Below are 72089 nucleotides of genomic sequence, written 5' to 3' on the forward strand. Positions count from 1 at the left end.
TTTGAACTAAAGCAATGAAACTTTTTCGCTGTGTTCAGAATAGTTTTTAGTTTTGGAAAAAAGCAATATTTTTTTTTTTTGATCGTTTCATCATTTTTGAGGTACTGTAACCCCATTAATGGAACTGAAATTACTGTTTTCTTTGTTTGAAATTATTCCACGTTAAAAATACGTAGAATCGTATTCAAGCGGGATAAAAAGCAATAACTATGAGAGGGATCAGGACCCTCTGGACCCTTGTGTGCGCCACTGGTGACAACGGTCAGGAAGAAGGTAAGAAGTGTGACATCATGCATTTTTTATGAGGGTATTTTAATAAAAAATAGCTTGACACGTGGCAGGAGGGTTAGAGGAGGGGGTTAGGTGAAGTGCAACACTTTGCAATAAGGAGAGGATGGGGTTAAATATGTAAAGGGTGTCCCAAAATTAATGCAAGATTTGAATTTGCCGCCATTTTTGCAATAAATGGTTGGCAACCCTGAAAAAAGAACAATTTGACAGCTGAGAGTTTAGGGTAATCAAAAATGGAGCGTTATACGATACAATAACGCGCTTTCATTATTGAACAATTGTTTCAAAAATAATGAAAGTTGAGGCTGGTCAAGCAGTTACTGTTATTGGGGCTCGGTATCGCAACACGGTAATGCACGGGCTTGTTGACATAGACCTTTGAATTCAAATAACCCCATAAGAAGAAATTTAAAAATGTTAAATCACACGATCTAGGGTGCCAATTCTGATGACCGGAATGAGAGAGTACGCGACTAGGAAATGCCTTATGCAGTAATTGAAATGTTTCACTCTCTCTAGCTGTATGGTACAATAACACCCCATTTTTACTAACCCTAAACTCTCAACTGTCAAATTGTTCTTTTTTCATGGCTGCCAACAATTTATGAAAAAAATGGTGGCAAATTCAAATCTTGCGTTAATTTTGGGACACCCTTTAGAAGGAAGTGCGACTTCATTTATGGACAGCTTATTGAAAGACATAGTATAGGTAGGGGCGTGCACGGGGGGGGGGGGGAATGTGTTGGCCCGAGCTGAGCCTGAAGGGGGCCCAATATTTTTAAAATGAGCGCTGAAATACAGGGGTAAACAATATGGAGAGGGGCCCGTAAAAGTCATTTGTGACGAGCCCCAAAATTTATGTGCACGCCTCTGAGTACAGGAGTACAAGAATGTCATATATTAAACATCAGATTTGATTATTTTTTAAATAGGGAGATAAATATTCCTCTTAAAAGGAATAGTAAAATAAGTTATTTTATAAACTTAAAAATAATTTAAGTTATTGTTAACAGTTAAAGTAGTAAGATAGCGTGAAATAAATGATTGAAAGTTAATTAATACACTTACTTGTTATAGCCCATACTTTTACGCTACTCAAACCAGAAATATAGCTCACTAAGGACCTCGTGCACTGACTAGAAATTTGAACTTCACTATTAAAGTTCATTAAATTAGGTAACATGTTCTTCACTACACCCTTGATGATATTTTTCAAGCCCTTTTCAAAGCTCTTCGTCTGGTTATCAAGTCTCGCTCTGTAAGTTTCTAAATCGATAGCATCTTTCTCCGTCACTGGTGCAATCGTAGAAACCACGTCATTTATACTTTCTGTAAATTTAGAGTTCCTTTGACTTTTTGGCTCAACTGATCGCGTTCCAGTAGTTTCTGATGGAGATGCAACAATCCGATCGTCTGCTGTTGAGAACGAAGTGGAAGTTTCAGTAAATGAGTCATTGAACTTCGCTGTTGAGTCTAAAATATCGTCTGCAGATATTGAACTGCAGCATAAAATTAGCGAGAAAATAACAACAACACCGTTCCCCATGTTTTCTGCTCAACTTAAAACTTTCTATAAACTTCTCTAAGCTGCGTAATAGAGAACTAGGTTGTAATAAAATGAAACATTGGGAGATTCTAAGACCAAAATACTTTTTGGTACATTATAGCCTTGGTTTATATATAGTACGAAATCAGCAGCTTACATCAACTGGTTGTACGTTTCGAATCAGCGTTGATGTTATCTTGCTTCAGTCGTTAACATGTTCGAAGAGTCTGCCAAGGAGTCATTGATACAAGAAATGCTTGGAATTGGAAAGTCGAAACAGACGAATAAGATTCACAAGAATGGAATAACTCAATTGTCTTTGACTTTTGATTCTTCTTTTTTAAATCAGATTTCGAAACATTTTATTGCAAAATGTTATCACAAAAATATAGCCTCATTAGCGAGAGATAATCACTTCATAAACGTTTGCTACTAAATGAGACTTAAATTGCCATAAACGTTCTTGTACGCCGGACGAATCTTCTAAATTTCGGAACGAAGGAAAACGAAACAGGTAAGAATTCGAATGAGGCCTCTATGACAATTAGCGAATTTCGCTCTACCTCGAGACAATCCTTTCTTATGTGGCGAAGAAAAAAAAGTCTCGTGTCTGGTAGTCGTTTGCCTTGAAAGATGGACGCAGCAGAAGAACAGTATCAAGGTTGGTTTCAATTTCGAATGTCCATAGCATTCTAATACCAGGCTATTATGACCTAGGGGGATGACGAACATTAAAAAGCATTTAGAAGCATTTCCTCAGTATTTTTCTGCTCAGTGAAAAAAAGGAACAAATGTAAAGAAATATTGCTGAAACATTTCTGCTTTTATCGATGCTGGAATACTTGTGAATAAAACCTAACAATTTTCAATTTTGATCGAACATGATCTAATATGTAGCATGATCAGCGTGCGATAAATATTCACACAAGCATGTATTTGAAAACTTAAGCAAGCAATTATAACCTTCAAGTGAATACATTTAAAAACCTGTTAAACAAAATTTACTGGAAAATAATGCCGCATTTTCTCATACCATTCCTTTCAAAATCATTAACTCTGGCCGCCCGCCTTGTCTAGTGGTCAGATGAGTCATCCTAAAAGACGAGGTGGTCCCGGGTTCGATTCCCGGCTCGGGCATGGATATACTTTTTCTCTTGTCCTTCCTTTGCGATAACGTGTCGTAGTGCTGTGAATGGTTGCCTACCTTATAAACGGGTCGTATATGAGCTACCTTTATTCCTGTACGGACCAAAGGACATTTCTAGCCCTCTGATTGGCTCTTTGGAATGTCCATCGTTGTGAGTGTGATATTGTTTGATGTGTTTCGCAGCGTAATTAGCCTTCTGCTTGACACAAATTTTAGCTTTCTCAATTAAGGTCTTTCATTGAATGTAGCTGACGAAAACAGTTTTTTGTTTCCTATCAATTTCCTCTTTTGCAAAAGAAATGAATGCTGCCTTTGGAAAATTATCTAAATAAAAATTTCTGGCGCATCTTTGAGCAAAAAAAAAAAAAAAAAAATGCATATTTTACTACACCATTGTTATCTTCTTTATCTTTATTATTATACTAATAATAAAGTTGAAAGTCTCTGTCCGGAAGATGTCTGTAGCATGTCTATGACGCGCATAGCGCCTAGACCGTTCGGCCGATTTTCATGAAATTTCGCACAAAGTTAGTGTGTAGCATGGGGGTGTGCACCTCGAAGCGATTTTTCGAAAATTCGATGTGGTTCTTTTTTTATTCCTGTTTTAAGAAAAAAACTATCATAAATTACGAAATTATCATAACGTGGAACCGTAACATGGGCACAAGCCAATTGGCGAGATACGAAATTATCATAACGTGGAACTGTAACGTCGGTACAAGCCAATTGGCGAGAAAATTCACCATACAGTATTTGTAAATATACAGGCGAACCAAAAGACCTTTAATTTTTCTATTACGGGCGAAGCCGTGCGGGTGCCACTAGTTACTAATAATAAAGCTGAAAGTCTGTCCGGAGGATGTCTGTGACGCGCATAGCGCCTAGACCGTTCGGCCGATTTTCATGAAATTTGGCACAAAGTTAGTTTGTAGCATGGGGGTGTGCACCTCGAAGCGATTTTTCGAAAATTCGATGTGGTTCTTTTTCTATTCCAATTTTAAGAACAAAAATATCATAAGATGGACGAGTAAATTACGAAATTATCATAACGTGGAACCGTAACATGGGTACAAGCCAATTGGCGAGAAAATTCATCATACATTATTTGTAAATATACAGGCGGACCAAAAGACCTTTTAATTTTTCTATTACGGGCAAAGCCGTGCGGGTACCACTAGTTTAAATTAAAATCACTTTTCAAATAATATAATTCTTAAGATAAATTATTTTGTAAAATAAAAAGCGAACTCTACAATTTTTTCATATTCGTAATAATATTTAACACAACTTAAACATCTCTTTGTAATGAAATGATTACTGTTTAAGTTAATAACTAGTCTTTCTCATGTGTGAATAATTTATTGATTCTGGTATTGATATTGTTCACGCTTTTAGTAAATTAGTTCTTGAAATTATAAAGTTATTCAGAGTTGGTAATTTTGGAATTATTTTCGGGAGGGGGGGGGGCACGTCCCACCCCTTAAATACGCCCTTGACCCATCCGAACTCTTAAAGTGCCCCACCCTTTAACTACGCCCTCCCTCCACCCCCAAACTTTCAAAGTATTTTACAGCAAAAGAAGACAGAAAAAAAAAATTCCTTCATTAGTGGTGTACCTAGCATGGGCAACACACGGGGGCGGTAATTTGTGATGTCACCCCCCCCCCTTAAACGCAAAAAAAGGAAGAGTGTATATTCCGTGTAAACTTGAAATTCATACAATTTTCAGAAGCAACTAGTACTTTTGTGAAAGAACTAAGTTTTAAGTGGGATAATGTATAAAAGATAAATAAAATTATGAACGCTTTTTACATAATTCGCCCTAGACGCATTTGTGCAAGCCGCCAAAAAAAATAAGGGGGAGTAGGAAATTCATAGCCCCTTAATTTTTTCAAATGCATTATTTCTTGAAAATGGAAGCCCCCCCCCCCAACTTATTTCCTAAGTGATGGATTTGGTTAAAAGAAAATGAAATAGTAAACCTTAGCCGAAAATGCATTTTTATTCATAAACTCAGAGGCGTAGGAACTTAGTGGAAATAGGGGGAGCTGAGACACATTATGCCATAAGCAGAAAATAATTTGGGGGGGGGGGCGACTTAATTTTTTTGACCATAAGAAATTAGTTTCTCTCTCCATCTCTCTCTCTCTCTCTTTCCCAGCAAAGTTTTCAATCATATTTAATAAATACATTGTATATGGAGATAATGAGGTGATAAAACTCCGGTTTTGAAAGGGGGGTTGGTGAGTACTCGAAGATGAGCACGTATAAATAGAGGAGTTCCGGGGACCTTCCCCGGGGAAAATTTCAAAATTCTTGTTCTAAAAACGACTTTTTAAGCGATTTTTGAAATATTAAGGGGAGAAATGGTACGAATAAACTTCCCGGAAAATGTTTCGAAATTAATGTCTTAACTAGTATGTTGTGGCCCTCACGAAACTTTCTTCTATATTTTTCCTTTTTCTGATCCCTCCCCATGCTTGACGAGGAAGCAATATTCCTAACAAAAACAAAATGGCACATGCAAAAACTTGACGACCATCCCAATGTCTGAATTATTGCAAAAGCAAAGCAAAGAGCGAAAATTGAAAGTTACTTTAAAAGCCTTGCTTGAATTAATTACAAATATTTTATTTGTTAACAAACATAAGATGGCAACAGTTAAAAATTTTAAATCATTGAGATAATATTTCCGATCATTTCCATACAATTAAAATCACGAGAAATACGCAGACGACAATCTATTACGATTTATCTTTCTTATTGTTGCATTAATAAAGCTATTTTTATTCAAAAAAAAAAAAAAAATCAACACCTCTTGGAGCGATTGGCGTCAAAATTGAACCAAAGCCTGTTTACATATGGATTCACATATATTCCAAATTTCAACCAGAACGTAGCATTACTTCTTGAGATAGGGCACTCAAAATGGAAAAAAAGAACGGGTGATTGCGCTACCCCCTTTTTAGCTGTTGACACAAAAATAAAATCAGTTCTTATACCCACTAAGGGCTACTTGCCGATAAATTTTTCTTTCATTCCGTTCATTATTTCTTGAGATACAGCAGTCACAATTGACGACAAAAAACGTTCTATAGCTCAATCCCCGTTTGAGTTATTGACACCAAAATTGAATCAGCGCCTGTTCCTGTTAATACCAACATATGGACCAAATTTTGTTTAATTCTGCCAGTTACTTCCTGAGGAATAGCAAGCACGCGTAACTCGAAAAACGTCCCATTGCTCCACCCCCCTTGGAGGAATTCGCGCTAAAAACTAATGGGCACAAGTTCACATAGGGGCACATATGTGTGCTAAATTTCGTTCGATTTCATGCGGTAGTTTTTGTTGTAGAGCGGCCACAAAAAACTGGTCACACACAGACGTGACACACATACATACACACACACACACATACACACACACACAGACAGACAGACATTTTCCAAAAATGGTCGAAATGGACTCAGCACACCTCAAAACGTTCGAATCCGTCAAAATTCGAAATTCGAAAATTTGCACGAATCCAATACTTTCTTCTATATATTAGATATAGAAGAAAGTAAAAACGGATTATATACTATATTTGTTAACGCTAGTGAAACTAATATGACTCGAAGGATTGTCCTCGATCGAATTTCAAATCGATTTACATCTCCCTCCCAATATTTCGAATTTGAAGATCCAAAATCAAAATTGTAGACAATCTTCAATGATGTCAGGGGAAAAGGCTGTTCTAGGGCTCTACTCTGGTAATCTTTCAAAGTTGTCCTAGAAAGCGTTCTTCAATGGTGTTATCAGAAATGGTTCAGAGGTTCCTTCTCTTTATTTTTTTCGAAATTATAATATCTAAAAAACGCGAATGCGGATGATATTTGTCAGCGTTAGGGGCAGGTCCCGAATAACAAAATGTGAGGCCCTAGGCCTGCAATAATTTCAGGGCTCCCTGAAGACTCTATTAGCCCTGTCGGAATTCATTTTCGTGGGCCAAAGAACTATGTAAATTATTCATCATATGCATTCACGAATCCCCTTCGTGTCACTCGAAATTGTGGCATGGTAAATTCGCTACTGGTAGCATTAATAAAAATTCTAATTTAAGGAAGTTCTTTTCTAAATAATAAGTCATTATTTTTTTATTATTACTTTTAAAAATACATGGAATTTTTTTCGTATAGTTGTAATGCTATGCATAATTTTTTCTGTAATTTGGAGCCCCTTAGGCCAGGTCAATTAGGCCCAGGTCTAATTGGCCGGTGAGGTAATCAAGCCCTGGTTAGGGGCCGAGTAATTTTTTGAAATTGAATTTCCAAAAACGGAATATTATTTAATTTCCCATGTTATTGGAGAACAAGGTATTCAGGGACTCTCTTTCGGAAATTTTCAGGGAACTGAGTCCTGAAAACAAAATTTGAGGCGCTCTGTAATGAGTTTGAATGAAAAGGAGGACTTCGGCAGAGTAGCATTTAGAAGACTCTTATTTTTTGAGAACTAGAAAAAGGGAGAAGGATGAAACATTATGGTGGAGAAACAGAACGTTAGAAATGTGTTAAAATGACGTGTTCGTTATATATTTTATTGTTCAGATAAATTTTAGTAAAAGTCTTTGAGGGAAACTAAAATATTGTAGGAGATTTTTTAATAAATGAAAAATAATAAATGAAAAGTTACAATTTTGACATGAAAATATATCTGTAAGTGACAAAAAAATCGTAAACTAGGAGAGCAAAAAATATGAAAAATTCTAACTTCGTGAAGTATTAGGTTCAAAATTTTTTATTTCAATAAACTCGCACCTTTCAAAACAGATTTTTACACAGTAACTGTTTTTATAACCATTGAAAGATTTTAAGAATATTATAATTATGAAAATTTCACCGATTTTGATTTATGTGAATTTTTGTTCCTTTAGTATTGTTTGAATGATATTTATCTTCGCAGTTTTATAACTTCATGAAAAAATCTATCCCTGACGGTTTAAAATGAAATAAAGTAACTAACACCTTTTTTTTTTAAATTTTTTACCGTGGGAGAGTTCTAAAAATTGCGTTTTTTATCACAGCAATAATTTGCGCCCCCAAAATAAATTTCTGAGTACGTCGCTGATTTATGTTGTTTCTTTTAATAATATTTCCCATTAAAAATAAATAAAAAATTCGTTGAATAATATCTATTTCGGACCTCTACGGGTTCTCTATCTGGCAACACATTACTTTCGGTTTCGATAGATCATAGAACAATGACATTTTTACGATCTGATGGTACCTTTTGATCGAAACATAGAATTTAAACCCGAAATATATGTACGTTCATGATCCCTTGAGAATTAGTTTAGGACTGTTCATTGTTTTGTAACTACATAATTAGACTTTTGAGAAATCTTTAAAGAATTTTCTTTGCTCGGGACTTAACTTTTTATGAAGGAGTGAAAATGATCAAACAGAGAAATAAACGACGGAGTAAAAAATAAATAAATAAATTTGTTTGTAAATGGGGATCCCCCCTCCCCGAGTTCTTTTTATTTATTTATTTATTTATTTTGAATGTAGGTAATTGCAATGAATAAAGAACAATACCACTTGATCTTTTAGTTTAACTTTCACGTAAAATTTTGCTAGTTTATTTTAATCAACCAGTTTCAAAGGACTCCGCTGGAAATTCTTTACATTGTGCCTAAGAAGTCAGATATTTTAAAACGAGATAAGTTTCTGGAAAGTTGAAATCATTTGATTTGAACAAGTTGCTTACCTTAGTAACCTTTTTTTATAGTTATGTCTGTATCACCTTCCATATTATTCACATTTAAATGCAAAACTGACTCACTATTCTTTTTGTGATCACGCGACAAAAAAAACGGTATGCGAGGCAAAACTAATAAGAATGTGAACTAAACTGCGATGCCGCTCTCGAAACACGGGCTCAAGGTGGGGAGCAAACCCCTATCGATACTGGTACTGATTTTTGCAGGCCGCGGGGCAAAGCCTACTTTTCCGCAGCCGCTAGGATAGCTTGTCTTAAAATTCTGTTAATCTTCTTCCGGGAATCAAGAGGTGGGTAAACAGTGAGAAAAAGGGTGAAGATGGACTCAAGTGCACTGACCACTCCGTCTGTCCCTTGTTTTTGTTGCTTATTGGGTGGAAATTCTTAGAAAAGGCAGATCACAATTTTGAAATCAGGTTTGAGGTAAACAATGTATGACAGAAAGCTGCTGTGCGAGAATTTTTCCTGGGGAGCTGAGCCGGTCTGAAATATTCCAGGGGGAGCTCAAGCTCCCCCAGCTCCCCCGGCTCCGACGCCTATGCATAAACTCACATCTTTTACATTGAAAAAGGAGCTCTTAATGTCTCCGAAACACGTGTCTGCAATTTAATTCGGATATTTGTGCATTATAATGTTGTGAAAGTGGGTTTAAGCCTTTTAAGCATTGAAAACTTGTTGTAAAGCGAGAAATGTTGCATATATACCTATTTTATGTTTGCAGTTATAACTCCTCCCCCCCCCCCTCTCTGCACCATTTCTCGGGTTGGCAACATCTTAATTCGTTTTCTTCGTACCAATACCTTTCAAAAAAAAAAAAAAAAAACTCCCGTAGTTTTATCACGAAAATTCCACCGAAAACCACTTGCCCCCCCCCCCCCCCCTTTCCCTGCAAAATGTTCGGGGTTCATTACATTTTAATTTGTCCGCTTGCCAACACCTTTCAGAAAAACTAACTCCCGTTTTAGTGTCACAAAAATTGAACGGAAAACCACTTGCCCCTCATTGCAGTTATACCCCCCCCCCCCTTTCCCCTGCACCATTTTCAGGTTTGGCAATATCCTATTTCGCTTTCCTCGTGTCAATACCTTTGAGAAAAACCAACTCCCGTAATATTATCACAAAAATTCCGCTAAAAACCGCTTGCCCCCCCCCCCTCTGCACCATGTTTGATGTTTGCAACATTCAAATTAGTTTTTCTGAAATGTATTGGCAAGCGGAAAACAAACTCCCGTTTTTGCGTCACGAAAATGGAAAGGAAAACCACTCCCCCCCCCCCCCCCGTACAGTTATGACCCCCTTACCCCTGCACCATTTTCGACGTTGGCAAAATCCTAATTCCTGATTTGTTGTCCTCCTGCCAATAAATACCTGTCGGAAAACTTCCGCAATTGTATCACAAATTGAATAGAAAACCACTTGCTCCCTGAACCATTTCCGGGATTGGCATCATCCAAATTCGTTTTCCTCGAACCAATACCTTTCAGAAAAACAAACTCCCATAATTGTATCACAAAAATCGCATAAATCTCACGTGCTTCGGGGCAGTCGAGATTTCGCTCGCAAGTAAAGGCGCGAAAAGTCACTTTCCCCCCTTCTTTTGGTGATTGGAATACGAACTTGCGAGATAGCGGTTTTCCCTATTGCGCCATCTAGTGCGACGATCAGAACTAATCTCGCAAGGTGAATTTCGAGCTTGGAATAAGCACACAGAATTGGCACTACAGCATAGAAAAAAAAAATCCAATGAAACAAATATTTTTTTAAAAATCAGGACAAGATGCTAAAAATCAGAATCAGGCAAAATGTTTCTCATCAGGAGAATAAGGGAAAATGAGGGCAACTACGAACTCCGTAAATTTGAGACCAGTTTTCAAAAAAAGAAAAAAGTTTCCCAAGACAATCATTTTTTTTTCTGAAAAGAAATTGGATTTTCAAAGCATACAAATAAAATTGAAGAAATGTTGCATAAAACAGAGGCATTTTTTTATTTTATGTTTAATATATCTGTACCTTAGGGGAAAAAAAAAAAACGCAAAATTCAAGGACTAAAGATACATTTGAACAATATTCAAGCATTGGAAAATGAATCTTCCTTTTCAAGCAGTTTTCAAGGTTTTTTAACACCGTATGAACCATGACATAATAGAAGTTGGAAGATTTAAGTATAATAAATCTAGCTCCACTAAATCACTCAAATACTTATTTATATAATGGTTTTTTTCCAGTGGGGGCTGGGTTCTAATGCTAGCCTTTAGCAGACATAGTGTGATCCCGAGATACGGCATCCAGTCTTTCATATGTGCCGCCATTAAGGCGCAGGATGTCAATGGCACAAATAATTTGGGCACCCAGTTTCCACCAGATGCAGGCACTTGGGTTCCCTTTTCATGTAAAATTGCACTAGAAATTATATTTAGCCGAGGGAATTCTAAGCCAAACAAATACCCAAGCATAGGCGGATTTAGATCGAAAGTTTTGGGGGTGCAACAATAACGGGGATCTGGAGAGGGATGGGTATTCCCGGAATAACAAGGCAGTGGCGAAATCAGAAAGTAATTTTAGGGCGGGGTGCAATTTTAAGTCTAAAAACGCGATGTAAATCATATTTAGTAATATTAGGGGATTGACAATTCTTGACATTTCAAACTGCAGAAAGTCTTCAACGAAAGTCGATGTTAGAAGCAATGGGTGAATCCAGCTTCTGGTTTGGAAGGGCATTCACATCCCACAAAAAAATTGCAATAGTAGTAATAAATTGTTTGAGAAATTTCTTTATTTGCATGAAATTATTTATTAGGTTGCTTTTCTTTTTTGTTTCAAATGGATAAAATTACTTTAATTCTTAATATGAAAGCACAGTTATGTTTTTCTTGCACTAGCGAAGTGTGATGATACACTGGATTCAAGTAAATTTACTAGTATAGCAGATATTAAATTTTTTCCTTAACTGTGTTTCTAGATGAAATATACTAAATTTTTTTTTTAAAACCCAACCAAAAATTTTTGGGGGGGCGGTGCACCCCCTGGCACCCCTGTAAATCCGCCTATGTAAGGGATCTTTTACATGCCGCATAATCATACGATATGGGCCCTGATGATTTTCTGCATCTCAAAAATCCACCAACTGGCCACCCGAGGTCAGAACCTAGGTCCACAGGCGTAGAAGCCCCAGCGTCTAACCACCAGCCGGGCTAGATAATCATGTACATGAATGGAAACAAATTATGGACAAAAAGCGAAACAAAATTAACATTAAAAAACATTTATTCTCGTGTTCAAAGCTTACAATTACTACAAAGATAAACGAAATTTTAAGAAATTTAAATTCTAATATTCATACAACAAATTTCATTCTTTTATCTATTCAGGACAGTAAAAACATTCTTCAAACACAAGCCAGTCACCCGATATAATGAGGAATACATGCAGCAGTCTAGAGAAACGAAAAATAGCCCATCTTGCACTTGAAAAAATACTAAATAGCTATCTAAATGTTATATTTTTCTATGAAATGCTTTAAAAAAGTGTTATGATTTCAAAAGCCTTTGCTATATGTACAGCATTTAAAAAATTAATGTTTAATTTAACCATTAAAAGATAAAACACATGCTGTTTTATATGAAACAGTTTTGTACTGTCACAATTTAAAATATATTTCAGAAACAACATTTGTAATATCTCATGAATTTTATAATAAAATCAAAAATTGGTGCAATTGCAAATAATAAACTCAACAATATGAAAATTGGCATCAAAACGTAGATTCCAAAAGGCATGCATTAAGTCCTCAAGTGAAGTTAACTTAAAAATACATAGCTTCATATCTTATATTCACATATAAAAACTTTGAACCACGCTCCACATTCTGCAAAAAAAAAAAAAACCTTTAAATATCTGTCAAAGCTTTGTTAATACATTTAAAATAAAAAATAAGTATCAGTATTTAAATCATGTTCAAGTTTTGAGGACTTGGACTTCATGAATTTCATCCATACATTTTAATGTTAGTAATTTGTACATATTTAAATGTTTATATTCAATTCAAACCTGTAAAACAAGATAAGGTGTTTTCCAATATTCGATAAATTAACTATCAGTAGGGGAAAATAACCTTTTCCAACAGTATTTTCGACACTAAAAATCTAATGGTACAACACAAACCTAAAGATATACACAGAATCTAATTCATACACCAATCCGCTGAGTAAAAAATAAATATGAAACATTCATAAAAACAATGAAATGAACATAAAATAATTGCATCCAGTTTGCAGTTGGATAAAAAATGGCTTTCTTGTAAAGTGGCATGCAAAGAAAATTTCAGTTGTCTTGGTTTTTGCAGGAAAGCACTTAATGGCATACTGCATACTCATTTTGCACGCTGACAATTTATATTCAGTGGATTTTTCAAGAACAGACAAGTTATAAGAAATATTAACGCAAGTAAAATACCTCATATTACAAATTTTATGGATTGAAGGATGTTTTGATGCATTAGAACAAATGTAACAAATGTTGAGTTGACATGAAGTTCATTTCAAATTTTAACAACAATAATTCATTTCTTTTTCTTTTGAAAAGATTTTTCTGATTGAATATATAAAATAAAAAATGACTGTTAAGCATCTACTTTCTACGGGGGATGGATTTTTTACCCAATTGAACATCATTCAGCCTCTGTTATAATTAATTTGAATTAACAAGGCTCAATAGTAAAAACTGGGAGTTTTTTTTAATTTAAAATTTAACATAAAATATAAACAAATCAGTGACACTACTTTTTTAACATTTGTAATGATGCAATGAAGTTATAAAACCCTGCAAAAAAAGTTTATAGGTCCAGTTCATTATGATTTAAGAAACATGAGCTTTAATTACTCATATGTTCAGACTTATGCTAAGTGTAAAACATGTTGATAAAACATGGGGCAAGATTTTATTAACATAATAGAATAACTTCTCAGGACAGAATGCAAAATCAAATGAACAGAACAAACAGATAAAAGAATTCTTAGCACGAGGGAGTGTTAGAATGTCATTGGTGTCTCAACAGACGGGGAGCCGACCTTAATTTATTTTCGTCAGTAGGTCCTCAGTTGTATCGAAAACAATTGACTTTGCCGAAGTCTAATGATATATGGCATTGGTGGCCACCTAGGGGGGAGGGGGTCATGGTGCAGACTGCACCATTGAAACTTTTAGGGGGGGCTTGTTTTTAGGGGTATTTTTTACTTTTTAGGGGGGATCTTCGCAATATTTAGGGGGCTGCACTCTTGCCCTTAGGGGGGGTAGGCACCCCTGTATATGGACTAGTTTTAAAAGCATTTGTCATGTTGAAGTTCTAAAAAGGAAGTAACACTTTTGTAATATGTGTGTGATTGCAAATATTTACTGCAAAAAAGTAACAAGAACGAAGAAATGAGGTTTCCTATAATTACTTCCTCCTGTCCCAAAGAAAAGAAAAAAAATTAGCATATTTCTATCATAACGTCTATGACTACAGGGTTCGTACTCAATTTCAGAAATAAAATGAAGGAGTTTTGGAGGAGTTTTGAAGGAGTAAAATGAGATTTTGAAGGAGTACTAATGGGCTGTCATTTAAAGATGTTGCACTTTTCTTCAACATATTTTACTCCCTTCCCCCCTTGTCACAAACTGTCACACTTCACATAACTCCTCCTCTTGTCACATGTCATATTTTTAAAAAATATTGTTACAATAACTGTGTGATGTCACCCTCTCTCTTCCCCTTATCACAATTTCATCAACTTGTCTCCCCCTCAAGGCACGACATCCCTTGTGGATGACCCATTTTATAATATCATATCTGTGATTTACAAAACAGTTGTTTTTTTAACACATTCACTTAATATAGTACATCAAAGTATGTATTTATAAATATTTAAATAATTAGACAATCTGACTTCTGCTGCTGAGAGCGAGGTGGAGGGAAAAACAATAATCATAAAACTTGAAAAAATAGCCAAGCACCATTTAAGCATGTTTTACTTCACTTGGGAAACTTATTAGTTATCTAATAATATTTTCACCTTCAGGTTTTATGACTTCTATGATCAATTTACAAATCACATGTTTATGAAACAAATAAATATACCAAATCACATTGAAATTGCCCTTATACAATCGCCCTTGTGATGAAGTTAAGTTGTCAATTGAAATATTTTAAGTTATTGTCGTAGAAGATTATGCAGTCTTGAACTAAAAAAGAAGGAGTTTTGAAGGAGTTAAAACAAAAATGAAGGAATTTGAAGGGCCCTTCAAAAAAATTTCCTATTGGAGGAGTTTTGAAGGAGCGTACGAACCCTGGACTAGCAAGTTGCCAATGAGTTAAACTAAAAAATTTAAACCAAACTCATCAAATTATTTGATTACCGTCCATAAATGCAATTTTGTTAAACATAATTTCTACCACAATACTCCAAGCAGGGTGATGATGATACTTACAATAAAGTAGATTTCCAAGAATATGATTTAGTTTCACCTGACATTTTTTAAGGAAGTAGTAGTCACAGTAGTCTGTACTTACGAATGCCACCCGTTATTGTTTATTATTTTCAGTTTACTTGTTCTGCATTGATAATGCATTCCGTTAGAGAAGGGGTTATGAAGTTAAAAATTTGTAAGGAATTTCTTCGCAGTAAAATTAGTTCTAAGTAAAAGTACTGGACTTGAAATGATAAAATTAAAAAAACAAAAATGATTTTGTTAAAAAATAATAATAAAATAGCACAAATGTTTTGCACCAACTTCACCAAAAAGTATGTTTTAAAAGATTATTGCAATGCTTTGTCCAAAATGTTAAACAATAAAATAATATCAGATGTGTTTTTGTGCTTCAGAAACCTTTTCCCTAAGAAAACTGGTCTTAAGAGAAAAGAACTATAAAAATTTTCAATTTTGCATGCATACAAGCATAAACAAGCAATCAAGTCTGGGATTTGCTTTTGCCATGCTTGTGCTTTTTGCTCTCCTTTCCTTCTTTCTTCTTCTTTTTTTCTTCTTTCTTTTCTGAACTCTTTACTTCAGAATCTGTGTTCTTTTCTTCATCCTCCTCATCTTTGTCTAACTCGTCATCAGCATCGTATTTCTTCTTCTTGTGAGAGCGCTTGTGACTTTTATCTCCATCTGGTTTTTCTTTCTTTGCTTTTTCATGCTTCTAAAAATTGAGGAATATTAATTTGAGCACATTAGGGTTTGAAACAAAAATTAGAAAACACACTTCTTCAAATATCTTAATAATACTAGCGGGAAACGCTACATTTATAAAGCAACATTCAACATAAATAGGAATAAACGTTAAATAAATTCTTCACAATATAGAGAAAAATTACAGAAGGTAGAAAAGTACACAGATTGACTTTATAAGATATCAAATGGTCAGCAATTTTTTATTTATTTATTTATTTATTTATTTTTTGGTTAGAACCAAGTATTAAAAAAGTTAGTTTATTATTTCAAGATTTGTGATGATTATATTGTTTTCAAAATAATTATTTTATAACCATATTTGCAAAAAATAATGAATTTTGAACTCAGGTTTCATTTTTGCAAAGCAAACACTTTCTAAATCTAATTAACAGCAGATCATTTATGGCAATTAGCATTCAATTGCAAAAACCACTGCATATTTGGCAGAAAAGATCTACGGAATTTGCAAGTTTTCCCCCTGTGTTTGATATGAATCAGATTCTTAACATCTATAGCACTAAAAGAATAATTTGTGTCCAAAAAAAAAAAAAAAAAGCATTAAGCTACAGCATTAATCTCCAAGAGTCTTCTGTAAAATTAATTTTTCTGCCTGTAAAATTCACCCGTGTCTGTTTGAATACTATCTCATGGTGTTTGACTTAAATTTGATTGACTGCATAATGTTTCTTACCACATGGACCCTTTATGCTGACTACTTTTCTTAAAGTCCAAACATATTTTCCGAAAAAATATCAACAGCTTAAAGAACAGTTGTCTTACTCACATTCAACTGCAAATTTATTTCATGTTCATAAGAAATAAATAAATAAATAAAGTATAGCCTCCTTTTCTGTATCTTTAGCAGCAATAAGTGAAGAGTTTCACCCTTAATAATACTTACACAACAAAAACCAATACACAACTAGCAGCAGACATTTATTTTACCTGCAGAATATGGTCCAATGCAATAATAAAATGAGGAGAGATGATAAATCTAACAAATCGATTAAATGAATTCCAAAAACTACACCATAATCCTAGGTTTTTGAAAATGCTTAAATATATAAAAGATTTTTGCAATGAAATAACACTTTTTGGAGCAGTGTAAAATAGTAAATGCTTCCCTCCTCCCCCTTCAGGTTTGACTTCTCCGTTATTGAAGGAATTGTGTTGGGCTAAAGTTACTCTTGTAAGTATTTTGACCATAGTCAAATTTTGCTTGTTGCGTTATTGTTCATCCAAGAAAAATGCTTAAGTTCAGGAGAACGTACAAATTGTACTTTTGTATACAGAGTTATGGTGCAAAAAATTGGTTTGTGATCTTCACAATAAAGTAGCATCAGGCACCCAGAGAATAAAAGCATGGCACAGTCAATTTCTGATTATTGGCAGGACTCTGAAGGGGCATGGAAAGACTTGTGCAGAAATAAGTGGTCAGTAGTTATTATTTCACTTAGACATCTGGATTTCCAAATCCAGGCTTCAGATTCAACTCCTAAAAAATTTGGATTACAACAAAACTTCTCATAATACAGTCGACGCTCGATATAACGACCAACTCTGTGCCAGAGAAAAAGGCCGTTATAATGAGTGATCATTATAAGATAGAATTTTTTTAAAATATACACATGCATCATGCATGTTCCGTTGTTCCAATACAATTGGCATTTTTTAAAAGATTCCATTAAAATGCCCAAATTATTTTTTATCATGGGATTTTGTATTTTTAATTATGAGTGCAAAATATGACAAAAGATTTCTAAGTAGAAAATCTAGGAAAAATTGTATTACAGTAATTACAAATCATTTATTTTCTGAAGATAAAATCAGAAAGAGTTGCTTTCCTTTTTAGCACATATGATTTTTCAGGGATGAGAGTGGTCAGAGAGCAAAAAGGAGGAAATCCAAAAAAATTTCGTAAAAGGGATGATATCCAAAACCGCATCAAAATAGAACATAGAAGCCATGATATTCAAAAATTCAATAAAAAAAGGCTAATTTACCAGTTTTAAAGGTAATAGGTATTTAAGTATAAGTAAATTTTAAAATTAGGTCTGTTTGTAAAGTAAAAATTTACAACATAGAAAAATCTAAAATTTCTTTATATGGTAGAACAAACTTTTCACAGTAAGAATTGAAAATAAATAAATATATATGTATATAAACGATTGGTTATCTTTTTCCTTGCATTGGAACCCAAAATTTGTCTTTAAAAACTTCCTAATACGATTTCGGAATCAAAAGAACAACTTGCAGCCGCCTCATTTAATTATTAAATCTCGAAACTTTTAACAGGCTGTAAAGTCTAAACGGTTTGAGATTCACCATAAATATTTTTTACTTTCTTAAATACACAAAAAAAGCAACCATGCCAAGTTTCAATAAAATTCGAGACTGTGGGTGCTATGCCACATTTTTTGATCGGCTTTTGCATTTTTTCCAAAATAAATTAAAGAAATAAAAATATTATTGAAATAATGAATAAAATAAGCAGATATAAGGTATCATATAGTGAAAAACCACCCACCATTAAAAATAATTGAAATACTTGCAGGATGCAAAAAGATTGAAGTCTCAAACGAAGCATGCATATTTCGGCGCAGTATGTGTTTGACATCGTTGGCATGATTCCAAAACATACGTTTTTGGCAGCTGTCTAGGAGGAGGAAGAATCGAGGGAGGAAAATAGAAAAAATAAGAAATTGGAAACCGAAAATTTGAAAAAATCGGATTTTTTTCCGATTTTTGAGAAAAATAAGGCTGAGAGACAAAAAAAAAGGAGGAAAAGGAGGAAAGGTTCTAAAAGTCAACAGAAAAAGCCGGAATTCCGGCAAAAGCCGGAAAAATCTCATCCCTGATTTTTGCAAAACATAATTTTCCATTCAAAGAAACACTAAAAAGTCTCTTGAGCATTTGAAACATTTCTCATACTGGGAACTTTGGTCTCAATTTCTTCTTCTTCATCTGATCATGATACATTAATTTGTTTTTGTGCACAATATCGAGAGGTACTTCATTTTCTGACAGACACGTGTTTGACACATTCTAAATCATAATTGATTTTAGCATAACAGTCAAAGATTAACACTTTTACTAATTTCATTTCTTTTTAGAAATTTTTTAAAGCATTTCATTTTCTTCATGGAAATTTTCATCTTGGATTGCCTGACAAATCATTTAAGCATTTTTCCTTTGCTTTTTAAAATAAACATGGTGGAGGCAATTCTTGATGGTCTTTTCGGAATTCCATGCTGATTTAGAAAGATGCAAAGCTGTAAGGATACCCACTTTGTAATCTTCACCTTCTTCCAGTCCGTAAACGGTAATGAAGCTCATTTCAAGTTACATATTAGTAGCATTGGGAAAAATACCAGGAATAGTGTTCGCTGAATTCGGTCGTTGTATTGGATTAAATGATGCAGAACGGTCGTTATAGCGGAAGCAAATTAACATAGAGTTCATTGGAACAAAGTTGGGACCATTACCACTGGTCGTTATAATGGATTGGTCTTTATAATGAGCGTCGACTGTAGTATCTCATCATTGTAACTATCATAATTGTGTCAGACAGATGCTAAAGACTTGATGAGTCAGATGTAGCATGCGAGATCACGTTTATTGTAGAATAAAAACCATTATGAAAGGATGGTCAATTTTATCTTTATCAAAAAAAAATTTCTTCTTTATAAACAACAGAATTTAAGTACATATTATTGCTGGCATATTTTAGCTTCGGGGCTAAAAATGTTTAAAATCTTCAAGAGGAAGAACATTATTGTATGCAAATTAGTTTCCTCATATAAAAAGAGGCATTTTTGCTTTAAGGTTTGATTGAGATGCTGAATTCCCAGTACATTGTCTTATGTGTAAGATGTGTACTTGTTTTTATTTAGATATTTAATAAATATGTTACTGTTGATTAACTGTTTGGTTTTTGATGTCGAAGCTGCAACTCTGCTATGTTGGAAAATTTCCAACAATTATCTTGCAGTATTCAGCTTGTAAACTATTTCCAATTGGTAGATTTATAATAACCTAACATTTATTTGGATTAATAAACATTGCATATAGATTTTTCATTTTTAACTGCTTGAAAATTTAACTCAAATGTCAATAAGACTTCGAGATTTGAATTCTAACACTGTGCTCAGATGGAGGTATTATTATGTATCAGGTGGGGGTTCGGATTTTTTTGTATTATTCAAACATTTGCCTCTGTAAAATTCTAAAATTATTGACATAATTTTGTAAACTTTTCGGTAATTAACAGTACCCTTTATAGATTACTTGCATACCTCCAAACCGTAAGAGTACCAACAGTTGAGAACACACAGAGTTATAGCAGAGTAAAACACTCTTGAAAAAATGCAATAAAATCCCAACATTTGGAAGTTTAGAAAGAATGGACCTATCTTATTATTTTGCATATTACTATATGAAAATAAAACACCTTGTATTAATGCATCAATTCCAGAATTATTTTCAGGATTTATTAACTAAAATAGATTCACAACTGGATTATGCTTGCTTTTAAAATATATATAAAGTTATGAACCAGAAATCCTTTCCCCAAAAAGATGTATATCTGAATGTCATCCAAATGTAAAACTTTCTGCAAGAATTTGAAAACATGAAACTAAGATACTGTTTAAGCAATTAGTGAAGAGCTTACACTTCTACTTATGGAAAAATATGTACAAAAGTTTGAGGTTGTATGTACAAAAGTTTGAAACTGCCAACTGAGGTAACTTTGGCCTTTGAAGGAAACATTAGTCTAACAAAAGAAGAGATTGTCTGCTACTGTATTAGGCATAGGAGAAAGATTATCAATTATTTGTTTCAGGGACCTAAAAGATAGCAGCACTGGCTTGACTAAAGGGAGGAACCAGTTTAGACGGGTCAAAAAATAAAGCTGGAATAGTTATTCACCAACCATTAAGAAAGTTTGTGTGAATTCTTTATTCAATTATACTCTACAGGGTGTATTAGTGCAGCGTTTACAGACTTTCAGGGCAGATAGAGTACACCTAGATGATGGGAAACCACATAGCAATGCATGGTCGGAAACGCTTTCCTGGTGGGGTAGTGACGACCCAAATGACCAAAAAGACAAGATGCGAGTAAAAAGAAGAAAATGTGTATTATCCTTAATACAGCAAAATACTAAGAAAAAAAGATTATGAAGAAGCTAACAATTGTGTGTCATCAAAGTAGGTGTTCGAATTTACGATCCCGGTCCTAACATCTCCGGTGCATTGAAGGTCAAACGTCAAAGCGAGCGAGGCAACAAAAACCGCGTGTGCGCATGCACCGTCATCTGTTGCTTCGGTTTATGTAACGACATCTATTGTGTACACCTGACAAAAACTTACCAGCTTTTTTGCAGCATTAAAAATAATAAACATGTTTTCTGCTATTATTCGTGTCCAGTCTTTTTTGTGCTTAGTGCGGTCACTATGGAGTCAGGAAAGCGTTTCGACCATGCATTGCTATGTGATTTCCCATCGTCTAGGTGTACACTTTCTGCCCTGAAAGTCTGTAAACCCTGTACTGATACATTCTGCATATGAACCAAACTCTGCGATGATATTATTATAAAAAAAAATTTAAAAAAAACATAACAAGAAATGTGAAAAAAAAAAGGTAGAAAACATGACTTATAATCAAACACCTCAAAAACATGCAATTTTCAACTTTTTTAATCACAATTAGGTTAATATTCTTAGGACATATGTTGTTAAAGAAAAAGAAAAAATGCTATGATTTCAGATAAAAATTGTGGTTTCATTAATGCTCACCAGATGGCGACCACCCATGGATAGTAGCTTCTAACTACACTATTTCTGGTAGAAATGACTTCAAAAAATTACAAAGTGTCCCTTCGTTGTAAGGTTGTTATCAAAAGGAAGATAATTTTTGCGTTTGCTGCCTAATAATTTTCATATTGCTCATTATTTCATTTTATTTTCTTTTTTTTTCCCCTTATAATAATGTCTCCTTCTGTAAAATATTGTTATCAGTTAGAAACAGGACTTCAGCTGTCCCGTATGGAAGTTTCCCGGGATTCGGGACAATTTTTCAAAATACGGGACTGTCCCTTGAAAACCGGGAAGTCTGGCAACCCGGCTACTGGTAGTACTTATCAACTTTTTGTTTCTTGGGTCAATGTTACCCCCAAAGGCCAAAGGTACCTCAGTTGATGAAATTAATATTTTTAAAAGATAATTTTGACTTATTTTTTTTTTTTTTTTTTAATTTCTAATGGCAGATTATCAATAGTTACAGCAAAAAACAAGCATAAAGATCAAAGAACACAGAATCCAAAAAAAAGAAAAGCTGAAACAGAGTCCATTAATCTAACATATCTCTTGCTCCCAGTAACATTTGACAAGAAAAGTCTTACACCGAGAAGGACAGTTGAGACGTGCAGAGTTCATTACCTTTCGAGAGTAGCATATCGGAGAAAGAACAACGCAATTTCGGAAAGTATGCTTTGCACAATAATGTATAAAGCATACTTACATGGAAATGAAATCGTTTTTAACTATGTGACTAAAGTCATTATCAACCATAACAAAAAAATAAATAGATAACAAAATGAATAAAATAATTGATATTTAACAAAAAACTAGAAACATATTGTATTTTACTATAACAACAAGTACCTAAATTAAGCACCAAATGTTGAAACAAAATATTAAAAAAACATTAAAAATATTTACATTTGACATTATGAAATACTTGAAGAATATGATGTGTATGTTCCCGAAACACGCCCACAGTTTACATCGGATCTCAACCAAATTTGACGAGGAGGTACTTGGGCACCTTAGAAGGAATGTTGAGAGGGTTTCAAACACCAAAAAAGAACTGAACCGTTCAAATTCTAATTTTAGGACCCGAAAATGGCATTAAATGGCTCTTTCTACCCGAAATAAATATCTGATTTTCTTGACTTAGGTACCATTTGAAATCTTGGGGAAAATACCCCTGAAATTGATTTACTTCCTTTGAATTTCCAAAAAAAAACCATGGGTTGTAAAATCATCGGGACAAAAGTTAAAAGCATTTTTAAGACTAATGGAACTCCGATATCAAATCGGAAATTTATCGTTTGCTAACAAGCTCAATTTAAATTAGCGTGAATAAAATCATTTTTAATATGTTGCCATTTTTTCTCCCGACTGTGAACAAATAAAATTTTTGCTTCTTGCTTTGAAATAAAACTTTCCTTTTTGATTATGTTTTGGCCATTTACTTTTTTTTTTTTTGGACTACCAGCAGATGATAATCAAAGATTTTAGATGCGTTAATGGAATAACGAAAGTTAAAAATCGTTATTTTGATGGGAGATTTACAGTATTTTTGCTTTCCTTCTCTAGTTGAAGTCTAATTGTTGAACTCATGTCACTTGACATAACTTTAATTTTCTAGGTAGACCCTCCAAATTCGGGTGACGCAGATAGTAATTAATGTTTTAAAGCCGCACAAAATATCTCAAAGCACAGATCAATGCAGAGAGAGACCGATATTACACATTTTACATTCATACACAGTGTCATGTCTTTTTTTGTGCTATGAGCAAACTACACATTTCCTCCAAATTTTTTCGCCATCTTTTTCAGTATACTATTTTGGAAAGTAACTATTATACAAAAGACTCTGCTTCGAAGGAACATTCACAGGAACATTCTTAGCTAATTCACTGTAATACTTAAAAATATCCGCAGTTGGATCCCCATTCATAACTTTAGATATTTCCTCCTCAGAAAGATATTGCAGTCATGTAATCCCATTGTATAGTCATGGTTACACATACTCAAATGAACAAAAAGTAAAACCCATGCTAGAATATCTCCTATATACTATCATCTTAAAATAAAATCTCTACATAGTATAAAATGAAGTCTCCATAAAGCGTCTGTGTGTTTGAACTCGCAAAACTCGAGAACTACCCGGCCGATTTTGTTGAAATTTTCAATTTGTTCCTTTAAGCTCTGAGAAGGTTTGCAGGCCAGTTTGAAAAGAATTCGATGAATAGTTCTTTTTGTATTCCAATTTAGGCCCAATTTTCTCATAAATTCCCGATGATGGGTGTGAAAAATTACTTGAATATATTAATATTATATATCGTTGGAAAGTAGAACTTTCCGCGTTCTACGCAATTTGTTTCAATGATCTAACTTAATTATGACGGGAGCTATTTGCATTTTTAGCTCGAATTTGTTTAGGTTTAGCTGAAATTTAGGCGCACTACTTTCTTCATTAAATCTATCAATAAAAAGTGAAGTTTTCAGTTTTCTTTTTCACAAAACTGAAAAGAGCAGCTTTTTTTACTCCAGATCTAACTTGACCTATGGTCGAAAAAGTTTAACTCTCTATCTCCATTCTAAAAAAAACTACAAAAAAAAAAAAAAAAAAAAAAAAAAAAAAATACAAGCAAATTAAATGAAGTTCAAAAATCTGTTCTCTATACACTCTCTATGTTTTTAACATTTTATTTTGCGTTTTCACGGTAACGCTTTTTGAATCTATTGTTTATATCCATCTTTCTCATTTTCAATTCTTAAACTTATTTTACTTTGTGTTTCTATGGTTACGCTTTTAAATCCATCTTTTTTAAGCACTTTTCAAGTACTTTTCAAAGCAAAAAAAATGTTTTCAAGGCAATATCATAAATTTGTACTAAAATATTGTATGAAGATTTCATTCAATGCAAACATATAAATAATAGGTAATAATATAAAAAAAGTAAAGAAAAACAAAATTGCCTTTTCTACAACAACAGACTCTGATAAAAAAAAAAAAAAAGATCCACTGTGTTGAAAGTTTTTCCGCAAATGTCTGAAAAACTTCGTCATAAAGAGGAGCAGGTCCTACGAGGTTTAATTTTGAAATCTTCACATTCAAAGAAGTATATTTTATAGAATATGCAAGTTAATATTTATATATAAAAAAAAAAGAGAGAACCTTTCCTGGGTGGTTTTAATTTTTATCAGAAGAAACCACGATGCCTAAATTTAATGGAATTGCTAGAGGAGGTTTTGATTGATAGTGGTTCGTACACATATAAGGGCGGTTAGGATCAAAGACACAACCCAGAAGGTAATTTCCGGTTGCACTAAGTTTAATAGTATTAGACTTTTGATAATTATTTATGGGTATCAATGTATAAATCAATCAATTGATTTCATACAAAATCACCTGTTAATTTCACCGAGCTAATCGGGGGGGGGGGGGGGATAACTTTTAAAACTAAGACCCCTATTACGTAAATATACATGTGTACAGCAACTACTTTTGATACATATAAAATTCATTCCTTATGTTAAAATAATTTATGAAGTTAAAATATTGCACAGATAAGTGCCTGTTGATAACCAGCAACAAGCAAAGGGCCTAACTAGGTTGGTCCTAGTCAATTTATTTGACCCCAATGAATATCAATAACCTTCCTTAAGCTATCTACCCCTTTGCTGATTACAGCCTCTTCTGGTAAGCTGTTCCAAATGCCCCACAGCCCAACAAAAGTAGTAATTTTGAATATTTGAGATAAAGGGGGAAAATTGGAAGTAGGGAGGTGAAAGCATAACAAACTCTACTGGATTTCCAGTGAATAACCAAAACACAATCACCCGTGTTATATACCTTAATTATTTTAGCAGACATAAAAAAATGATGTACTTATAAATTCTACTTTACAAAATTGTATAACTCAACTTTATCATTAAAATACAAACTTTAAGTCAAAATGTTAAGTGCTCAATCGCTTAAATTAAAAATTTTTTCTAAAAATCTGTAATAACCAAGAATTAGCTAATGATAAAATTAAAATCAAAATTGCAAAATTAAGCAAGTATATATGTAATTAAACAAAACAAAAATAATTAACATTTTAGTTATTAAAAATAATATAAACAAGCTAACCTTATGTAGCATGTGTCAAAATAATTTCTAATTGCCAGAAAATATAAAAATATTTACAAGATGCAAAAGGGTTCAAACCTCAAACAAGAAAAGCAAATTGTCACGTATTAAGTTCAATGCTGGCCTGTTTCCCATAAAATAAATCCATTAATTTTTTACTAAAATTAAACATAAAATACATCATAAAATTAAACATAATCTAAGGTAGCATGCATGAAAATAACATTTGATTAGTCAAAATATTTAAATATTTGGAAGATGCAAAAAAAATTCAAATTTCAAACACGAGAAGCAATTTCCCGCGAAGTCTGAGTAAGTTCAACGTTGGCATGTTTTCCATAAAATAAATTTATTAATATTTTACTAAAATTAAACATAAAATATGCTAATCTGAGGTAGTATATGCGAAAATAACAATCGATTAGCCAAAATATTTAAATATTTGCAGGGTGTAAAAAGATTGAAATTTCAAAAAACAGAGAAATTTTTCGCGAAATTCGGGAAAGTTCAATGTTGTTATGGTTTACAAAATAATTCCTTTTTTAGACATGGAAATTAAACAAAAAATAAACTAATCTGAGGTCCTATACGTCAAAATAGCTTCCGATTGTAAAAAAACTTCAAAATATTTACAAGATGGAAAAGGATTGAAATCCCAAACAGGGAAGCGATTTTTCGCGATGCTGCAAATCGAACGCATGTTCAGAAAATAGCATTAGTAAAATACTTTATTAAAAGTTTTAAGCACAATCCGATGATTTTTGAAAGAATTTAAGCACCAAGAAACTTTTTCAAGGTTTTCAAGCACTTGAAAATGAACTTTTTTTTTCAAGCACTTTTCAAGGTTTTTCAAGGGCGTACGAACCCTGTTGGAGGGGAAGTTCTGCATGATGGTTTTTTTTTCTCTTTTATTTAAGCCTGATTGTTGAATATACGTCACTTGACACAATTTTTATTTTCAAAGTAGACCGGGCAATGCAGCTAGTTGAAACTATACACAACCCCTCCAACATGAGTACGTTTCCCTTTTCAAGACTAGTTTGGTTGTTTGCTGACTAGTACATTGATTTCTGGTTGCAGAGCTTAGTTCGGTTGAGCCTCCCCTTTTCTCACTCCATTACTTTTAGCTACTTTTTGAACCAGGCCAAGATGAATTCCGAAAAAAATTCTAATTTTTTGGTATTTTTAAGTTATTAAAATGATAAAAGGGTGTAACCGAACCTCAATACTGATTTTTTTTCTTCCTTACATATCATAAAATAAACTTACCAAATTGTCATCACTGGATTGCTCATTTTCATCTTCGTCAGCAGAGGCATCTGCCTTTTCAACTTTAGCTTTCTTACTTTTCTAGGGAGAAAAGAAAATATATCAATGAGACAATCTCCATATATCGAACTTCCACACATCAAAATTTTCCATACATCGAAATCCCAGCAAATTTTTTTGTTCATTGTATAGAAAAATTGTTTCTATATATAGAAAAAATCTCTATATATCGAAATTTTTTTCGAGACATGCGTAGATTTTTCTTCCACTTTAGACTGTCTCATGAAAAATGAAGGTTAGAGGAGAAAATTACATTCACTAAAGATTACTAGGGAAATCATAAGGAATCTGGGGTTGAAGGGTGTGTAGCTAAGTCGTTGTTCCGTTCTGAAGTTCTTAAATTCTCTCAAGTTTATTTTAAATCTATGTTGTAACCAGTAGCACTGTAAAATCATTTTAAAGTTATCCCTTTTGTCAGTTGATTATCATTCATAGTCTTCTTAGTTTCAGTAAAAGTCATTCAAGTAGATTGATTTTTTACTTTTCTCTCGATCACATTGTTAAAACGAAAATCCTCTAATGTTGCGATCAAGTTAAATTGCCAAAGAATATGAAGATGTATGTTGGCGTAAAAATGTAATTTCTGTTAATTTTTTAATCATTAACTTTTATTTAATCCAATGCTCGTATAAATTATTATCTTTTATTTTAATGTTTTAGGATACTTTTATAAAATAAGATTGTTTCCATATATCAAAATTTCTATATAACGAATTTTTTTCTGGAAATTTGCTACTTCGATATATGGAGGTCCGACTATATATAATTAATGTAACCAATTCGTACTTAGTATTTAATAACATTTGTTGGGGTGGGCCCAGTTATTCTAAATTATGAAAGAGTAAAAACTAAGGGTTTCAGTTGAAAACTTAATAATGAGGAAAATTTTATTATGCTTCGATTAGAACAAAAATACTTTCAATTGGTGTGAGAACTAAGAGAATTTTTTCGAAAATAGCAAAATTCAAAAAGAAAAAATACATAGTTTTTAATTTACAGTGACTTGTCCCTTCACTATGTGAAGAACACTACTAACCTTATCAAGCTCCTGGCTTTCATGTTTATTAAAAATTCATTATAAATATTCTGACAATTCCAATATACCTTTTTGCTTGTTGGAAAAATATCCAACGTTTGAAAGACATGCCCAAATAACAGGCTAGTTGAAAATATATTTTAATCTTTATAAAGGAAATTAAATGAAAAAAAAAAAAGAAGAATATACTGAAATTTATTACAGTAAAGGGAATTAATTAATGGGCACATCACTTTCCAATGTAATAATTGCTTCAATATATAGTTATCTTAGTAACAGATGTGACAACTTTCTTATAGTGATTAAAAATGTATAAGTGTATATTTTTAAGCACTTTTATTATATGGTATATTCAGTAAATTACACCCATTAGCCAGGGCTAAAGCAGAAATACATGAAATACACCGCCAGCTCAGTCATTTCCAGCCGAGGACTGCAGTTTCGTGCTTTTTAGCACTCATCAGCCCGGCATAGGAAAGTGACTGAGCTGGAGATGGAAAACCTCTTAAGGAAGCCAAGAGTGCCAAACAACTGGTAGCTAATATAGAATTAGCACAGATCAGACGAGTGACTGAAGCAATAGTTCGGTTCAACTCGAGGATTGAAGGCAGGGCATGGTACGGTATATTCAGTTAATTACCGCCCATCAGCCAGGGCTAAAGCAGAAATACATGAAATACACCACCAGCTCAGTCATTTCCAACTGAGAAATGCAGTTTTGTGCTTATTAGCACTCATCACCCCGGAAGAGGAAAGTGATTGAGCTGGAGATAGAAAACCTAAGGAAGCCAAGAGTGCCAAACAAACAGGTAGCTAATATAGAATTAGCACAGACCAGACGAGTGACCGAAGCAATGGTTCGGTTCAACTCGAAGATTGAAGGCAGGGCATGGTATTGGTGTGGTATATTCAGTAAATTACACCCATTAGCCAGGGCTAAAGCAGAAATGCATGAAATACACCGCCAGCTCAGTCATTTCCGGACTGAAAAATGGCTGAGGTCTGGAAATGGCATACTAATTAGTGAAAATGTATAAGTTTAATATATGGCCATTCAATGTGTCTGTATGTCAGCACATGCATAAATGCAAACAACTTTTTTTTTTCAAAGCAACTTTCTGTTCACATTTTTTACAATACATACATGTGTAAAAAAAGGAAAGACTAAATTCTTGTCAAAAACAACTGATTTAATAATTTACAAAATTCACGTCCTGACTAAAATTAATAACTGAAAGATGATTCAATCAATTGGATAATTTTTGTTGTTTTGAACAAGGAACCCTGTATAGTTTGTTTCATAACTGCTGCTACTGGTAGTTATGAAACAATTTTATTTTATAGTAAATGTTTCGTATACATCTCATGCAAAAAGAAAGTAAATATGGATTTTGAATGTTTAACAATTGGTTTTCAAAGAAAATATAACTTAAAAAACTATTTTCATTAGCAAAAAATAGATCTTTCCATATTTTTTAGAAAAAAAAAACGGTTTGTTTTCACCGCTTCCGAAATGTCTGGAAATATTACTTCTCTACTCCTGTTTGGAAAGGTTTTGTTTTTGCAATCTCGATTAATTTACAGCAGGGATTATTTGAAAAATTCTAAAAATAAAAAAATTATTTTTTTGGGGGGAATCAGTGTTTTAATGAAGAGGGCTATTTTCTTCAGGGGTTTGTATTAAGGCATTGAAATTCGGGAGCCTCTCGAACAAATCGAGAGAATAGGCAGCTATGGATAAACTTTTCATTTATTGAAACTAATACTTTTAAATACATTAATTAATCGTAATACATAAATGATAATATAATTATAATACATTAGTTCATAAAAGCTGTCCCTTGATTTTGGCAGAAAAGATTTCACCAATCCCTTTATGTCTTCTGTAGACTTTAAGGCAGTAATAGGCAACCTAAAATAACTGCTGATCTACCTTCCAAGTTTGACGAACATTAAGATAGACTTGGAAGGGAGGGGGGGGGGGGGGCTCTCCTCTCTCTATGTCACAGGTAAAATATTGTTCAAAACAATTTTTTCCTACTTTATAAAATGCAAATTATTTTTATAGCTGTCTAAGGAGAGATGATGGATGAACTGGAACCAAAAACAGACTTCATTTTGTAGTATTTAAGGTCAGAGAGACCGCTCCACTAATAACAACTTGACTGCTTTCATGTTCTCCATTGAACCCAATGGCGCTCATATAGGGGGCAAAGAAGGGCTCGAGCCCCCCCCCCTCCTCCAGAAACTAGAACTTCTTTGTTTTTAGTATTTTTTTCTTTGCAAAAATGTATAAAATATCTCCTCTCCAGCCATTAATGAATAAGTGATTAAAAATGTCCAATTTTAATGACTCTAAGATCTGTTCTGAAATTGGTTTTTATGAGGAAAATATCATGCTAAATCATGGTTAAAAATATCTGAGCCCCCCTCCCCCTTACAATTTTGCCAATGGGCGCCCATGGTTGAACCTACCAACTACAAAATGAAGTGTTCTGCTTCCGCTTCCAGTTTTCCCGGCATCTCTCTGCGCCACAGCTACACCAAGCTTAATTTGTAATCCAAAGCAACTTTCACGGACATTTTTCGAGATCAAAAAGGGAAAAGAATTTTTTTTTCTCAAAAATTGAAATGGTGGTACTTATAGCAATTATAAAAAGTTTTAAAAAAATATTAAAATAACTTTTGATTAAAAAGTTAAGACCCCCCCCCCCCCCCCAGAAACTAATATTTTTCTAAGACAAAAAGAATGTTGTTGCAACCCACTGAAAACAGGTTCAAGATCGACGGGCTTCCTACCACTGCTTTTAGGTCACTCATTTATTTTTTAGGTGGCAATTGACATGATTCTTTAATCGCTTTTTTTTTCTTCAACTTAGTCACCCTGTGGCTGGTAGTGACATCAAATTTTGTCCTTTATCTCAGAAAGCAATAATGTTACAAAATATGCCTCATACTTAAACAATCACCTTACAGAAAAAAACCTGTATGAAAGCAAATTTTAATGCTCTTTTTTTAGTTATGTAACAACTAATTTCTATTTAAACTCACTTTAGATTCCTTGTGATCTCCCTTTCTCTTATGTGATCCTCCTTCTTCCTTCTGAAATGAAAAGAACTTTGATAAACTGACATTAAAGAACTTGAAAATTTATGCATTTTTGCATGATACAGCAGAAAAATCAAAAATCCAAATGTACATTTTAAAGCTCTTTCATGATGAAAATCAGTGATTTTTTAAAATTAGTTTAAGTTTTTTCCTAACAAAAATAACTTTCTTTGTTTGAAGTCGTTGTCTATTTCGGAAGTTCATTCTATTTCCTTTGTTTAATTACTGTATTCCACACAGTACGTATGATACAGTACTGTAAATATTTTTCCTTAGTGTTCAGTTAACAATGAGCTTATTATTTTAAAAAAATGTAAGCACATCTTTTAGCGTTATGTACTGTATTGTATATTATGTTCATGCATATTACATATGTTACCCATTGTCCCCAACGGCATTTTCTTGGTTATTTTCCAAAATCCTCACTACTTATGGTCTTAATAAGTTCAGATTTTTACTACTCTACTCTAATTAGATAAAGATAATGTTATACTTACACTTCAATCTCTATTTAGATTCTCGCATGATATCGGTTAGTTAAACCATTAGAGCAACAGATGCGAATTCATTCATACTTGCGAACTTTTAGAAGTAGGCATCAGTAAATCTTTTATGAGAAAACCACTACCACATGAAAGAGCTTAACACTCATACTTTTTAAATATCAATAGACACTACAATCACTATATTGTTTTTATAATCTTTCGGACGTTACCTGGGGTGTTCTCATAGGGTATACTCCATATATGCCGTATACTTTCAAACAGTTTTTAGACATATAGGGTATACCCTCAAGCTTCAAAAATTTCCATATTACGACATATTATGTGTATGATCGCATACACATATTTATTGTGCGTAATGGATTTCTGAGAGTATACCCTCAGAAAAATTGAAGGGAACATCACTGGATATTACAAAAATAAAAAATAATAATGAATGTGAAATACTAATGCTTTTCTGTCCTATCAATATTTAATAAAATATTTAATAAATAATGACGGCCCAAGAGTTTGAATGAGTCAATAGTAGTTTCCCCATAATTTATTTTCAAAGATGCAGGCTACAGCTATGTAACAAGCAGATTAACTGACATGATCATCAAAATTTTAAAAAAGGCTAGTGAAAAAAGGGGGGGGGGGATCCAAAATTTGAGTAACTTAAAACACTTATTAGCTTTTGAAAAAAAGAGACCTTAAAAACTCATTGATTACTATAGTCTATCTCTACCCTAAAAGTCCAAGATCAATTTTTAGAACATTTTTTCAAAATGTTCATAAACTTACAATAAGCTCAGTAAAAATTGATAAACATTTTTGTGAGTAGTTATTGGCTTGAACTGGACTAAAATTTCGGAAATTCCTAAACCCTTAAGTACTATTTCGTATTCCCATGAGTATTAAGTAAGATTATATATTTTGAAAACTGAAAATTGTATCTTTTATTTAAAATAAAAACAATAAAAGAAAAATAACTTAGAAGCTTGAGCATTTCAAATGCTTACTTTTGAAGTTCTTTTCATTTATTTTTAACATGATTTTTTTTTTTTTTTGTTAAGATGTTTATTAAAAGCTTTAAATGAATGAAGGGTATTTACCATTTAAAGATTACAGATTTTCAGCATAGGTACTATAAAATGCAAGACAAAAATGGCAAAAAAGTGTTTTTGAAATTTTTTTTTTAAATATTTTTACAACTGAATAATCAATAACCACTTTTCATTGCACTTGCAAGCTGCACATTGGGCCGCAGTGCACCCAGCCAATAGCATCAATTTCACTCAACGTAACATAATATAGCAAATAATCTTACGCTTGGCTTTTCATCTATTACCAATTGCTTTTCATCTTCGTCACTCACATCTTCATCCTTGGAGTTGTCTTTGTCATGTGATTTTGAACTCTAGGTTAAAAAGAAACATATTGGTTCAGGAGCAAATCATTTTAAGCTAATTGAATTTTCCCAATACAAAGAGCTTCTATTAAAAAATAATTTGTTTCAAATCATGCTTGATGGGTAACGACCCCAGTAATTGGCAGTTTAAGAGTTTGTCCTTAAACTAACCTCTGTTTTCGTTAGTTAGAAAAAAAATATTTCCTTTTAAATATTGAAGTATTGAAAAATGCACGTCTGAGCATCTATTAAATTTCAGGGTTCGTACTCAATTTCGGAAATAAAATGAAGTAGTTTCAAAGGAAGAAAATGAGATTTTGAAGGAATACTTTTGGGCTATCCTTAAAAGTGTCCCACACTTCGTTTTCGACAGATTTGACCCATTTCCCCCTACGTCACACTTTACCTTACTCCTTTCCTTGTCACATGTCATATTTTTCATAAACATTTTGTTAAAATAACTGTGTGATGTCACTTTTTGTCACCCTCTCTCTCTTCCCCTTGCCACAATTTCATGAGCCCGTCTCCTCCTTAAGGCATGACATCACTTGTGGATGACTCTTTTTACAATGTCAAAACTGCAATTTACTAAACAATTGCTTGTTTAATACAATCACTTAATATAGCACATATGTATGTTTTAAAAATTAATTAGACAAAACTTTTGCTGCTGAGAGTATGGTGGAGGAAAAAGCAATAATCATAAAACTTGGAAAAAATAGCCAAGCACCATTTAAGCATGATTTACTACACTTATGAAATGTCTTTGTCATCTAATAATATTTTCAAGTTTAACTTTTATGACTTCTGTAACCAATTTGTAAATCATATCCTTATGGAGAAATATATATCAGGGTTGCCACTCAATTTTGGAAAAAAAATTCCCTGTGTTTTCCCTGTATGAAAATAAAACATTACAAACGAGCGAGCATGATTATTTGGAAAAGAACATTAATATCTTGATAATTTCAATACAGGGTAAAAAAACGAAATACAAATTTCTAAATAAATAAGGGAAAATAAATAAAAATTCATAATAACTGAAATAATAGCATGGTGGTTGAATATATACACCTTTTTATTCAAAAAAAATAACTTCTCTTAGCCATGGACCTAAAAGTGTATAAGTGACTCAGAACAATGATTATTGACGACTAATTTCATACACTCTAAACTATCATGAAATTCAAGATTCTATTTTTATGATAAATATTTTAATATTTACTTTAAAAAAAAAAACTTTCAAGCAAAATTACCATTTTTTATTTTACTTTATTTCTGAACTTTATTAATATTCTCATTATAATTATTACTATTTATTTAATTTTTGGTAGTTTATATATTTGAGAATTGATTTTTGTAACTTTAATTTAAGAAGGAAAAAAAAATTCCCTGTATTTTCCAGGTTTTTGAGGAAATTTTCGAAATTCCCTGGATTTTCCCTGTTTTTTTGTTGATTTTTGAACTCCCTGTCTCTTTAGGTTTCCCTGTGGCGTGGCAACCCTGTATATCCAATTATTACATTAAAATCACTCTTATATACCTTCACCCTTGTGAGAAAGTCAAGTTGTTGATTGAAGTATTTTATATTACTGTCAAAGAAGATGATTATGGAGTCTAGATCTAAAAATGGAGTTTTGAAAGAGTTTGAAGGGCCCTTCAAAAAAATTTCTTAAATGAAGGAGTATAGGAGGTGTTTAGAAGGAGCGTACGAACCCTGAAATTCAAAAATATTTAAATTGATATTTTTATAAATATATATATATATATATATAAAGTTACCAAAATCACCAGCAATTGGCACCCGATACCCCAGTGTATGACACCTTGTGATCCAGTAATTGGCACATATTAATAGAACTGGAAAACCACTTTATTTTTCACTTTTAGATTACATAATTTAAATCGATCATATTTTATCATCATAAGAAACATAATTAATGTGAACTTAAAGTAGGTAATTTTACATAAATTAATGTTAAATCTCACATCCTGACGTTGAAAAAGTATTTTAGAGAAATAAAAATAAATTTGAAATGTTGAAGGAGAAAAATATCGACATATTGCTGTTTCACTAGTCGGTATGCAGTTTGGTTTTTAGGAATTATAGCTGTGTGCACATAAAAAAGAACATTTACCCAATGATTCTAAGGGACCATAAAAAACGACCGATTCTCTACACTCGCAACATCCAACTGATGGCCAAACATATTTATTTTTTATTGTTTCTTTAAAAAATTTAACAGTATATTTTGTAGGATTCAAATCAATAGTAGAACCCATATAATATAGTTGCTGCAAAAGTATTAGAAACCAAACTAGTGACATATTGCACAACACATTAGTGTTTATAGGCACATGTGCCAATTTCCGGAGACTAGCAAAACTGAAGCACCACTAAACAGCATCAATCATTATTTCAAAAATCCAAAACGGAACAAAAATATATTTCTACCCACTCAAAGTAACACCTTTAACTAAACATAACTTTTGACAATGAAAGTTTAAAATATATTTTAAGTCAGATTTCAATGGGTTGATGCGTAAGCTTCCCTTAAGCCAGAGAAGAAGCTTTTGCAACAAAAATGGCTGATTTGACACAAGCCACAATTGTTTCTCTTTCCTATGCTCTGTTACCATTTAGTAACATGAATTGAAGTTATAATCTTTAAAGTAAATGTACATTCAGTTGGTATATAGCCTTCTACTTTTAAAAAAATTGGATACGAGTCTTTTTTAGGACATTTTTGTTGGAAGTGCCAATCACTGGTGACCTGCCAATTACCGGGGATGGAAAAATGATCATTTCATATCAGAGGGGGACGAGGCGTCAATTTTTTTTATTCAACGGACTTCCATTAAATTTGTAGCACGGGCATAGCTGCGCAGGTACTGCTAGTACAGTAACCTCCCGAGTATCTGCGAGGGGATTATCCACGAGTCAGTGAATAATCAGGAACATGTATTTACATTGTTTGGAACAACGCAACAAAAAAAATAGCAATGACTGTGTTTTTTTTTTTTTTTTGTTTTTTTTCCGAAAAACTGCAAATTTAAACTCGGTTGTTTTGTTTTACTTATTAAATTTTTTATCCAACATATACTTGTTCCATATTGATGTTAAGTTGTATTGTGCAAAAATACAAAACATTTTTACTATACTGTACAGATTTTCCCTGCTTGAAGAAAGTACTATGCATCTAAGTTTTTGAGGAAGGACAATTTTTACCTTATTTGTCCCTCACTTTAGTCTTTTTGAGGTTTATCTGCAGCACTCGGCGGGTGCCCCAATTCAGTGGATAATCAGGAGTTTACTGTGTGTGTCAATTAGTTCTTTCTCATCTAGAATTTTTTCTGTTATTCTGAACTATATTTTCATATGATGAGCTATCTCTATCTGGGTATTGGTCATCGAGTCCCAACAAGTTTTCAAAAATGGCCCATTTGCTAATAGGTTTGGCAACCCCTGTTCTAACTAAAGACTACTAAGTCAAAAATAATACACATTTCAAAATGAATGATCATTTTTTAGGCAGTGTGAACAAAAATACTTGTTAAACTAATGTACAAAAATAAAATCAAATTTAAATCAAAAATTGAAATTCATTTCCTATTTTGAGAATTTCAATCAGTAGTATAACATAAAATCAAAACTAAAATTATAATTTAAAAAAAAAACCCATCAAGGTGCACATAAATGATTGATATTTTTTAATGATGACTTACTATATGACCAGCTCCAGGCTTTACACTAGGGTTATTTTCAATTTCCCACAGCCCTTCGTTGAAATATTTCCTTTTCTGCTGCTTTCCAAACTTTTCTTTGTAGTGATCATAAGGAAAGAGATCTTTTGCTGCCAATACAGCTCTGAAATGAAGAGGCATGTTTTAAACATGAGCAATTTTTCCTTAAAATTTCTATAGATCATGTTTATGAAAAAAAAAAAAACAAGATCCCAATACAGTAAGTAGAATACCTTTATAATGCCGACCTATGTAACGCAATTCTCTATAAACCGCAACCCTTTCCAAAAGTAAATGTTAGGTTTCAAAGTTTAAAAAATTTCTCTGCTTTGCTTTGAAAAAAAACATACAAATTGTTAGGCAAATTCAATTTTGAAACAGTTTTCCATCTTAATTCAAAGTTTTTTAATGAAAATTAGTACTCACAGCACACAGAAAATACCAGATGGCTCTTGAAAATGCAGCTGTTATGCAAACCATGAAACTACCAGAAGTGCAGTCACTTTCTTTTGATTGTGAAACATATTTGTTTGTGAATGACAAATTGTAATATTAGTGCTTTAAAATTCATTGTAGATAAAACTCATTCTATATGCTAATATATATATATATATATATATTCTGAATATTAGTTTCAAAATTTGTGAAATAATCTATGTAATGCAAAAATCTGTATAATGCAAAAGCTCTGGTCCCAAGGTGTGTGTTATAACGGTCTTTTACTGTAGAACATTTGGTCAACAGCAATATACTTGAATTGCAAGGTTAGGTGTAAGATAGAATGAGACCGGTTTTTGTAATTGCTGTTCGCCGTTTAAAACTCTAAAATTTTCTAAGAAAAACAGGTTCCTTGTAACCTTGAAACATAAGTATGTAATATTCATTTTATCAACGTTATGCTCCAATATTTATTTACTGAGAAAAAAAATTTTGAAAATATGTTAAGAACATACAAAAGCTAAAACAGAATCTTTATTTTCTATAAATGTCCAACTTTTAGCATGCTTTTTAGAACTTAAAAAGTTGAGAGGCGTTTTCCTGCAAGTAACTATTAAGCTAAATTGAAAAAAAAAAAAAAATCAAAAAAAGCTCAACAACCGACTTTTTATAGCTGCTGTTTAACATTATTTTAAGTAAAATGGCAATAAGTAAGTTGTTTTAAACAAACTACTGCCATGAGCAGTGGTGTATGCAAAAGGAGGGTTAAGGGTTTACCCTCCCTAGAATTTTAAATTTCCAAAATAAAAAAAAATATCCCATTGCAAAAATATCTACTTCCAGTTTTTCTTTGGGAGAGAGGTAGAGGGGGGGGGGATCCGAAATTGAACAGCAACTGGTTACAGTAGGCGCCGCTTAATGTGATCAGTTTGGGACGGTTGCAGTTTGATAACAATAACCGATTGATAACAGTAACCGAAAAGAATCCAGGAGTCACAAAATGATTATTTCTTCAATTACTTCAAGCATTTATTTTTCCAACTACAAATTAAAATTACAATGTTTCAACTAAACGCAGTTTTAAATTATAAATCAGCAGAATAAAATGACTCTTTTTTCCATTGATCAACCGTTAAACCATCCGTTCGATTCGACGAAATCTTTTTGCCCACTCTAAAGTGTTCGTAAACCACAGTTTCTACTTCACCATCTTGTCCAGCATGGTTTCGCTTGATGTTCAACCAGTTTTCATTTAGTTTCACTTTGTATTTAACACAAAGTTTTAGGAACTTACAAAGTAATGGCTGAGAAATGTTTATTTGTTCTGTAGCATTTCTTTGACTCATCACAGTTAAATTGTCAAAGTGTTTAAAAATGTCAATTTTTTTCCTGGACAGTGAAATTATTGCGCTTTTTCTCCATAGCTAAAATGTTGGAATGTTTAGAGTGAATTTTTTTGTGTAACTGAGCAGGGAGAAAAATTCTTCCGTTTTAAATTCTTAAGAAGGGAACTTGTTTTCCCGGAAGCTACTTGTCAGGTTTTGCCTTTTTATTTCTTTTGATTGAGGAACAAAAAAGAGAAAAAAAAAATTGAAACTTTATGAAAAAGTGATAACAATAAACAAAGACGCCGATTACAATATCCAACTTTTTTAGCACATGTTAATACACAAAAGTGTTTTGGGACTTCGTGATTATGATAGCATTAAGCAAATGATAATATTAACTGTGATCACATTAAATGGCGCCTACTGTACTTAATAACAAAATAGAAAGGAATGATTTCGATTATCAAGTAAGGCAGAGGTTGCCATTTTGAAGAAGTGGTACTAAATGCTCCAACAAAATGTTTTAACATAAGTTTGTGAAAAATTTAACTCCCCTCAAGTGCAGATACAGGTTAGTGATTGGAGTACCCTCAACCAGAAAGGTGAATTTTCAAAAAAAAAAATCTGATACAGTGGCCGCCGCTTACATGAATCACGTTTGTAATAAACAATTTTGATTCCACAAAGCGACTGATTCAATAAAGCGGCATATTCAGTAAAGCTGGATTTTGTTCAGTTTTTGTAGTTTTGATTCATTAAAGCAGTTGATTCAATTAACCGGCATCCACTGTAGAAAGTGACAAAAATTCTCCTCAATCTAAAATAACCAAAAATCATCTTTACCAAGGTTTTTTGAACTTTAATACGCGACAATTTTTAGGGGAGAGCCTTCAACCCCGCAGATAATTAGATTATTGAAAAAGTTTTGCGTCTTCAAAACTTCAATTTCAAAAAATTGCTGGGGAATATATGGAAAAAGAAGGAAGAGGGGACTGAAAATATAGGAATTGTAAGAAAAATAGGGGTATTTTTCAGATTTATTGGAAATTATCAGAGCAAGGCTTGCTAGGTTAAAAATATTCTTCTTCAAAAATGTTTTGAATTGATATCATTAAAATTTTGCTTTTCAATTCTTGTTGCGTTGCTATATGCTTTTTTTTTCTAACAATTCATAAATTTCATAAGCCCAGATTTCTGCCCTTCACCAGCACATTTTATTAATGTTTTTCTTCTAAAAACCTTTGACAACTCTAAAACTCTTGTTGTGAAAAAACAAATAATCAATAGTTCCTAAAAATTAAACAAGGTATTTGATGCTTTATTTGTTTAATAATGCACAGACATAAAAGTTTTCTCTTTTATACAGATCATTCTCTATTTAACGACTTCAAAGGACCACGAAAATCATCCCTTAAGTAGAACGCACCCTTAAGCGGAATTTTTATGGAGGATTTGGAATCAAGAAAAATTATCTTTAAATAGAGAAAGTCATTAAACAAAGAACAAACTGTAGTGCAATAAGAATAATAGTGATCAAGCAATTCAATGAAAGCTTATAAGAATGTCAAATGCACTTACGTTTCATATGTTCCAAAAAACAGAATTGGATATTTGTTTTTAGGCACCTTTTTCCCTGCTGGAGGGTCTTGTTCTACCTAAATTAAAATATGCATTGTTACTAAAATAAATAAATACTAAAATTAAGTGATGTGCAGCTGTCTTTATACTCCATGTACGAGTTTCAATAGATTTAACACTACTAGCGACTTTTTAACCGTGTTAATGTAGATTTTGTCAATCATGTCAAGTTAATGGCATATATTGCATGTAGAGGCAGAGATGCCCATCCATCCCAAATTGCAATAAAACCCCCCCCCCCTCAAAAACAAAAATAAAATACCCCTGAAAACTCTTTAAAATGTCAGTGGTGCAGGCTACACCAAGGTGGGCACCCCTGTGTAGAGGGCAAATAATTACAAAAAAAAAACTACACAATATAAATTAGGAATATATGTATAGAAGTAGAAAAGAAGTTAGCCTGGGCAATTCTTAAAAATTTCCATTCGGATAAGGTCAACAGTTTTTTAAAAAAGTAAATATTTCTTTGAAAATCTTGATCCTTCTCAGATGGTGCCTGGCATTACAAGGCTTTCTAGCTCCCTGACAAAGAAAGTAACAGAGATCATAAAACGCATGTCTATCCTGAATAAATAAGGAGAAATAAACCAGAAATTGTAAAGGCAAAATAGCGTCAACAATCACTACAAATCTTAATTTGAATAAACTCTACATCTGAGCTTGGATTTGTAGTTGATGTGGTATTGATAATTGATGTATCGGTTTAGAAAAAAAAATTCTAAACTGGTACATTGTTTTTTTGCAATTTGTCACCCTGCCCTAATGCTTGGCGATTGATCACTCATTCAATCTCATTACAGCACTAACGCAGCTAGAATTACCTACTGGGGGAATTTTTTTTACACAAATCCAGTAAAACTTGTAAAGTTGACCACCCTTATAAGCTGATCCCGTCTAAATTAATCACTTCTGTCAGGTACAGAATCAGTCCCCTGTACCATATTCTAACCTCTAAAGCAGGGGTTCCAAACCTGTGGGTCGAGAAGCATCTCTTAGGGGGTCAGGACATTATCCTTAACTTTCAAAATATATCATTTCATAGTTTGAAAATTAAAGTACATAGGGGGGAAATTGCATCATTTTTGAGCAGCATCAAAACTTGAGCGCAATGGCGAATCCAAGAGTAGGGCTATGGGGCTACTGTGCCCCCCCCCCTCTCATGCCACAGTTTCTGATCCCTCAACGTCCCTCTAAGATTAGCTTAGGCACTTCAATTTCTACAAATTTTATAGGAAGAGTTCAGAATTCACCTACCTCATCATCTAAAATCGTCCCAAACTTTGTTTTTCGATATTTCGAATTTGGATTTGGTTAGTTTCGAATAATTTCTGTCAGACATTCTCTAAACCTCAACCTTTATCCTGAAAGATGTCCTGTAGCAGCGTTTTTAGGACTTAATTTTGGAAATATTCCAAGGAAGAGACCCAAACTCCATTCTGTCCCCTACTTTATCAAACATAGCCAAGTAATGGGTTTTTAGAATTTTAATTTCGAAAAAAAAATGTAGGGGAGGTTTTAAAAAAAATTCGGATGAGGGTCTCCAAACATTTCCCCTTGTCATCAAAGATAACCTACTATAATAATTTTTGGACTTAAATATGATGATAAAAAAAAGTTCCTTTGGGATTATCCCGAATCCTCTCCCACCACATCATTGAAACTCGTATAAAATTTCGTGTTTGGATTTTCAATTCCAAAACGATTAATGAGGAGATGCTCCATATCAATACTTTTTCCCTAACGTTTACAAAAATGGCCCATAATTACGTTTTTAGAACCTCAAAATCAAACATTTTCCGAGGAAAGGTCCAAATCCTTTCTCTCGCATAATTTCAACTAAGATGGTCTACAACCGAGGTTATTTAGGGGATATATCATTTTAATTTTCGAAACATTAAAGAGCATTCCGATCCTACTACTCCCTACCCTATCGTTAAAAGCATAAAAAACTTCATTTTTAGAACTTCAGTGCCAAGAAATTTCAAAGCCAGTCTCCGAGCTTGAACCGTTCATATAGAAGTTCCTAACCCTCTTCTCCTCCGAAGAGCACCAGAGATCATGTAAACTGCAATTTTAGAACTACATTTTTTAGCATTATCCCGGGAGGAACTTCGCGAATGTTATTATGTCGAATGCTAACGACTAGATTCATACTATTGATTCTCTTTCTCCACATATATAACTTAATTCACTTAATGTGATTTCTCATATGCTAGTAATGACACCCCTCCCCCTTTCCAAGCAAATTCTGACTCTCTCTCTCTTGCTATATATACGGTTGAAAAAACAAATGAGTGGCTACCAAGCGCACTACTCCCATTTTTTTGACCATGTGACGGCCTCGTTGAAAGAAAACGCCCGCATTTACTTCAATGAAAGTTGACACTAACAGAAAAAAACGAAAAAAAAACGTGCACACAAGACTTTTATATATTTATTTTTTATATATGGGGAATCACATAGGGGGTCGCAGGTTGTTTAGTTGGTGAAACAGGGGTCGCGACGAGAAAAAGGTTGGGAACCAGAGCTCTAAAGGTTGACCAAAGTACTTCACTGCAAGCGGTCAACTTACACAGGGTTTCATTGCATTAACTATTTTATTGGATAGGCAATAGTGTAAAAACCGAGGCCTCCTAAGGGGTGTTTTCACCCCAAAAACTCTCTTTTGCTAGCATAGGCAGAAAGTATTATTTTAAATGAATCTCGAAGTAACCTAGAAAGCCTCCTTGGAGCTACCTAGATTATTGATTGCTGCACATGCACATGTAGCATATGTATCTGTACAGCTATGTGCGCCAGTATATCTAGCTATGGCCTTATCACTGTTTTACTCTGGTAATAAGAGCAGAACACTGCCACAACTTTTAGTCTTTAGTAAGAAAAAATTGCCAAGACACCTAGCTACAGAAATTCCATCTTGCATCCTGCTTTTTTTTTTTTTTTTTTACATTTTAGGCTCAATAACATGCCTTTGTTAAAAAGTAAATATGCATCTGTCTTAAAAGGTAAACACATATTTTTTTCGCAATAAAGGCTGCTTTATAAAGTTTTGAATACACAAGTGAAAAGTCTGAAATATCTGAAACATTTCAAAATATAATTAATGAAAATAAAAATCGTTAAAAAATCTTTTTTTAATGAACCATTAAAAGAATAACATTTCCATTGATTTCCCTCAGTGATGTTCATTTCGCTTAATCTAAACTAAATGGTGACTAATTTTTCTTTTTAAAATTCGGAAAAACAGCGCATTTTGGGATTGAAAAAAAAAAAAGAAGCTAAGTTAACAACACCCTTGAAGAGTAGGTAATAGAAGAGCATTCAAAAAAGTGAAAATCCAAAAAAAGTAAACAAAAAAGTTTACACTTCTTTTTATTAAAAATAAACCGCGATATTACATTTTTAAATAAAACTTATAAAATAAAAGAAAAGATTAAAACACACAATTTGACTATATAAAAAATATATATTTACTCTAGCCGGCCAAGGTGGATACCCTCTCACTTTAGCAAAGACCAAGTCGCCGGATTTATAAGATGTTTTCTTGCTCATTATTCAACAAGAGTTCAACAAATATAACAATACACTATAATAATATCAACAAAAATAATGCATATGAATGTTTAATAACACAAAACAACAAAATTTGCTGATCAAACAATCATATAAACAGTAGTCAACGACAACAGAGACGCTAAAGAGGGCGCAGTTCAAATTTCGCTTCAATGAACTGTTGCCATAAAATGTACAGAAATATCTTATTAAAATATGAAGGCTGAACTGTGAACTTGTTAGATGGCGCTCATAGCGCCAATGCCACTAAGCTTACGTTCGACGAGTTCGACCGGTAGCGCCCGGTTAGTTAATCACGTGACAGCTAATGACGTACGCCGAGCATTTTAGGCGCAGCGAACATTGTGCGCCGAGCACTTTGGGTTTGGGTGCAAAATGTCACCCCAGCAAAATGTCAGCATGAATAATCAAACTGTCTATAACGATATCCTGTCTATTACGATATTTTTTTTTTTAGGTCCCCAACAGTATCTTTTTAGACAGGTTTTACTGTATAGTTAATAAAAATGGAAAGCTATTTGTTGTTTAAAATTACGTTTTGCAAATGTATTTCAATGAAGCATAGTTATATGGTATTTTTAAAGTTATTTATCCAGTCTACTTGGCGTCTTTTAAGTAATATGCAAAAGTTATTATTGTATTACTTTAAAGACTTATATCTGTTCTACGCCCTAAAAACAAATGACAGTTTTTGTTTTGTTTTAAAGGGCAATGCAACGGCTTCCTAACCTAGCATTTTCAAATTTTTATCACCTACCTCACAAGTCGCTTTTGGGGAGTGAAAAAACCTATTTTTTCCGTATTTAAGTTTAAGCAATTTTTTCATACTGAAGGACTGCTAGTATCAGCTTATTTTTTTTTCTGTACTTCTGGTATGCATAATCAACTGCAAGAGGAAAAAAGTTTCCTACAGTAAGTTCATCATCAATTTTGTTTGGGGGGGGGGGGGCTCGAAATGACGAAAACGGCAATTTTTCAACGACGATTTGACAACGGAAAATTTTTAATTAGGCCGTTTTCGTTAGGCCGTCCTTTCAATTTTTATCAACAAAATTTACAAAACGATTTTTTACCCAAAACAAAAGTTTTATTTAAAGGTTTATATTTCTTCCACACCTAAATCGAGTTTGTTTCATTTTAAAGGGCAATGTAACGGTTTCTTACTACAGCATTTTCAAATTTTTATCACCTTAGAAACATTCCGTTTTTGGGGAGTGAAAAAGCCCTTATGAAGAATTTTTCATAACTAATTTTTTCGTCATGAAGGACTACTAGTATAAACACATTTTTTTCTGTGCTTCTAGAATGCACAACTATCTACAACAGGAAAAAAATTAGCTTCCTACTGAAAGTCCCTCATCGACTTTTTTAGGCTCAAAATGAGGAAAACGGCACTTTTTCAACAATGATTTGACAACCGAAAATTTCTAATTAATTAGGCTTAATTTTAGGCCATCAAAATTTTATTTGAAAATAGTTGCTTTAGTAGCCTGAAATTCAAAAAATCGTCTCCTCAGATGAACAGTTGCTTTTCCCAATTCGCAACTCCAACGAACTATAGGGGGCACTGCAGTCACTGTCTAATGGCCGACTTAAAAACTAAAACAAACGCATGTGGTAACGAAGAAAATGCTAAAAGCGTTGTGATTTTTGTTCGTATGTATGATTTTTTCGCTTTATTCATTTGAAAAGATTTTTCAAAGTCTTTTGGTTACTCTGACCCATATAGAAAGAGATTAGAAACCAAAAAGTATTACGAAAGTAAACAATTAATGCAGAACACACAGTAAGTTGTTCTGAAGCAGCCATTTTCACGATGTTGAAATCGGAATTCATAAATTTTTGGTTCGCTTCGAACGGCATTTTCATTTTGTACCGTTTTTTCTATACATTAGTACATATTAAGTTCAGTTTCGTGACATTTTTGTCACATAGTGCACATACGTGGCAGACTGTCAAGAGTAACGTTTAACACTAGATAATTTATTTCTATGACTATATGATTGGACATCCAAAGAAATCATGCATTTAATTCAGGGCCGTGGTAGCCTGATCGGTAAGGCATTGGACTCGGGACCGGAGGGCCTCGGGTTCGATCCTCGCTGGTCGAAGACCCACCGTCGTCATTAATGGGGACTGGGCGACGTTAAATATGCTCGTGGTCTCAATGTCCTCCAAGTGAAACGATACCTCTGGGGGTGCTAGTACTAGGTAGCTATTAGCTCCTGGACTAGTTCAAAATTCTCACTAACTCTTCGATCCGGTGATGGTGCTGCCATCTATCGGTACATAAAAAAATGGAGGCAAGGCACTTAGTATGCAGTCCTTGACATAAATACAAGTGAAGTCAGTTGTGACTCTGAATCGAATCGAATCATTTAATTCATTTGTCATGGAAATGATTTACCTGATATGCGAAATCTTGTCAAGATACATTATTCTTTCACACAATTTTAAAACCATAACCATATAAACAGATTTTTGGCGAACTTTTATTTTTTATTGTTCAAATTCTTAACGTTCTTTCTGGATTTTTCAATCTGTTCTGCGATAAACATTTTCAAGAAAATTTATTTGCATACTGTCTATTTCAGTAGGATACTGTAGTAACAAAGGTTATTTAAATCATTTATGTGGAATTAGGTTAAGGAAAAGTGTCCAGTCAATGTTGTTAAGTTCGTTTTTTTTTCATCGAATTGAAAAACTGATATTTATTCAAATTCACTCAGAACAAAATAAATAAAATGTGTACTCACAGTTTATATACATGGTGGTAGTTTTCTTTTCAGTTGATTGACCATTATTTCTTTTTACTTATCGAATTCTGTAATCTTACTATCATTTTATTCCACTCATGATAAAAATTAAAAATGGTTTAACTAAAAACGCGAAATCTCGCCAAGGCTACTTTGCTCGCACAATACTAGCACTATAACCCTAAACAAATTTGGCGAAACCTTTCAGCTGAGAATAAAAGGAATAAAGTAAATTCTTTCTCGGTTATTCATTTTGTTCTACGATAATAAATTCAAGAAAATATTTTGCATACTATCCATTCCAACTAAATGCTGCTGTAAAATATGATTAGTTAAATTAATTTAAGATTAAAAAAAAACTTATATTCTTACAAATTCATACAAAACAATAAAAAATTTTACCTGGTATAACGTTATCCAATTTCGTTAATCCAGAGTTTTCTTGTTTATGCTTCCACCATTTAATACTTTTTTGAAAGAAATAAGGAAAAACTAACATTATTTTGAGAAGCTCGAGAATACAACTAAGGGACGAATTAATTTCTGTAGCTGAAAGCAAACTAAGACACATCGATTGCGTTAATAAATACTCAGAACAAACTGCCTGTGTTTACGTCAACAGACACACGTGGAGCGCAAACGTGGCAATGTTTTAGTTGCATTCGCAGTTTTATAAATCACCGCAAGGTAGCGTATTCGAGCGCTGGAGTTCCGAATATATATATTTTTTAATTTGCTAACTCAAAAACTACATCTCGTGACACAACCACACAATATAACATCTTAAAACATGACTATAGCTTATAAATACAAGAAAATCAAAACTTAATTTCTTAGATTTAACACTTATTTCAACATTTACTTAGTTCATTTTTAGCATTTTTCAATGAAATTACTGTTTTAAAAATTTAAGTTACTTTTCACGTAACGTCCTGAAAATGCTACGTGTAACATCACGTTTTAAATGTCACAAAATGAAAAGACAACTTTAATCAAGATATATATATATATTTTAATTTCAAGGTAAATTAAACATACTTGCTTTGGATTTAAAAACGTAAAGTAGTTATAAATTGAGCTTTTGTTTCTTTTTGTTCTTCACATTTCTTGAAACTTTTCTGCGCCTTCTACACTTTTCTCAATAGCCGATTTCAATTGGTTTGCTAATTTTAATAGAGAATCTGGAGACCCTTGATTGAGTTTCTTATCCGTGTAATAACTTCTGCCTTGTCTTTTGAGTTGTTCAGTTGATATTGTTTTACATTTAATTTCTTCCCCTCTTTCTCAGCAGTTATTTCATTTTTCTAATCATCTTTTTACATTTCTTGTTTTCCTTCAAAGTCTTCTGTCAACTTTCTTAGTTACTCCAGATAATTTTTATATGACTTGTGCGCCTATATGCCATTTTTTTTTATAGTTCCTTTGTTATTTTTATATCTTTCATACGTTGGTATTTTGTCAAAGAATTTCTTATAATTAGTCTTAGCATCTGCTCGGATATTTTAGACTAAAAATGAGCAGCCAATTTTCTTCTGTTTTAATTGCCCATGTTTCATTCCCATATAAAATGACTAGTTTTTACCCGCGGCTTCGCTCACGTTGATGTAGTTTTTTTTCAATCGATTCAAGTTAACGGTCAACACAGGCAGAGGTCAAATACTTGCCAAAAAATGGTTTTGTCTCCAGTTTCGCTGACATTTCAAATTGAAATCGTGCGCAAAGACAAATTAATTTAAGTTTTTGTGCTGTTTATGGATTTGCTTGATTTAACTGGCGAATAATTTTAAGTGTTAACAAATTTAAAGAAAGAAATATTAAAGAAATGACGATATTTGGTTACATGGTGGTAAACCAAGAAACAGTATTTTGTACTCTTTAGCTTCACAAACAGCGACAGTTGAAAAAATTGCCAAATGACTTAGATATTGAAATGATTCCATAAAAAAAGTTTGGCTAGATCCCTGCTGATCGATTAAATACTCAGTCAACACAAATTTAAAAAAAAAAAACCGCATTAATTGCCTCAAAGTTGTATTAAATTGGAAAATAATCAGTCAAATCCATATATTATTTGCCAATCTTGTGCAAAAATCTTACTTCAAGATTTGACTTGAGAAAAGCCTTGAACAGTCACGAAAAGCAAAGATAGTCAACAATACAACAATTGTCGCTATCGACAGGGAGTTGAGATGATACACTAAATACTGTATTAAGTTGAGGAAAGCCTTCGAACGTGGAACTAAGAAGCTCATAACTCGTTTTTTATTCTACTTAGAAATTTCGAACTGGTGCCATCTTTAGCAGAAAAATCAGAGCTTTCGATGGATATATAATGTAAATATGTGCAAGTATTTTTTCATCCCCATATTAGAGAATTTATACGAAAATTGTATTTTATTGCTCCCCAAAGGGGTTTTTGCCCCCCGTAACGGGACGAAAACTACCCTATGTGTTATTCTGATGCATAAGCTATATTATTGTGAAGTTTCATCAAAATCCGTTCAGTAGTTTTTGCGTGAAAGAGTAACAAACATCCATCCATACATCTGCGGCAACAAATATTGACAACTCAACTTTTTGCTATTGAAGTGAAGTGAAGCGCTACATGTTGTCATTGCGCCAAGTTACTCGCGCCTCGCACTCGTAGGAATCACGTGCAGATAATCCTCAGAATCTTTACCATTTCTTTTCCCTTCTTGTATTGTCAGAAAATGTTTGAATAAATGTGTCACTTTTGTATAACTTCGTTTTCTTCATGAACATAACACGCCAACCTGCCGTAAATTGGTGACCCGAGGACTTAAAAAAAAGTGAATGCAGTTAATATCTTGATGCAGCCTTAAGAACAGGGCCGATCCTAGGGTGTCGGCCCGCCCGTGTGCAAAGACCTAATGTGCCGCCCCTCAAGAGTAATTTGCATATTTCGACTAATCTTTGACGTCCATATAAATATTTCTTCAAATTTCTATATCAAGTTCTAATTTAAAAAGGAAAAAAAAAAGGATGATGAACTTATAAAAAGGAAGAAAAGTTTTATACAGTAGACCCTCGTTTTACGCGGGGGTTACGTTCCACGAAAATGCCGCGTAAATCGAAACCGCGTAAATTGAAACCTAATACTAGTGTTAAAATAGGGGTTTGGTACCGTAGATGACAAAATACTTCATTCTAGTGATGACTAATTGTGTAATAAGTTTAATGTGTACTTATATCGACTTCTTTGCACAACATGCATAAATAAAACATATATTAATTTCGTTTTCTGTTTGTAAAGAGGAGCTGGTTATGATAGTCTTTTGGCAGTCATTAAGAACTTTTCTCTGTAATTCTATGCAGAGCATTAACGCATCCATGACCACTTGCGTCATTTCCATGATAGAATTTTTCCTTCACTAACAAATCAGACAGATCATTTCTATTGCCTAGGAATGGCTCAAAATTTTCAATGTAAACGTTTTTGGTTGTGTCATCGATGTCGGTATCCTCGTTGGTTTTGACCGCCTCTGTAACTCCTAAAAGCTCTTCTTCCAGTGAGTTCTGAACTGTGTGAGTTTAATAACTTTACTTCTGGAAGGAGCTCTGAAACCAAACGCATTAATTGTCTCCAATGGCCCAAGCTCGATTATTAGCACGCCAAAATGCTGTTTATTACGTGTAATCTGAAATCTTTAGGAGTTTGGATTTTGTAAGAGGGGAAAATTTTAACTGTGTTTGCATTGCCGCATCCGAGTAAAACTGAAACTCATCCGCGTAAAATAAAATAAAGGTGTCAAATCTTAAACCGTGTATGATCGAAACTGCGTAAAATAAACCCGCGTAAAACGACGGTCTACTGTAGTAAGAAACTCCTTAGGTACAATTTATATCTTTGAAGAAAGTAATAGATACCCAATTTACTAGTCGTAAAAACGCATTTTATAGACTGTATTCGGTGACATCAGAGAAAGGACGGAGGAGAGGGAATCAGGGGAGGGGGGATTGCTCCCAGAAAATTATCGAAATTGGCGTACGAAAAATAGTTTTAGTAATCTTTGGTTGTGTTTGGTTGCAAGGAAAAAAGAATCGGGTATATTCAAGGTGCATGGAGAAATTTTCGAAATTGACGTCAAATATCGCTATTTTAGGAACTTTTTCGAGACTTCACGGGAAAAGTAATGTTGCAGTTCTCTTCGAAAATTCTTTCAAAATTGAAATCAATTCGAAGCTTTATTTGTGACCGTAGCTTAGGAAAAATAGGCACTCTTCCCGAAAATTTTTCGAAACTGAAGAGTTTTAAACAAGCAGTTTTGTGTTATCTTTGTTGACGATGCTAGAGGGAGGGAGATTCAATCATCTCCCATTGAAAGTTTTCGAAATTGAAGTTTAAAACGCAAATTTAGGCTGTCTTTGGTGACGGTAGGGGATCTGGCGGCTTTCCTCCGGTAATTTCTCGGCACTATTTTTTCAAAAACCTATTTTTGGCTATATTTGAAAACGATAGGGGAAACGTAAAAATATTCCGAACCAAAGTATTTTTCGAAACAAAAATCCGTTTTAGGCTATTTTTGCGAAGGAAGGGTTTTGGGGCTTCCAAGCGGATATTTCTAAAAGGGCAATTTTATGCTATCTTTGGTGACGTCAACAAAACTGGGAAGCTTCGGCGGATCTTTCGGATATTTTTCGATATTAATATCTGAAAAACACAACTATAGACTTTTGTCCACCTCACTTCAACGATTGATGGGTATATGCCCTAGCGCCGTAAAAAATTACATAAGCCAGGCAGTTCTCCTCCAGAGTTTTTTAGAAATTGGAGTCCCAAAATCGTATTTAAGGCATTATTTGATAACGATGGGACAAAGGGCGGGGGTTCAATGTACCCTCACGAACTGTTTTTTGAAACTGAAGTCAATTTCAAACTGAGTGGGTGGGATTAGGGGCCTCTCTAAAGACGCTAATTGAGACTATCTTTGGTAGTAACGTTTGGGAATGGATTTCGGGGCCCTCCATCGGTAAAAATTTCGAAAAAGAAATAAGAAAAATGTCCTTAAGCAATTTTTGATGACATTAAGAAAGGCTGTCCTCTGAAAACTCATTTTGGATTATAAAGTCAACATTTTCAGGCTATGTTTGATTAAGTTAAGGTGGAAGGGGTGAATCAGAGATTTAATTGGGTCCTTAAGCTCAGTTGTTCAAACAGCAAAATTTCCGAAATTAAAGTCCTAAAAACGCCATTTTAAGCCTTCTTTAGTCTCGTCAAAGAGGTCATGGCATCCTTCTGGATCTTCGTTTTGGAGCTACGTTTAAATTTACTACCCGGGGCAGTTCATTCGTGATTTTAATTCGAAAAAAATGTTGTAAAGGGGGAAAATTACAAAATTTTAGTTTCTCATTCATATATGTTTGACTCTCAGGGGAGTCGCAATTTTCCACTGTCTCTCCACGCATCCGCGATTGTTGAAAACAGAATTTGTTGTTTGAAATGCTTGCAAGAGTATCAAATCAATAAAGCTTTTAAAAATATAACATGAAATATGTCTTCATTGTTTAGGTCTACAAAAGCTTGGGGGGTAAACATTAGTGGCCGCCCTGGGCCCTGATTGCTCCTTTTAGAAGGCACCCTTTCATGCTTCAGGAGGGGGCCATTTCCCTCATCTCCCTTCCCCTGTATCCACGCCTGATTACCGGTTCTGTCATAAATTTTGCTACCAAATGAAGCATGTGTGTAAAGAGTAGATATTAATGGACAATAAACCAACACAATGTTCCCTAACAATCTATTTTTCTTAAACTATGCTATGCTGTCGGGAAATCGGCACTTACTTTGATAATTGAAAATTTAAAATTCAGCACATTTATTTGACTTATTATAAGTTATCTTTTGAGGAATTCTTGAGGAATTTTGCTTGATTAAAAGAACTGTATAATGCGGCCTGCGGCCGCCCCTTGCTTTGGCCGCCCTTGTGCGGTGCACACTCTGCACACCTGCTAGGATCGGCCCTGCTTAAGAATGCCGTAAATTGGTGACCTGAGGACTTATTAAAAAAAGAGTATGCAGTTAATGTTATCTGGATGCAGCCTTAAGAATGCCGTGTTAATGAAGCATTTGGCGACATTGTTTTCCTGAGGACTTTGATTAGTAAGTTTTTGCATTTGGAGCTACTACTGTGAATTAGCGATGACTGCTCCCGATCAACAAAATCAGGTTGCGAAAGTTGCACTTCGCATCCCACCAAGTTTTGCCTCTGGCACTCAAACTCCTGTTGGACAACCTCATCAATCAATGCCGCAAAGTCAAGCAGTCAGTGGAAATCAACCTCATGGGCTTGGTGTTCCACAAAATTTTAGTACAACACCTCACCCTCCTGTTGGTCACTCACCTGGTCCCCAGCAGCAGCAGCAACAGCAATCTCCAGTCTGTCAACAAGCTCAACAGCAACAGGCACAGCAACAGCCCCAGCAGCAACAACAACCACAGGCTCAACAGCAGCAGCAACAAGCATCGCAACAACCACAGCAACAGCCTGTACCCCAGCAACAAACACAACAGCAGCCGCATCAGCGACAAGCCGGATCCCAGCAGTTTCCCGCTAGCCAACAACAATCTAACATACAGTACAGCCAGACTGCTAATCAGTCTCATCAGTCCCAGAGCAATTTCAATATTTCTCAGAGCACCACTCCCCAGCCTTAAGTGTACACAGGCCCGGACTGGCCATAGACTTGACCGGGACATTTCCCGGTGCGCCCTCTCGAAAGGCGCCCTTCTGTTGTTTTCTTATTTTCCAAAACAGTGTTCTAGCAATATGGAAATAAATTATGTAGAATCAAGAAGTGATTTTGTATGTGAATATTTTCACATGCAAAAGCAATGTTCTTCTTCTTTATATAAACGTTCCCTTTTATTACCCTCATAAAAGCAATTAGTCCCCCCTCGTTTCGTAAACGGTCTGCTCCCGTTTGTGGCTTATCTTTTGCTCCAAGGTTCAGTTCTGAGGACAAAAGCGGACCCATGGTGTTTCCTCAATAAAAAAGGGATGTGAGGGTGAAAGTGACAGCACACATATCTATGGTCAAGAATGGTTTGATTTATTGACTGTCCTTAAGTTGCTGTCAGAGCGGATAGCTGGCATGACTCCCTGTTCTGATAACGATCATGAGTGCAATAGAAGCAAGTAAGATTACAAATAATGTTAATTTTTGAAATCGGCGCATTAAAAAAAGTGTTATATCGAAATAAGCCGCATAAAATCAATATTTTAGTGGATAGATGCACACAATGACAAATGTCGCATTTTTAGTCGCTTCAAAAAAAAAAAAAAAAAGGACAGGACTGTACGGTGATTCCTATACTTTTCGAGTCAAGGCGCCCTTTTCGGAACTTAGATTTTTGCATGGCGCCCTTCCCAAAATAAAAGTATGACTCGTAACTGACAGTCAAAAATAAATATGTGTCTTGTATTTGCATTGAATAGCCCTTATTTATCCTGCAGAGGTTCTGCAAAAAGTGGGAAAACGTTTTATAAATAATAAGTCTAAATTAGTTGAGAAAAAAATAGTAAAATTTCGAAGTGGTCCTAGGAGGCACATTTGGGGAATTATCGGACTCAACACAATAAAGATGCCTAAAAGTTTTAAAGGTAAAACATTTTTCGATTTTAAACCAAGTTTTGTCAATTTGTGTTCAAAGCATAATCCAGTTTTTGTAACTGGATTTAATTCCTTCACTCTCTTAGTCCTTTTAGCCAGAGGTGTGCACAAAGGAGGGTAATGGTATAACCTTTGGCATTGAAATTTTTAGGGGATCACTTAAGATTTTATAAATATTATGTTAGAGGTAACGTTTTCGGGGGAAAGGGGCGGCGCTGCATAGCTTTTGGAGGGAGTTGCCCTTATGTAAGCTACAGTACTGCCTTAAAAATATTTATATGTGAGTTTCTGCATAAAATCGTTATATTATTGCATTTTAGCCCTTTAGCTCAAGCTTTTAGCCATTTAGCTCAAAATGATATAGCCTTCCTTTAGCTATATCATTTTGAGAAGTTTTTTAATCTGTGTTTTCCCTTTGTATATGAAGCTCGATACCCCCTCCCCTCCTTGCGAAGTTTATTACTAATAAATTTTGCATCAATGTGGGCAAAATTTATTAGTAAGTTTTGCATTATGTGGGAAACGAAATTTGAGTTTGAAGGAGGAATGCATAAGGATGTCGGAAATAAGTAAAACGCAAAGGTATTACTAGTGGCGTCGCTAAGGGGCGCGAAGGGGGGGGGGGCATCTGCCTCGGGGTGTGACCTGTCTGGGGGGGTGACACCCAAAGTGTAATTGCAAGTTTCTGAAAAATTCGAAGCTGAAATGCATTTTCAAGAGTACTAATTTGAAAATTTTCCAGGGGGTGAGACCGCCCGAGCCTCAGTACCCACATCATGGAATTAATCACTATACTCCGAATTAGGTTCATATTGTCAATACTTAGGCATAGTAGTGACCTCTTATACCAACAAACTGAAAACCCATTATCTTTCCCTGTGTGTGCGATACGTTTAAAGTAATTATAGGGCCAACAATTTCATATAGACCCCCTTACTTTTTAGATCACTCGACGCCCACATGCGTCTGGAGCAAGTTACATAAAAAGCAGTCATAGTTTTTATTTTTCTTCTACATATTATCCCGCTAAAAACACTTTGTTTTTCACAAATGCAGTTGTTTCTGAAAATTTAGGATTTTCATATTTATATAGAATTTGAAAACTTTTTTTTTTCCATTTTAAAGGGGGGGGGGGGTGATATCACAAATTACCGCTCCGAGTGTCACCCATGCTAGGTACGCTACTAGTATTACAAATATTAATAAGAGTCACTAAAGACTATTAGAAATCTAATGCGAGAAATATCGAAAACCTTATTCGTTTTCTATCTGCAGTTAGTTATACACATATTAGGAGAGTATATTGCCTACAAGGTCGCCCGTATAGGAAGGCAAGCGGGGGCTCTAGCCCCCCCCCCTCCTTAGAAATGAGAACTTCCTTGCTTTTAGTGCTTTTTTCCTTGCAAAAATGTATAAAAATTTCTTTTCCAGCCATTAATGAATACGTTATTTAAAATGTCAAATTTTAATATCTCTAATCTGAACTGAAATCGGTTTCCGTGGGAAAAATAATACTGCTAAACCATGGGGAAAATTATTGAGCCCCCCCCCTAAAATTTTGCATATGGGCGCCCTTGATTGCTTTAAAAATAAAGAGCACTTTTTCTTTCACAGAATAAAAGCTTAATAAAGCATTTTATGAGGGTCTTTCGCAGCATTCTTGTACGAGAGCTTTTGACTAACTATCTTAATGATAAGTAGAAAAAAAGGAGCATACATGTAGACCACACACGTTGACTTTAATGGTTTTATGGCTTTAAATGACGCCTTTTAACATGCGTTTTATGGATAAGGATTTGCGATGCTTGGGGATTCGTGGTAACAGATTTCTGCTGGATAAGGAAGGGCAACCATCATAAATTTTATCCAGTTAGACGACAGATGTCCGATTGCTGTTATTTACATGAATCGAAGAGTCATTTGGATCAGATTTTAGCGTTAGTAAACAAGTGATTTTGAAGCTGCAACAAAATTGGATACATCAAGCCAAGGATCTTTTCAACAGTAGGTTACTCGTTTCAGTTTTGATTTTCTTTTTATTGTGATAATATTTTCCTTCATGTATAACCTTAAATTATAGAATTACGATCGATGATTCGTAAAAAAACTGTAATATGATCTATGAGCTACGAAATGACAAATAAATGATATTGCAAAATTTTCCACAATACATATAGTTAAAAAAAAACAACGTACTTAGATAAGTTGAAAGATAAAATCTAAGTGACTTGTGTTATTAAATGAAAACTATTATTTTAAATAGTAAAACAGATTAAGATCAATCGTGTCCCTGAACTTTTTTTTTTCTTTCTCCCTCTTTTTTTGATATCCTTGGTTTATTTCATGACGGCTCTTTCTAATTCGCGTCAGTTTTCTAAAACAAAATTTTACACTCAAAAATTTTCTAAACATGAAGGAAACAATGCCATAAAAATGAGTGGAAACGTTTTGAAAATGTTCGCTTGCTATTATGTACTTTTAAAATGTAACACTTTGGATAGCGAGAATTTCTGAAACGAATTTTCAGAAATTAGATCATGTGTTCTAAGAATGGGGGAAAAAATATCATTAGGAAAAACCCTAATGTTTTCTTACCCTGCAGAACAAAAAACTTTAATTTTAATTTTACTTCGAAAAAATTAAGGAATTCTTAAATAAAAAAAGGAGGCAAGGGGAAAATTAGACAAGATGGTCAAGAAATTTTGTTCTTTTAAATTGAAATCGTTGAGTTTTCTTGCAAAAGTTTTATTAATTAATGAACTTATTTTGTTAACTTATTTATTCCTTCTAATGGTCACAAACAATAATAGCAATTTTAAATGCATATCCATACATAAAAAATGATTCCTCAAATAATTTAACTTTTAAGCTTTTCCCAATAGTTGCAGTGTTATCAAAATGATATTATTTATTACGTACTACAAAGAGGCAATCAGGTGCATTGGATAAGTTAAGAGTTCGATTGGTTGTATTTTCTTGTAACTTTGACTCAAGGTATTTGCTATGACATTATCATGTTAATAATCATAGTGTAATCATAGCGTAAATAAGCCGATTTCATTACAAATGCATAATTCGTATCAAATTTGACGTTTGAGATGCAAAAAAATAATATTATACTTTAAGTACAGAACAAATGAGTAAACATAATTCGACTTTTTTCTTTTTAAAGAGCTGAAATTAATTAATCACTAGTGTCATTTCTCATGTTATATCCGCACTAAATTCTGCATCTTAATTACTCTTTATTAATTTTCATTTCTGATAAGTTATAATATTTCTTGACTTACCCAATTTGTAAAATCATGTTTTCCGTTCATGACTGAATGCCTTTCTTGTATTACTATTCATCCAAAAACGTACCATTTTCCTTTTTAAAGTACATTTATAGAAACTAGTAATGACCTATTTAACCGCATAACCTGTGATATTCATTACTACTCGCTCCTATTCTCAAAATAATTGCATAACTAAAATGCTTTAAGAAAGCACCATGCAGAGATGCAAAGATTTTTAACAATGCTATAATGAAATGATATTTTCAATTTATTCTTTTTGAGTTTTAAACCTTAGCACATTGAAAAAAGTGAAAAAAAATTTTTTTTTTAAAGTCTTTGAAAACGGATAACAGTTTCAAATGTAATGTACATCTCTTTTTAATTTTGAACTGCAGAAGCATTTTGTCGAAAGTAACCAACTAGCATATGATATGCAGGAAAAATACGTTAAAAAAAAAAAAAAAAAAAAAAAAAAAACTTGGACATGTATATTGATTGCACGGAGAAAAAACTCGTCTGCTTAAAGAATCGACAAATTTATGTGAGAAAATGACAGCATCATGTTTTAAAATGACAGCAGATACCAGTGAAAAATATTCAATCGACAACACAAAAAATAATGTATCACGGCAAGAAATGTTGTCTTCTAATGCTATTGAACTAGTGAATGATGCATTTCCAGAAGAAAGACGTACAAGCAATGAATTTTCGGAAGTGCCTATTGAGAAACATTTAGCAAAACTTCTCATTCTTAGAAACTGGAAAATATCCCCCCCCCCGCCCAGCGTTCTTCAAATTTTCAGGGGGGATTTTGGGGGTCTTTCCTCTCTTTTTTAGGGAGGGTCTCTTTCTAGGGGGTAATCAGTAATATTTAAGGGAGTGTGCCAACACTCTTGGGGGGGGGGGGGGCGGGGTCTCTCCTACTATTGTCGAACTTGCAAAAAATATGACTTCTCTTTTGGACATTTTCTGTAACACAAAAAGGGCTTTATTTACTTCTCAATGATTTTTTATCCCCTTAAAATGTCCGCACTATCTCTTAAGTCCTTATATATTATAGAGGCAAAATCGGCGCCCTTCAACTCGGCTTTCCCGCGCCCTTTTGACCACCCAGTCCGGCCCTGAGTGTACACTACCCAATCTGCTACATAAACCAATTACCTCACCGCGTGGTTCTTCATTGAAACCTGCAACTCCTTCATCAGAGGATGAAGCAACTGTTAAACCAAGGACTACACGTTTTTGACGTCATGTGAATTTTCCCGCAAGATATCGTTGACACTGGGAGGGGAGTATGCGGCAACAAATATTGACAACTCAACTTTTTGCTATTGAAGTGAAGTGAAGCGCTACATGTTGTCATTGCGCCAAGTTACTCGCGCCTCGCACTCGTAGGAATCACGTGCAGATAATCCTCAGAATCTTTACCATTTCTTTTCCCTTCTTGTATTGTCAGAAAATGTTTGAATAAATGTGTCACTTTTGTATAACTTCGTTTTCTTCATAAACATAACACGCCAACCTGCCGTACATCCATACATCCATACAGACAAACTTTCGCATATATAATAGTAGTAAGATTGGTCTAATAAGGGTTTTGTTTTTTTTTTAAAAATTTTGTACTAGTAGTACGGAGTTTAGATTTTAATTGGCTCTTTAAACCGAAGTAGCATCTATTCGACATCGAAATTCTATAAAATTCGTTAGTTATTACAATAAAATCAAAATAAGTTTATCTAAGGTAGCATACAATCAAACAAACGTCTGATTGTCAAAAAAATATTTAGAAGATGCAACAGGATTGAAATCTCAAATATGGGAAAAAAATTATCCGCGACATACAGGGTTCCCAATAGGGACGGGAAAATGGGTGGGCGAATCTCGCCACTTGCTAAAAGTTGAGTGAGATTTGAAAAAACTGAGTGAGAAAATTTATTTAAAGAATTTTTTATTCCATAAAAATTACTAAGTTCCACATTTACATAGTAAGGATTTAGCACCGCCTATTTTTGCGTTCATTAAATTTAGTGGCAGCTACATCATATGGAAAGTTCTCCAAGTCTACACCTGCATCAGATATGCGTATTAAATTGCTGAGCGTTTTTGGAGCAAGTCTATTTCGAAACTTATTTTTGATTCTATTAACTACTAAAGGATCTCTCAACAGAGGCTGAACTTATGGGTATCACCAAATAAATTTCCATTAATGTTGATGTGTTCGGGTATGTATTTTTGTATTTTCGCGGAAACAGTTCTGCCACTTCACTTAGGTTTAAATCTTTGTAACTATGCTTCAGCATAACAGAAACATCTTCATATTCTTCAATCAGTTTTTCGCAATTTACGTAAGTAACAAAATGGTTTCCTAACGATAGCACTTTTGCTTTCATCTCTTCATTGTTAGCAGATTTTAATAAAAAAGGGTCAAAGGCGCTAAAGTTTTGAATAATATTCATAGATTCTTCTGGGAATCTTCTATCCATACTTTCTTTAATTGAATTTATTAATGATATTTTAGTGGCAGTGAGCTGATCCAGTGAGGAAGCTGAAATTATCTTTTTATTAATCGTTGAGTAATAACCTTCGCTAGCACCTTCCATTTCTTCCCTATCATTTTCTTCATTTACGATAATATTGTGAATGAATCGCTTTTCATTCACGCCTGGACTGTGTTTTAAATTTTCTAAGTGTATTCTTGCAGCATGAATTTTGGGCATGACAATAGATAAATCTGCTGAATCTGATTGAAATGCTTTCGAAAGATTAGTAAGTATTGGTAGTATATCGTTCAAAATGTGTGTTATGTACACAAACCTAATATGTCTTACGGATCTCAATAGTCCAGGTGCTGTTGGGTCATTTCTCTCCGTTTGCGAGTCCAAATAGACCATGAGCGAGTCCAAAGTTTTATATAGAACTTCTACAGCTTTATGTAGCGACAACCAGCGAATAGAGTGAAATGTTACATATTTCACTACCGTTTCACTTACTAATTTTTGAACAGCTGCTAACTTTGCTGATCGGACAGCTGAAGCATTGAAGTATGCGAATATTGCTCTGACTGTATCGCTATAAGAACGAATGCTCTGTAAATTTTTGACAGCATCCTGCATAACAAGAGCCAGTCTGTGAGCTGTACAATGTATTGCAATTATACAGGGATTTACCTCTTTCAAACGAGCAATCAAGCCTGCATTTTTTCCCAACATAACTCGCGCACCATCGCAGCCCAACGCAACCATTTTTGAAATGTTGATTCCTTTTTTGTCCAACATTTCTTGAATAGAAAACATTAATGTATCAGCTTTACCATCCTGGATAGAAATATTTTCCAAAAATTCGCATTTTACTTTTCCACTCGTTACATATCTAATGTTAATGCCGAGATGTTTTTCATTGGCCAAATCGCACGTTTCATCACAAATTAATGAGCAAACACCCACTTGTTTCACTTCTTCCAAAAGATTATCCTCAATCACCTCAGCAATGCATGAATGAAGTTCATTCACAGAATCACTGTGTTCATATCTTATTATGGAATTTTTAACATCACATCCTTGGAGTTTTATGAACAGTTGAAGATTACCAAACAGCGAATTTGGCAATTCATTGACTGCTACGAACAGCGCGCTTTTTAAACAAGAAATTAAAAATGATTTATTTCTGTTGTCTAAATTTACCGTAGCTACTTGCATATCTTTTTTGCAGGATTCTGCCTCAATGGTTTGCAAATGCTCTTTACACATTTTATGGCGATCCAGAGAAGTTGTTTTATACGAAGTACAACCCTCTGAAACAAAAGTAATTTGAATAAAAATAAACGAATATTCGGATTTATATCTATTTATTACAAAAAGTTTCTGTTAGTGTATCGAAGAAATTCAAACTACGAGTAAACTACCAAATTTACAGCTATAAAATTTAGTACACAGGTTGTCTGAGAATTTATTTATTTTTTTGTAATATTTATCATTTTAATGACATTTTAACTTTTGGCGGACAGCTTAATATCAAAAAGTAAATAATTTCATTTTCTTAATTTTATTTTTCAGATGCTACATAGTTAAGACTATTAAAATTTAAAATGAAATTTAAGTATACAACACAACTCTACGTATTATTGAATTTTATATTTCTTGGCGGTTTTTTTATTTATTTAGTTTTTAAATTTGTTTATGGACGTTGTTATTTTAAGGATAATGCAGTTATAAAAAATATTTTTAGGAATTTTTGTTTTTGGATGATTGTTTAACATTAACACTATTTTCTACCTTGACACCAAGTGCGGATCCAGAGTAAGGGTGACGGAGGCATGCTCCCCCCCCCCTTTCATAAAATCAACCAAATACAGCCAAAAATATTATTTTGGAAATTTGAATTTCTAAAAATTCCCCCCTTACACCCCATCTTCTTTCGAATGTTCCTTTTATGCCCCCTCTCCTCCCCACCGCCACTCTCTTCCAACAACAATATCACTAAAAGCAATCACTGGATCCACCCTTACATGATACACTAATTAACAGAAATAATGTCACAAACTCACAAACAATACATGTACAGTAAAAGCTCGTTCAAGTTAACTGAATTCCTACTTCTATCATTTTTTAAAAATCTTATGGGAACAAATTTCTCCTCTTTAATTTCACGTCGTGTTGGAAACGAGCTAAGAATCAAGCTTAGCAATATTTCAAGCATTCGCAAAATATCCCTGCAAGATAATTCGGCGACTCTCTTTGAAACAGTTGTTTTAAGCTTTAAATACAAAATGTTTTTTTATTTTTCCAAATAATAATAAAATTCAATGATTGAATTAAAATTTGGTAATGTACAAATTTCGTACTCATATAAAAATATTTTTTTTTAAAAATATATATTATAACTCGTTATTTGCATTTCCTTATCCAAGAATAAGAAAAAAAAATAGGCCATTGGTATACTGTTAAATTTTTTTTTTTTCGTTCATAGTTGCAACTTTTATTTTAAAAATAATTTTTTTGAGCGACTTATAAAATATTTACTGATAAAATATTAAATCATTACTTTGGATTTTGGTAAAATTTGGATTTCTTTTGGATTTAAATACAGGACAAATAATTGAGCTTTTACTATAATTATTAGATGAAAAAATTAATAAATAAAATACTTTGAATTTACCTTTTGCAAATGGATTACGCTTCTTGTGGGCTCGGCAAAGTTTACAAAACATAAGGATAACTCCATTTTTTTCTTCCGTTTCCAGCCAATCATATATACTTTGCCATTTTGGTTGATATTTGTCAAGCTTTTTTCTTTTTTTCCGGTGGCATATTTAATTGATCATTTTCTTTCTCACTATTTTCCATTTTCTTTTTATTTGAAACATTAGAACTCGCAAGTAGATACTTTTCCATTGCTAAGGATGAGTGAGAATATTTTCCAGGCACAAAGCACGTTTGCTAAAATGATCTCCCTAGCCACTAGTGGGTGACCATTGACGTGTTGGACAATTGCTTTGATAATTCGCGAGAATCTCGCACTTTGATTAAATATTTATAGGCGCGAGAATGTCTCGCATCAAAATATTTTTTATGCGAGATTTCGTTTGAAAGTGCGAGATTCTCGCGGTCTCGCGCTCTATTGGGAACCCTGGCGACATATAAGTTAAATGTTGGCATGCTTTCAAAAATGTATTTACTTATTGTAAATAAAACATAAAATAAGCTAATCAAAGATAATATATGTCAAAATAATTTCCGATTGTCAAAAACATCAAAATGTTTACAAGATGCAAAAGAATTGAAATCTAAAAAAGAGGAAGTATTTTTTTCGACACACGTGTTGAGCACATCGTACCCATATAGTTTTCTTTTCTTTTTTTCAACAAATATAACAAAATATCGCCAATTTTTTAAAAACAGTAGCTTTTAGATCGTTTTTGATCAAAAAAGTAGCCCCAGTTGCCTACGGTCAGAAATAGTCGCAAAAATTGCCTTTTTAGTACCCAGTGGCAAACTTAAATCTTTTCTTTTGATGCACGAATAAAGGTTCATTCTTTCATCTTTCAAATAAGGCGTATTTGATCTTCGAATTTAAATAAATTCACAAGAGCTTTTTGAAAAGGAATAAAAAATGCCAATTTTTACTCATCTGCGGAGCAAAAAATAGCTATATCACACGAATAAAATTTTTCGTGAAGAAAAAAATGTATCAGTTTGGGGGGACAGAATATTGGTACATATTATTTAAAAAATTTCATCGAAATCAAAAATGGTGCAGCATGGCCCTTTTGTTGATATAATATTGAATGACCCGTGTATAATTTGGTTTTAAAATAAAAAAAATTTTAAGCCTGAAAAAAAAACCCCAACCCTTTGTGTAATCTCACACAATGACAGCGTATATTACGATAGCGAAAAACAACTTTGGTTTTGATTTAACATTAATATTGTAGCAATTAAATTGAAAATGCAAAGAAGTAATAACTTTTAAGCTTTTATCAGTATTAATTTAAAAAACAAAGATTTTTTCTTGAAATCATGATTACAGTACACTAATTACATCAAGACAATGAGTAAATGGGAGGGAGCTGAGGCATTAATGACGGCTTCCTTTTTGCGTGAAGGGTTGTTTATTTTACGTAGCATGGAACGCATGAAAGAAATATTCAAACTGCATAAAATTAACAACTTTACAGACACAGAAGCAATCTTACAGGGTGGCGACAAGAACTGCGTGAAAAAAAGTTCCCTGACTTTTCCCTGATTAAATTCACCAAATATCCCTGATTTATGTTACCAATGATAATGGTTTTCTTTCTTTGCTCTGCTTGAAATCCATTGTATGTTTGTATAAAATGCAGTATTTTGAACGTTTTAAGTTGTGTAAAGTTGTTGAACTAAAGATATATTTTAAAAAGATGCTACTTTTTTAATAAAATGGTTAAAAAAAACATATCAAGTAATTTTTTTTGGGGGGGGGGGGGAGGAATTCTACAAAACAGTATATTAAATTTTTCGACAATGGAAAGATTATAGAAAATTAAAAAAAAAAAAAACTTTACTTCCAAAAACGAATTAGCATAAGAATTTTAAGAAACTATTAAAATTACTCTGAAAAACATATGTGTATTTATGATAGAACTAAAAAGTAATTGAAATTATTTTGAACTAAGTTTTCAAACAGTATAATAATTGTTGCAAGAATAACAAGTAATAGTAAAAGAATAGAAGTAATGTAGTTATTCTTATATAACTAATTGACATATTTATGCAAAACAGATGAAACCATTTGACATCCATTCATAGGGAGCTATTCTCTCATCAAAAACATAGGTTTTAATGAATGAATACAGCATTTTAACAATAAAAAAATAAAGGTATTTACTTAAGTACACAAGTTAACTCCATTTCAAATGATTTCAGTATGTAACGAAAAAAAAATCTTAGATTGCTTTTGTAACAAACAACTTTGAAATGCAAGGGGAAAAAAAGCAATTAGTTAATTTCAAAATATATAAAAGAATACAACTTGGTTGTAAAATTAAAGAATCACTTAAATCTGAAGAAAAGAAAACCTTTATAATCTGCGGTGACAACAAATAGTATAACGGCAAAAAACAAATTTTTTTTTATTGAAAGTTCAATTTTAGCAATTAAATTTAAAATGCAAAGAAGTAATAACTTTTAAGCTTGTATAGTATTAATTCAAAAACCAAAGATTTCTTCTTGAAATCGTGATTACAGTACGCTAATTACTTCGAGACAATGGAACAAAGGCAAAGGAGCTAAGGCATTAATAAAGGCTTGTATGGTTGTTTATTTTATGTAGCATTGAAAGCGTAAAAGTAAATTTCAAGCTAGGTAAAATAAACAACCTAACAGACACAGAAGCAATCTTAGGAAGTTCATCTTGTGGTTAATAAGTAAGATTCAATACTTTGACGTTGAGGAAAAAAGATGCACAAATATGCGGCAGTGTATAATCACACCTCATTAATTTTATTTATTTATTTATTCTTTTGAACAGATAATTGGCGGAAAATGCATAGGGAATTAGAGTACTTAATTTTGTAAAGCAAAAAAAAAAAATTTTTTTTTCTTCATAAAATCAATTTTTTCTGATTTTTTGTTATTTTTTCAATATTCCCTGATATTTCCCGGATTTTTCCCTGATCTCCCTGATCTGTCGCCACCCTGTCTTAGGAAGTTCATGCCAGTGGTTAGTAAGTTAAAGTTAAGTATTTTAATGTTGAGGGGAAAAGATGCACAAATATGTGGCTGTGTACAATCACACCACATTAATTTTACTTTTTTTTAAACAGATAAGGCTGAAAATGCGTAGGGAATTAGGGTATTCAATTTTGTGAAACACAAAAAATTTTTTTTTTCATTTAATAAATTTTTGATATTTTTTCGAAGTTCCCTGATATTTCCTTGATCTGTCGCCACCCTGAAGTAACAGAATTGTAGCTCAGATTTCTTCAATGAGTTTAGATTGTAATAATGCAAATTTGGATTAGAACTCTGCTGAGGAAAATAAATCATTAAAACGATACTTTTCGGGACACAGGGAGTCGAGCTCACAATCCACCACCATTTTCCCCAGGATTTTCCCCACAGCTTTTAGTCCCTTCAAATGAACGGAGGTTACCATTTTTGTTGCCAAGTGAACTAAGCTGCTGATTCACGAGGATTGAAGTGAGATCAGAGTACTAACAGCAAAACGCGTTAAGTTGACCACTTAGTCACTAGTATAGTTAAACTATCATTAAAAGAATAAAGCATAAAAAAATGCTGTCGCACTTTGATTACTACAAGTGAAATAACTAATTTAAGCTTGCTTTGAAAAAGGCTCAGAGTTCATTAAATAAAAATAATGTCTCAAAATTAATGCTTTAATGGTGTTAAAAAAGTAAATACAGATTACTTTATTAAATCTAATAATTGAAGAAAACTATCACGCCTTCCATTTAAGGTACAAATCAGACCATGATATATTTTTTCCAGATCAGCAACACTTAGATGAAAGTGTGCTGCGGCGACAGACTTCACTCGAAGGTTCGGGCACTTGGACAAATTCTACGAGTGCTCTCAGCACCGTAACACTATCATTATTCACACCAATCGTTTTCAATTAACCTGCTTACTACCGCAATAGTTATTAGTTTTAATTCATTACTGAATGTATTTTACAATGTAACCATCTTCAAACAAGGAAAGTAAAAAATACCAACATAATTTTGTGATTTTAGAAACCATAATATGACAAATAATGTTCTTATTGAGAGGGCTCTGCCCCCCAAAACAAACTATTGAGGGGGCTCGGGCCCCCTCAAGCCCTATGGAGTCGGCGCCACTGCAATCCACCTTTATCTGGGCCTGCCTCTAATGCAGGTTCCTATTGGTTTGAAATGAAACTCTGAAAGTTAGGGATAAAGGGTCTATTCTGCAAACATCTCCCGCAAATTTTATACGATTCACTTTTATATAGTTGATACTCAAGGCAAACAAAAAAATATTGCACATTGAAACTTTTATTAGTAGCATTAGATTTAATTATTCTTTTTTCTTGCTTTTACTCTCCCCTGTTGCAACAATGCACTTAAAAGTAGCAGCAATCAAGCACACATTTATTAAAAAGAATATCAAACTAGATAGAAAAATTAGAAAGAAAGTATTCACTCCTTGGAATTCTAAATAGTATGCTGGTGTTAACCATAAAACCTGGCCTAAAGACCAAACTACAAAAGCAGAAACTATATATTTTATCCTAACATTTAAGAAAGGAAAGGTTAATGGAAACAAACACAAATACCATAGAAAATACTGAGACGTACAAACCTTATTGAAAGTGACAAATATAAAAGTTTGAAGAAACAAACATGGGGCAAGATATTTAGGCGAACATAAAGCAAAGGACACTGACAAAATCAAAATTGCTTGTACGAAAAAAGCAGCATAAGAAATATATGAAGATACCTTCGGGTCCATAGTTTCCGACAGATACAGGATGTAAAAATATGGAGAAAAATTGTGTTTAATATCTTTCCTAGACAAATGGTACAAAAAACCTTCTTGAATGTAGGTTTCTCCATAAAAATAAACAGAAATAGCAGTGGGAATGATAAAACCTACCAAGGTAGCGACACCAAAAGTTATTCGTTTTCTGTTTGGCACAAACAGCAGCTTCAGCTTTTCGAAACCACCTGTTACATCGCACGCATTATCACAGAGAAAAAAGTAAAACGTAAGGGCATGCATGCACGGATATATTTTAACATGAACTGAAAGCCCATATGCTAAACCAAACAACACCCACGACTTCAGTTGATACATGTAGATCGTCAACATCACTAGAGACGTCATAATGGCTTCAGAGCTTCCTCTTGTCGATATCACCATAGTCAGGGGATTGTAGAGCCACATAAAAGCACACAGCTTGCATGTGGCAGTGGTATAATTATATTTCTTTTGGATTTTATAAATTAACAAGCTTGTAAGTACATCAAAACAAGAAAAAAATAATTTTCCGAACGAGGCAAACCAGAAAATATTTGGCGTTAGGAGAAAAGCCACTAAAGGTGTGTATCGGTAGGTATGTCTTTGAAAAGGGGACTCCCCTTTCCACAAACAGCTGGCAGCATCGGTGAACACTTGGTAATCAATGTCAGTGTACTTCACTTTGAAATGTAGGTCTTGGAAATTACTGAAAAGTATAAGACCTATACGTATAAGCAAAGCAAGACCGCAATGGACTTGTATATCCATGTTCAAAAAGTCCAAATAAGTCATTTCTCGAACAATCATTTTAAGCAGTTGAAATTGACACACATGATTGAATTTTTTTTTCTCATTAATACTGGTTTGATTTATCAGGAAAACAAAATGTGCACATTCTGTAAACAGGCAACTTTTGGTGATCCAGTTGGCTGTTCTGTTTTTAAATCTGAAAATATACATAAAAAAAAAGTTTATTTATTCAGTTTAAGCCAGAAATACACAATAAAAATTTTGTTAACTATCAATTATTTCTAAAGTTCTGTATTTAAATATGACTGACAATGACAGGTTCAGAGTAAGAGTAGAAGAAAAAATATATATATACAGTCGAGTTCAGACTTACACGAGGGATGCGTTCCAAGACCCCTCGCGTAAGTTGAAATTTCGCGTTGTGGAAAAAGGTATGCGTAAAAACTTTTATTAACATACCCAATTATTTAACACACTTGTAAACACCACCTCAAACTGTTTTAAACCATTCCTTAACTATACATTACCATTTCTTACATCAAGAACGGAATTAACGGAACTTCATTGGTTTGTTTTTTATAAAGCTGTTTTATTCGACATAAAATACTGTTACGATGCAAAATCAATGATCAATGGGAAAGAGGAACATAAAATGAACTATTACGGCACGTACTGTATACTAATAAAATAATGCACAATTTTGTACTGTACAGTAGATCCAGTATGATATTTTTAGCTTAAAAAATAAAAAAGATGATTATTTATGCTGCCTGATCAAACCGTTATTCGACAAATTTAGTTGCATCGCTAATTCTTTTATAAAGCTTCCATCTATAGCAACACCTCTCTTCCAGATTTCATTCATTTACAATACAAGAGGAGCTTCCATTTTCATCATTTTTGCGTTTTGCTTAGACACTACTCGGTGAACGCTTACGGATTTTCTTTTCTTGACTTTTAATGGTGCGTATGGAAGAGTTACTCATACCCAATTGTCGTGTTACCTTACTTTAGATAAAACAGCGGTTTTAGGTGTCATTACATTTCATCAACTTTCTCACTTAGAATGAAAAAAACAAATGGAATGTGAGGTGTGTGTTATTTGTATGCACTAGCAAAGCGATGTTCAGACTAGCATGCAGTGGGAACTTCAGCTGTCAGTGATGCTAAAGGAGTGAAGGTTTGTTTGCGAAAAAAATATTTTTAGTAGCCAATAGCAAAGTCGATACTTACGCACCAGGATTTCCTTCCGAAAATTTTCATGTTGCTGGCGAATAATTCGTGTTAGGTCAAAAATCCTTCACTGGGGAAAAATTCCCGTTATAGCCATTTCGTGTAAGTCGAATCGCGTTGTAGCGGGAGTCGACTGTATATATATTAGGGTGGTCCTTATTTATATGGGAATTTTTTTTTTTTCGGAATTCAACAAGTGATGCCCCCTAGTTTTGTGACACTATAATAAAAAGTAATCGGTGCAAAATTTGAACTCGATTGGTCAATAATAACAAGTGCCCCTAGGACGTTGAACTTTAACACTTTTGATAATTTTCCCACAAATCTTCGAGTTTTTACTTCAGACCCCGTACATCGTTTCTCCTATGTTTGCAAAATATTTTTACAACGAGGTAGCACTAAAATTAATCTTTTTAATTACTTCATATCATCTAAAGATTTTACATTGAATAAGAATGAAATATTGTTTTAGAAACTTTACTTTAATCGCACGCTTTTCTCAATGTATCTCAATCGTGTGCATTTTTCCCCCCGATAGTCTTGGAATGTCTGTAAAATACGAAATTGCTTTTATGACTCATATTTGGTAAATTGATTGTGAAATTCTTCGATTAATTGTGCTCCTCTTTCAGTTGTATCATTCACAACTTTCATTTCACATCTTTTCCCTTTAAATAGCTTCCTTCATTTTACCATGAATCAGGATCAAATAGGAAAACATCTTTTGGTGTTTGTAAATTATCAAACAGTTTTATTGACTTGTAATTGATTCTATAAAGAGGAAGATCTTTACTAAGAAAGTATTCTAAATCGAATCAGAAGATTGCAGGTTCGTATCCTGTCGCAAGCGCCAATTGGCTGCGAACATGAGAACATATAAAGAATACTTGAGTATAAAATAAAATTCTTTTATTTACTATTTAAAAATATAGACGTCATACATCCTGCCATCAGCAGGCATGCAAGTAGGAGACAGAATCTAGCAAATAAGCGACTCGCTTATAAATGTTTTCGCTGTTGCCATGCACTCGGTGGCTAAACTCTTCAGGATAAAGTAAAATTATTCAACTGAATATGCAAAAATAATAAGTCCTCCATATCATCTACTGTTATTTGAAATTTTTTATACAGTCATCAGACACGTCTTCCTATTCAGCAAGCATTTTTTTGAAGTAGTCTTTTCCTATCTTCAAAGTTAATTCCTTCATCCAATACAGACAAAGCTACTAGTTCATCCCCTAAGTACCATACTTGATTTATGAATTTTTCAATTACTGCTTCTGCTGCATGTTTGTCATCATTTTGTACGCTGCAGGTTTTTTAGACACTAGACTTTATATTAATTTAAAAGGCCTAGAATGAGTTGCTGCAAAAAACTATATCTTCATACAACATTTAACTGAAAAACAGCTTTTACGGGCAGTCTCTTCATGCAAGGTCAATTTAAATTGTTTCCTAAATATAAAAATATTCAAACAAAAAATTCCTTTTGCCACCCATCTGGCTCACAGATAAGCTCCAGGTTGCTGAAAACATATCCCTGTAGGAGGGAGATCTTCACCAAGAAATATTATTACACGATTATTACACGTTATAAGAATTCTCTGTAATATTTCTTAATTTCGCTTTCTATGAACAATAATATGTCATCAAATTCTTCTTTTAGAATTTAAGTGGTATGTATAATTTTTGAATTTTGAAGCACTTAAATAATGGAATATCGAGTCTAGAACTAAGAAAAGCAAGAACTTTTTTTATAAAAACACTCTGCAGTACGATTTAAAATGCATGATGATAGCAATACAAATGCAATATATCACCATTCAGCTTTTGCTCTCTAAAAAATTACATGCACAATTTATACGGCCGGTATGGTAAGCCGCTGTATAAAACACTACAGCTTGAACAGTTAGCAATAAAGAGCAATCATCTAAGATATCATATACAACTGAAGAAATATCTCAGAAATTCTGAGTAGCTGTTCAACATTGGAACATGAAGCTATCATAGTAAGCCTATCCAAGTTTTTTTCCAGTTACATCTGGATGTAGTTTGTATCCCATGGAATAACCATAAATCTAAATTTAAATTCATGAAATCTGATTTTACCTCTCGAAGATTTTCTCTTGCTCTCTTAAGGGATGTACAATTGATCATAAGGTTATTTGGATTTAAATTTACTGCATCTAAGTAGGCTGTTAATAAATGAGCAGCATCTTTGTCCCTAATATGGCATTTGTCTAACATTGATGAAATGCGAGCAGATCTCAATAGTTGTCAAGCTTTTTTGCGTTGTGGTAAACCAGATATAGAAAAAAGGTTCAACAGGTTAGGATAGATACCCATTTTGGTTTCTAAATCTTGTGAATTGTAAGAGGAATTTTATGATAATAAAGGACTATGTACTGAAATAGAAGAAGTTTAAAGTATAGACTTTTATATTATTCCGATCTGGAATTTTTAAAAATTTATATTTTAGATATGGAAAAATCGAGGATT

General features: G+C 33.4%; 2 protein-coding genes across 3 annotated transcripts; both read right to left on the reverse strand.

Moving 5' to 3' along the window:
• Window positions 1-15066: 15066 nt before the first annotated feature.
• LOC129216903 (hepatoma-derived growth factor-related protein 3-like) lies at window positions 15067-44108 on the reverse strand. Of its 2 annotated transcripts, none has more exons than XM_054851120.1 (7): window positions 43869-44108; window positions 40335-40411; window positions 36973-37114; window positions 33187-33255; window positions 31297-31347; window positions 27150-27230; window positions 15067-15921 (listed from the first exon to the last, which is right to left on the reverse strand). In XM_054851120.1, exons 1-7 carry the CDS (start codon window positions 43944-43946, stop codon window positions 15691-15693), a joined length of 729 nt encoding a protein of 242 aa, XP_054707095.1. In that variant the 5' UTR covers window positions 43947-44108; the 3' UTR covers window positions 15067-15690. The 2 variants fall into 2 exon arrangements, with proteins under 2 accessions (XP_054707095.1, XP_054707094.1); XM_054851119.1 differs by having other exon boundaries at window positions 15071-15921; window positions 33166-33255.
• Window positions 44109-66969: 22861 nt separating this feature from the next.
• LOC129235113 (GPI mannosyltransferase 1-like) lies at window positions 66970-68399 on the reverse strand. The gene has a single exon (XM_054868801.1). The coding sequence runs from the start codon at window positions 68397-68399 to the stop codon at window positions 67164-67166; it is 1236 nt and encodes a 411-aa protein (XP_054724776.1). The 3' UTR covers window positions 66970-67163.
• Window positions 68400-72089: the final 3690 nt, after the last annotated feature.

The sequence above is a fragment of the Uloborus diversus genome, chromosome 2, assembly GCF_026930045.1.
Source record: "Uloborus diversus isolate 005 chromosome 2, Udiv.v.3.1, whole genome shotgun sequence".
Lineage (NCBI taxonomy): Eukaryota > Metazoa > Arthropoda > Arachnida > Araneae > Uloboridae > Uloborus > Uloborus diversus.

Coding starts and splice junctions, on each gene's coding strand:
- LOC129216903 (XM_054851119.1), bottom strand. CDS start 43,946: ATGAGCAAGAAAACATCTTATAAATCCGGCGACTTGGTCTTTGCTAAA. Junction 33,256..36,972: donor AGCCTGGAGCTGGTCATATA/GTAAGTCATCAT, acceptor TTTTTAACCTAG/AGTTCAAAATCACATGACAA. Junction 27,231..31,296: donor GAGATCACAAGGAATCTAAA/GTGAGTTTAAAT, acceptor TTTTCTCCCTAG/AAAAGTAAGAAAGCTAAAGT.
- LOC129235113 (XM_054868801.1), bottom strand. CDS start 68,399: ATGACTTATTTGGACTTTTTGAACATGGATATACAAGTCCATTGCGGT.